Source organism: Zingiber officinale, chromosome 4A (genome assembly GCF_018446385.1).
Source record: "Zingiber officinale cultivar Zhangliang chromosome 4A, Zo_v1.1, whole genome shotgun sequence".
Lineage (NCBI taxonomy): Eukaryota > Viridiplantae > Streptophyta > Magnoliopsida > Zingiberales > Zingiberaceae > Zingiber > Zingiber officinale.
This window is the reverse complement of record NC_055992.1, coordinates 11806404-11876087: the sequence shown is the minus strand read 5'-3', so window position 1 is coordinate 11876087 and position 69684 is coordinate 11806404. Positions and strand designations below refer to the sequence as shown.

The window sequence follows — 69684 nt, the reverse complement described above, 5'->3', positions numbered from 1 at the left end:
AGCATTAACAGTTCTTGTCCATTGGTAAAAGTTAAAGAAAGAGATCATGAACTTTTAGGCAGCATGATTGTGGTAGAAGTCTGAGGCTGCATAATTAGAAAGCTCACTCATCTCGAAACAAAATTCCACAGTTGCGAAGCAAATTTGTTATATTTCAATACCAAAAGCCCACAGTGCTATAGAGATGCATTCCCAAATAGCTTTAGTTAGGAAACAGATTGTAAAGCTAGTAAATAAGACAAATCCCACGACTGGTTACAACAACAGCACGGAGGCAAAACTACATAAACACACACAAACAAAAAGGGGGGAAAGAAATTATTAGCCACCAAAAAGAAGAAATACGAAAGACGAAAACCCCAAAAGCGTCTTAAATCTCATTAAAAACAGAGAAAGTTTTTATCTTTGCAACAAGAGTAATCCATCGATCATCCACTTACAATAGAGGGGATTAGGGAACCGACCTTTGAATCCAGCGATGCGGCACTTTTGTTGGATCAAGTATGCGGGTCTAGGAGACTCTGCAGCAGAAATTGATGAGGGGGCGGCGGGGGCGGCAGAGTGGAAACACAAAGGAAACCGATGGGTGTGCAAGTGGTACAACAGCAACAGCGGCTATTGATGGCAACAGAGGTGAAGGCGAAGGATGTGGTGGCCATTGAATCGCACATAGAACAAGTAAAGCTGCGTCGTTGTGTGCCACCATTTCACTCACAGTAATCGCTGCGTGCCAAGGAATGCGAACCTCCTTTTTACAGTCACTGAGCCTTCGTCGTCGTCTCTTGTCCTCTTTCACAGCGGCTCCTACAAAACCACGTGAAACGAAATTCAGTTCCTCCACAAACCACTAAAAATCAAAAGCCGTCTTCTATTTTTATTTTTAATCTTAAAAAAAAACCCTCTTATGATAAATACCTTTTAATTATCCAATTCGAATCATCTATCCCTAAATTTCTCTATCCCCATATTTTCTACCGATCGGACGAATCAGATTATATCTTAAAATATCATGACATCCTTAAAATGTGTACACTATCTTCATGATGTGCACGACATCTTTGAAATATATTCTGATCCGTTCGATCGACAAATGTACTCTGATCCGACCGATCGATAAGGGGATAAGGGGACACAAAAACATAGAAATTTGGGGACAAGGATCCGAATGTTTTCTATTAACGTTTTATTCCTCAATATTTTAAAAAATAACATTTAGCCTTTTTACCAAAAGTAAAAAACAATAAGAAATCTTATAAAAGATAATTGTACCCTTTCTTTTATTTTTTTTTATCATTTTTAATAATAATCTTAGTAGAAAAAAAATATATTGAATTATCATTATATTTTTTTAATAAAAATACTCATAAAATTCATATATGTACTGATCATGTCCGAACGTTGAATCAACGGACGCTGGGCACGTGGCGCTCTCCGAGTCGCCGATGTAGATCTCCGGCTAGTCTCACGAAGCTCCGGCGAACCTGCACAGAAGTCGAGCCGGGAAGGGGTTCCCGGCGGCGACCCTCCGACGCTCAAGTCAGGCAAGCAAGCAGTGAAAAGAGTGGCTCCAAAGGTCTTGAACGCGTACCTCTGGCGAAGTCTGCGGCTCTTTATATAGAGCGGTGAAAGAGCTTCTACACGCCCACCGAGGCGTGTACGTGTCTGCAGCCCATACCTCGGTATGTGCTTGTCAGAAAGCTTACCTGACGTCATACTGCAACAGTCCCATCGCGCCTTCGATGGGACAACAGGACACCCCGTTGTCAGACTAGGAGTATGGCTTAGCCATACGACTTGACGACTGTCAGCAGATGTTCCTGTCCCTATTTACCCACCGCCAGCCAGGACGTCCATCCGGCCGGCTAGACGAAGAGCGCCGTCCGGACGGCCCTAATTCCCTGCGCCGGCCGGGCGGCGCGCCCATTACGTCCTACCTTCTCTTAGGCCTTCCGCTCGGTCATTATTTACTGTTTCATTAAGCGTCGGAACCCCGATCCCTGTCAGGGCGCCTTTTACTATCAGATGTTTACTGGCAGACCGATCGGCTTGCCCTTTTCTCATGAGTCCGGTCGGCTCACCCTTCTTCGACGGATCACCTGGCCTTTTGACCTCCACGTGGCGTTGACCCCTCGTTAGGGGGTCCCGGGCTCTTACCACCGGATCACTTGCCTTCCCCTCGAGTCTAATCGAAGGAGGCGAAGTCCGACTGACTGGACTGCCGATCTGACTGAGCAATGATCACTGCATTAGGCCGCTCGGCCAGGCATAGGGATACTCATCCGTTCGGCGGTATCTTGTCCGTGCCTTATGTTCTCTTGGAATCCATGTCCGATGCTCTCCCCTACTACCCATCACGTGCTCTGCGCACGGTAAGGGGAGCTTATTAAATGCGGCCAGTATCCTGCTGACACGTGGCGATCGTGCATTTGTCAGCGTATGGCGGTGGCGTCACTTCCGATGGAACAGCCGCCGTTTGAAATGAACGGCTAGATGACGACCTCGATATCGACGACCTAGATCGGACGGTGTAAATTGATCGCGGTTGCCCTTATAAAGCTCCCGACCCCAGCTCTTCGCCGCATTTCGACCTTATCGTCTCCAGCCATCCCTCTGTTCCTTTTTTCCGGCGACCTTGCGTTTCAGCTCTCCGACGACTCTACAGCCCCCTTTGATCATCTTCTTTGCCCGTAAGGATTCCTTTTCCTTGCTGTCTCTCCTTTTTTCTCTTTATTAGCTATTTCTTTCATCATCCCGCATTCTTTCCCTGTTTTTATTTCTCCCTCCTTCCATCGCGCGTCCATCCCTAGCCTTATACCATGACCAACACCTCACAGCCGACCGGCGGTGCTCCGGGTCTTTGGTATTCGACCATGGAAAGCCGGTTCGACGAGGAGGACGCGTTGCGTCTCGCTCGGACTTACGACATTCATTCCGACCACCAAATAATATTAGCCACACCGGCCGATCGGCCTCATGAACCGCCGTCCGGCACAGTTCTTTTTTTCCGAGACCAATTTTTGGCCGGGCTGCGTTTTCCACCCCACAAGTTTTTCTTACAAGTCTGCAATTATTTTCGCATTCCGCTCGGCCAAGTAGTCCCTAACTCCATTAGGCTGTTGAGTGGAGTGATAGTCCTTTTTAAACTGAACAACATTCCCCTTGACCCTAAGATTTTTCACTACTTTTTTATCCCAAGCAAGCCGAGTGGGGTACCTTTATTTTCCAGTCTAGGATAGGTTTCGTCCTTTTTGATAGTATGCCGAGCTCCAACAAACATGGGAAGGAGCACTTTTTCTATGTGCGTTTTCCCGAGCTGCCAACTTTTCGTACCAAGTGGCAGACGGCGATGTCGGCGCAACCGGAGCTCGGCAAATTCAGAGGCGATGCGGCCTACCTTCATGCGGCCGAGCGGTTGGTGGGTCAGCGCTATCACATTGACAAGCTGCTCCTTCCGGGAGTAATGTATATATTTGGCCTATCTTCTACCCCGGCCGATCTGCCCTGCAGCATGAGTAAGCGATTCTCATCCCTCCTTTTTCTTTTGTTCTAATTGATTTAATCTTTGTTTCTGCAGCTGAAGTTATGTGGCGTGCTAAGGCGACCGAGAAGCTCAAATTGAAAGCCGCTTAGATTGAGGCGGTGAAGAACAAGGAGGTCGCCGAGCGGGGCCTTGATCCAGCCGATCCGACCGGCGAATTAGGCGAGGGGACCCAGGATGCCCCTGAAGCCTTAGCAGCTACTACCTCTCACGACGAGGCAGCGGGCGGCACAGAACCTTCTACCCAAGCCGAGGTGGAGGGTCGTTCGGCCGATGATGTTCCGCTACTCACTCGGAAGCGCCGACGACCGGAATCTGCATCTGCCTCAACTCCACTTGATGAGCCACAGCCCGAGCGGGGCGCGGATGCTCCGGTGTTGTCCGGGACGGTTTCCCTAGAGAGTACCCCGACCCCACATGGCTCTCCAAGGGCAAGCTCTGAGGTGCCGCCGTCCAACCCTTCAAGAACTCTGCGCCGTATCAAGCGTTTGGGCGAGCTTCCTTCCTCGTCCACCGGTGGGCCATCTGGTAAGGCCGATGCTTCTTAGGGCGAGCCGAGCGGCCCGAATTTAATTAAAACCGTCCTGCGCCTCCCCTCAGAGGAATACATGGCTGTTGCTGATCGGCCAGTGGTCCCCGAGCAGCAGATCACCTTGACGGGTCCTCTTGCAAAAGCTTGGGAGGACGCTCGGCGCCGAATAAAAGCGATGACTCCTGGGCAGCTCGGCGACAGCAACCTTCAACAGGCCACCGGGGTATGCTCTTTTTCTTTGTTCGTGTATTTGAATTAAGTTTTCAACCTGTTCACTTTTGCTCGTAGAACTGGGTGGAGCAAATTGCCGTTAGCAATCGGTTGGCCGAGCTAGAGGATGAATTGAAAAAACTCAAGGCCGCGGGAGACAGCCGACAGTCGACGACCGCTCTGGAGAAGGCCAAAAAATTACTGGAAGCCGAACGGAAACGAGCTTCCGATCTAGCGAGCAAGGTCGTTCGGCTCGAAGCGATGGTCAAACAACGAGATAAGGAGATCAAGACGGCAACCACCCGGAAGCGCCAGGCCATCGATGACATGGACCGAATGAAGGTGGATATCAGAGGGCTGGAGCAACGCATCAAGGATCTGGATGCTCTTCTGGCCACCGAGAAGGAGAGCCGCTCGGCTGACTTGCTCAAATTCGAAGGGGATTTAAAGGATCTCCAGGCTGCTAATGATGCTGCCCAGGCCACGCTTAAAGAGTATCAGGACGGGGAGTCAGCTTGTTCTGACGAAGTGAGGAAGGCGTTTGTCCGCTCGGACGAATTCGGAGAGAAATTTACCGACAAAATTTCCCTCACTTTCGAAGAGGCGATTAAGGCGGCTGTGGATTACTTGAAGACCAAAGGCCACCTTCCCGCCGAGCTGACCATCCCATCAGAGGACCTGGCAACCGTGATGGGCGCCATTCCTGATGCTCTTTTTGAATTTGATGCGTGAGGAGGGTTTTTTACCAACTTTTTTTTTTGTATCTTCGCCGCTCGGCCAAACTTATTTTTTGCTGTAACTTTTTTCATTTGCCTAGTGCTTGGCGTAAATGGATCATCTTCCCTTCCTTGCAATTTTTGTTTTGACAAGACCTTTTTCTTTCTCCATGCGATTGCGCAGCCGCTCGGCGCGCGAATGTCACTCGTTCACGTGCTCACGTCTTTAATTCTAATTAACCATCTTTTGCTTTGCGCCTTACCTCAAAGGGGTTTTCCATAGATTTTGCTATGCGAGCCGCTCGGCTACTCAGGGGTCTTAAAGAACGAGCTTTGTCGTCGATCGGCTTCTTACCGCCGGAATATATGACATGGATGGCTCTTCCGCTCGGACGTTTACAGACGCCGGCTCGTCTCTCGATATTTAACGTCGGAGCTCGACGGTCTTCCGCTCGGACGCGACGTTTATAGACGCCGGCTTGTCTCTCGATATTTAACGTCGGAGCTCGACGGTCTTCCGCTCGGACGTTTATAGACGCCGGCTCGTCTCTCGATATTTAACGTCGGAGCTCGACGGTCTTCCGCTTGGACGTTTATAGACGCCGGCTCATCTCTCGATATTTAACGTCGGAGCTCGACGGCCTTCCGCTCGGACGTTTATAGACGCCGGCTCGTCTCTCGATATTTAACGTCGGAGCTCGACGGTCTTCCGCTCGGACGTTTATAGACGTCGGCTCGTCTCTCGATATTTAACGTCGGAGCTCGACGGTCTTCCGCTCGGACGTTTATAGACGCCGGCTCGTCTCTCGATATTTAACGTCGGAGCTCGACGGTCTTCCGCTCGGACGTTTATAGACGCCGGCTCGTCTCTCGATATTTAACGTCGGAGCTCGACGGTCTTCCGCTCGGACGTTTATAGACGCCGGCTCGTCTCTCGATATTTAACGTCGGAGCTCGACGGCCTTTACGGCTAACTTCGATACTGCCGATCGGCGGAACCCTTGGTCATCCTTTGAATTAATTTCACTTCCTGCATTACAGGGACACGGGCGACTAGCATATACACAAAAAAGAGTTACATTCGTGCACCTTTCATCCAGCTCGATAAGGCTGGAGATGATTTGCACTCCATGGTCGATCCAGCTGCCGCCCGTCTTCATCCTCCAAATAATATGCGCCCGAGCGGAGCTTTTCAATAACCTTGAAGGGGCCCGCCCACGGTGCCTCCAGTTTACCGACGTCACCGACCGGCTTGACTTTCTTCCAGACAAGATCGCCGACCTGGAATGATATGGGGATTACACGGCGGTTGTAATTTTGCTTCATCCGTTGCCGGTACGCCATCAGTCGGACGGACGCCTTGGCTCTTTCTTCTTCGACCAGATCCAGCTCCATGTTCCTCCGCTCGGCGTTGCTCTCATCATAGCTTTGGATCCGAGCAGATTCGACTCCGACTTCAACAGAAATGACCGCTTCGCCGCCATACACCAGATGGAAAGGCGTGACGCCCGTCCCGTCCTTTGGAGCCGTTCGGATGACCCATAAGACGCCCGGCACTTCATCTACCCAACTCCCTCCCAAATGGTCGAGCCGAGTGCGTAGAATGCGAAGAATTTCCCGATTGGCTACTTCGGCTTGACCGTTGCTCTGGGGATAAGCCACGGACGTGAAGTGTTGCTCGATGCCGTAGCTTTTGCACCAATCCTCTAGCATCTTCCCTGTGAATTGCCGCCCATTGTCGGAAACCAATCGGCGAGGGATGCCGAACCGACAGATGATGTGTTGCCAGATAAATTTTTTGACCATCTGTTCGGTGATCTTGGCTAGCGGCTCGGCCTCCACCCACTTGGAAAAATAATCAACCGCCACTAGCAAAAATTTCCGCTGCCCAGTCGCCATCGGAAATGGACCGACAATATCCATTCCACATTGATCGAACGGACATGAAACTGTTGATGCCTTCATTTCCTCTGCCGGTCGGTGGTTGAAGTTATGGTACTTCTGGCATGAAAGGCACGTCGACACGGTCCGAGCGGCGTCTGCTTGTAAAGTCGGCCAAAAGTATCCAGCTAGCAGGATCTTCTTAGCTAGTGCTCGTCCGCCCGGATGTCCTCCGCACGATCCTTGACCGGCTCTCCTCCTTAGCAGCTAGGCTTCATACTCATTGGATGGTGTGGCGCCCGAGCGGAGGAACTCTATGATGGGTGTCCGCCAGTCGCTTGGAAATGTGAGGCCTTCCATCCGGTCGACGTGCGCCACCAACAGTACTTTTTCAATTGGCTGCTGAATGGCGACCGACGTTATTGAGCTCGCGAGTTTGGCTAACTCATCAGCTGCTTGATTTTCTGCTTTGGGTATCTTCTGGACAACAACTTCTCTAAAATCGGCTTTGAGCTTCTCGAAGGCTTCAGCGTAGAGCTTGAGCCGAGTATTATTGATTTCGAAGGTACCAGAGAGCTGCTGAGTGGCCAACTGTGAATCCAAGTGAAGCGTTACCCGACCGGCTCCCACATGCCGGCGACTATGAGGGCCTCATACTCTGCTTCATTGTTGGTAGCTTTATAATCCAGCCGGACGGATAAGTGCATCTTTTCTTCTTGAGGGGAGAGCAACAATATTCCAATCCCGCTTCCGAGCTGAGTGGACGACCCATCCACATATATTCTCCACATAGCTTCCGGCTCCGGCCTTTGCACCTCAATCACAAAATCGGCCAAGGATTGCGCTTTGATCGCCGAGCGGGGATGGTATTGGATGTCGAATTCACTTAACTCTGTCGCCCACTTGATGAGCCGTCCGGATGCCTCTGGATTTAGTAGAATACGTCCGAGCGAGCTATTGGTTTTGACAATGATCGTATGCGCCAGGAAGTATGGACGAAGGCGCCGAGCGGCGAGGACCAGAGCGAAAGCTAGCTTCTCGAGCCCAGTGTAGCGAGATTCAGCATCTTTTAAAATGTGACTAAGGAAATACACAGGCTCTTCTCCGCTCGACCTCACTAAAGCCGAGTCGATTGCATGCTCGGTTGAAGAGAAGTACATATAAAGTGGCTCACCCGTAGTCGGCTTGGCTAATACCGGGAGGGAATTCAGATATGCCTTCAAATCCTCGAACGCCCGGTCGCATTCTTCGTCCCAGTGAAATTTAGTGGCCTTGCGCAAGATTTTGAAGAAAGGGAGGCTCCAGTCGGCAGTTTTGGAGATGAACCTGGACAGAGCAGTTATCCGACCGGTCAGACACTGCACTTCCCTTGTATTTCTTGGAGGCGGCATATCTTATAGAGCTTTCATCTTGCTGGGATTTGCTTCGATGCCCCGCTCGGTCACTATGTATCCTAGGAAACGTCCTCCTTTTGCGCCGAACAGGCACTTCTGGGGATTTAGCTTGACTCCATACTTGCGTAGCGTTCGGAAGGTTTCCTCCATGTCTTTGAAGAGATCGGCCGCTCGGCCGGACTTAATGAGAATGTCGTCCACATAAACTTCCAGATTCCGCCCGATCTGCTCCCTAAATACTTTGTTTATCAAGCGCTGATAGGTGGCTCCCGCATTCTTTAATCCGAACGGCATCACCTTATAGCAATAAGTGTCATCGACCGTCACGAAGCTGACTTTTTCTTGATCTTCACGGGCGAGCGGTACTTGGTGATAGCCCTGGTAGGCGTCGAGCATACATATTAATTCACAACCGGCCGTAGAGTCCACCAGCTGATCTATCCGGGGCAGAGGATAAAAATCTTTCGGGCAAGCTTTGTTGAGATCCCGAAAATCTATGCACATTCTCCACTTGTTGCCTGGCTTGGAGACTAATACTACGTTAGCCAATCAGCTCGGGAACTGCACCTCGCATATATGGCCGGCCTCTAGAAGTTTTTCCACCTCTGCTCGGATGAAGGAATTCTGCTCGGCGCTGAAGTCCCTTTTTCTTTGCTTTACTGGCCGTGCGTCCGGTCGGACATGTAGCTCATGCTGCGCTATGCTCGACGAAATTCCAGGCAGCTCATGTGTCGACCAGACGAAGACATCATGATTTCTTCGGAGGCATTGGATCAGCTCTTCTTTCTGCTTCTCCTCCTGATCGGACGCGATGAAGGTCGTGGCCTCCGATCGGGGTCGGGTGTATCTGCACTTACTCTTTTTCTTCATAAACTAAAGAGGGTGGCTTTTCGGTGATGGTGTTTACCTCGATCCGGGGCGCCTTCCGAGCGGAATTGGCTTCTGCTCGGACCATCTCGATATAGCATCGCCGAGCTGCTAGCTGATCTTCCCGTACTTCTCCCACTTTGTCCTCCACGGGGAACTTGATCTTCTGATGGAAGGTTGAGACGACCGCTCGAAATTCGCTGAGCGCCGGTCGTCCCAAAATGACGTTGTAGGACGAGGGAGAGTCGATCACCACGAAGTTTGTTGTCCTTGTCCTCCTGAGCAGCTCTTTTCCCAGCGAGGTAGCCAACCGGATCTGTCCGACCGGCTGAACTTCGTTACCCGTAAACCCGTAGAGCGGAGTTGTCATGGGCAACAGCTCGGCTCGATCAATTTGCAGCTGATCGAACGCCTTCTTGAATATGATGTTGACTGAGCTCCCTGTGTCAACAAATACGCGGTGAATAGTATAATTGGCTATTACCGCTTTGATGAGCAGAGCATCGTCGTGGGGTACTTCAACTCCTTCCAAGTCCCCGGGCCCGAAACTAATTTCGGGTCCTTCTGCTCGTTCTCGGCTACAGCCGACCGCATGAATCTGGAGCTGCCGGACGCTCGCCTTTCTAGCTCGGTTGGAGTCTCCTCCGGTCGGCCCGCCAGCAATAACGTTGATCTCGCCTCGGGAAGTATTGCTTCTATTTTCCTCTTCCCGAGCGGACGGTCGAGACCGTTCTCTGGACGCTCGGCGATTCTCCTGCCTTGGAGAACGATGCCGATCGGGAGTCTGTTGCCGTGGCCTATCAGCTCGCGTCCGATCGGCTTCATGAGTTCTCTGTTGCCTGTCGACTGAGGGAGACCGTCGTCCGGCATTCCGGGGCACAGGATGAGCCACGAAGGGAAGACTTCGACAATCCCTTGTGTTGTGCGTATCCGTCCGGTGGAAGGAGCAGAACATCGGGGTCCATCTCTTCTTTGGCTTGGGCCGGGCGGCAGCTACCTCTTGCACATGGGACCTGGCGTGGGGGGATCGGATTGCTTCGGCCCTTGGCGGAGGAGCCCGCTCGGCCGGAGGAGCCCGCTCGCCTGGAGTTTCTTTTTTCCTGGCTGCTTGCGCTTCTTCCACGTTGATGTATTCGTTAGCCCGGTGTAGCATGTGATCGTAATCTCGGGGCGGCTTTCGGATGAGTGATCGGAAAAAATTCCCATCCACTAGGCCTTGTGTGAAGGCATTCATCATGGTTTCTAAAGTGGCCGTTGGAATATCCATTGCCACTTTGTTGAATCGCTGGATGTAAGCTCGGAGCGATTCACGGGCTTCTTGCTTGATGGCGAACAGGCTCACGCTCGTTTTCTGGTAGCGTCGGCTGCTTGCAAAATGGTGGAGGAAGGCCGTTCGGAAGTCCTTGAAGCTTGTGATGGATCCGTCCGGCAACCTCCGAAACCACCGTTGAGCCGATCCCGAGAGAGTGGTAAGAAAAACTCGGCACTTTACTCCATCTGTGTATTGATGGAGAGTAGCTGTGTTATCGAACTTACCCAGATGATCATCTGGGTCAGTTGTCCCATTATACTCGCCGATCGTCGGAGGCACATAGTGCTTCGGCAGAGGATCTCTCAGAATAGCCTCTGAAAATTGGCGATTAATCCTCTCGGGTGATGCGTCCGCTCGGGGGTCTTTCCCCTTTCTGTCATCTCGTCTAGGCATCTCATCCGAAGAAGATCCCCTATCTCTATGAGCTGGTACGGCTTCAGGGGTGCGGAATAGGGCTCGATGAAATGCAACGGTGGCCGGTGGTGCTTCCGCTCGACCACCAGATGCTGATGTTGCTTGCTGCTCCGGCCGCTCGGCTGTGACTTTCTGTTTTTGCTCCACGAGCTTGGCGGCCCTTATCTCGATCAGAGCGTCGAGTTCCTCGTTCGAAAGCGTCACCATGTGTTGTCGTCCAGCCTCGTCCATTGTTTCCGATCGGATGCAGGAGCGTTCCCACAGACGGCGCCAATTTGATCTTGTCCGAACGCTGAATCAACGGACGCTGGGCACGTGGCGCTCTCCGGGTCGTCGATGTAGATCTCCGGCTAGTCTCACGAAGCTTCGGCGAACCTGCACAGAAGTCGGGCCGGGAAGGGGTTCCCGGCGGCGACCCTCCGACGCTCAAGTCAGGCAAGCAAGCAGTGAAAAGAGTGGCTCCAAAGGTCTTGAACGCGTATCTCCGGCGAAGTCTGCGGCTCTTTATATAGAGCGGTGAAAGAGCTTCTACACGCCCACCGAGGCGCGTACGTGTCCGCAGCCCATACCTCGGTATGTGTTTGTCAGAAAGCTTACCTGACGCCATACTGCAACAGTCTCATCGCGCCTTCGATGGGACAACAGGACACCCCGTTGTCAGACTAGGAGTATGGCTTAGCCATACGACTTGACGGCTGTCAGCAGATGTTCCTGTCCATATTTACCCACCGCCGGCCAGGACGTCCATCCGGTCGGCTAGACGAAGAGCACCGTCCGGACGGCCCTAATTCCCTGCGCCGGCCGGGCGGCGCGCCCATTACGTCCTGCCTTCTCTTAGGCCTTCCGCTCGGTCATTATTTACTGTTTCATTGAGCGTCGGAACCCCGATCCCTGTCAGGACGCCTTTTACTATCAGATGTTTACTGGCAGACCGATCGGCTTGCCCTTTTCTCATGAGTACGGTCGGCTCACCCTTCTTCGACGGACCACCTGGCCTTTTGACCTCCACGTGACGTTGACCCCTCGTTAGGGGGTCCCGGGCTCTTACCACCGGATCATGTACCAACATAAATAATATAAATAGTAATTTTGAAAGGTATAACCAACCGAAAATTCATGCTACCACCCTTACCAAATTAAAAAAAAAAAAATAGAATTCTAAATTGATGAATCAAAATTAAATAAAAATGAAACAAAGGTTATCATTAAAAATCCTCATCATCAAATGTAACATACAATGAATAAAACAGTAGTATCATTGTCCTTTTTATTATTTTTTAATAATAACCTCAAGAGGAAAAAAAATATATTAAAGTGACTATTATATCCTTCGATAAAAAGTCTCATAAAATTCATATATGCAGCTACATAAACAATAGAAAAATAATAACTTTAAAAGGGATAACCAGCCAAAAGTTGATTCCAGCATCTTCACCAAACTAGAAAAAAAGGACTAAAATTCTAAATTGATGAACCAAAATCACTCTTACTTCATTGTATTCCATCTTTATTTTATTTTGATTCATCAATTTAGAATTCTGACCTTTTTTTATTTGATGAGGTGGTGAAATGAATTTTTAGCTGGTTATCCTTTTCAAAGTTGTTGCTTTTCTATTATTTATACTAGGGCATGTGAATTTTTTGTGAAGATTTATACCGAAGGATATAATAATCAATTTAATATATTTTTTATCTCTTCATGTTATTATTAAAAAAATGCTAAAAAAATATAATGGTATAATTATCTGCCTTTCTATTGTTTATATTGGGCATGTATGAATTTTTTTGAAGATTTATAGCTAAGGATATAAAAATCAATTCAATATGTTTTTTTTTCTTTATGTTAATTATTATTAAAAAAATGCTAAAGAAGATAATGATAGAATTATCTTTTACAAGATTTTTCACATTTGACTTTTGGTCAAAGGGTTAAATGTTATTTTTTAAACAAGGCGATAAAATGCTATGGGAATTGGGATAAAAAAACATATGGGGTTAAAGGTATTTTAACCTAAAAAATAAAGGTATAAATTTAAATGAAGGAGAAATCTTCCAAGTCCGAATCTACTTCATGAAGTAGATTGATAAAATAAAAGTAATTAATTAATTTAAGGAGCATATCTAATTTTGAACCCATTTTATATGATTAATAGAACTCTGCCACATGGTCGGTAGCTTCATTTAAACTCACTACTCTCCCATTCTTCTGACCACCATTCAAATTGGCCTATTAATATCCATCGTGAATTAATTAAGATATATTTAAGGAACTCCTATTACCTTCTCTTTCTCTCTTTTCCATCTTCTTAATTTCAACTATTTTCGCTTCTTCGGAAACAATGCTCCTGTCAAGGTACGTAGCGAATCATCATTAATTTGTTGCAATAAGATTTGCTATAATTTATTTATTTTTTTTCCCCATGCTTAAGATTCTCATCAATCTTGGTATTCAGATTTTAATGGATTCAAATTTTGACAATTTCTTAAAAGAAGCAAGATTAATTAAGGTTCTTTTCTTTGACAAATTTATTGTAGAAAGATAACAACATTAAAGAAGCTAGCTCTTTGATTCTGGCTTCGACGAGAGATCGTTGAATAGATTCTTGAATCTAACAAACATTACATTCATTTTATTTTATTTTATTTTATTTGTTTTCGCTTGCAGATTACCAAAATAGAACAAAAGAAAAGAAGATTCAGTAACTAAATCTGAGAAATCTGTGCCCAAAATAATGTCCGGGAAAATAAATTGGACTTGTGCTTACTATTATCCTTTCTTTCTCGGTGCAACATGCTTCTTGATTACCCTTTGCAAGTTCTTTCTTCCACCATTTATTCTTCTTTTAAAACCCTTCGTCCTTCTCGTCATTTTCACTATTCTTTTGCTCGTGATGCTTCTGAGATTTGGTAAGACAAATACTGTCCTCAAAAAAGACAAAAATGAGAAATTAGCTCGCAAAAGCTCTATGAAGCTTGAGTTGGGCAAAAGGGACGTAATCAGAGTCAGAAAGGTGGAAAGTTTCCGATCCAATCCCAACATTAGAAGCAGGAGGACTTTTAAGGGCATGACAGTAAAAGCAATTGCTCCGGATGATAAAGGATTCAAAGAGGACGATGCCAATCCAACCAGTGCCACTTCCGTTTCTTCCAGCAGCTCTCCCGATGAAGATCATGCCAATAAGATTTCTGAAACTGAAGATACCCAACAGTCATCAGAAAATCATGACAATGCCGAGTCATGTTTGGGTTCGCCGTGGTGCTGCGTTGAGCATGGAGACGATCGTTTCGATTCTGAAGTAAACGGTGCGTGGATGGAGGACCAAGTCGACCCGCAATTTTCCGAGGAGAAGTTGAAAGATGCAGCGGCCGAACAGAACCATCTGGTGGAATCCGGGAAGAAGGACGATGAAGATGTTGAAGGGGCAAGAGAGGAGAAGAATGAGAGGAACAGAGTTTCTATTAGTTGGACTGCAGATGATCAGAGGAACCTCATGGACCTCGGGGACTCTGAACACGAAAGGAGCCGACGATTGGAGAGTCTGATAGCCAAACGGAAAGCGAGGAAAGCAATGGAGAGAAATTTGACAGACTCGGATGATAATGCGGATCAGGCACTGCCATCCATCAGTGTTGGTACAAAAAGGAATCCTTTTGATCTTCCTTTTGATTTTGACGATTCACTTCCTGGTTCAGCTCCTTCCAGACTCTTGCCCAGATTTAACCTTTTCGATCTTCATTCCGCGGAAGAAGAAGACGGCGAAAATCTAGGCCACAAAAGCTCGGTTACTCTCCCCCAGCGAGATGTGTACAGGAGGCACGAGAGCTTCACGATTGGCGTTTCATTTTACGAAAACTTCAAGCAACAAAATAAAGAGACTAAAGAAGTCCGTGATTCCAAGTTTTGTTTCACATCTGAATCTGATACAGTTTCAGTGACTGATCTTCAAGAAGACCTTCCTCAACATGATAAGGAACTTGCTGGGCATGTCAACCCGATGGATGCTGAATTTGTGATGAGCCAGATGGACATAAACAATGATCACGAAGCTGGAGCTTCTGAAGATGCAATTCGAGATGATAGTAGCCAAGAATCGGTATCGAGTTCGCTCATTGCATATACAGACAGGCCTGAATTGAAGAATCCTATGGACCAAAACAAGCTGCAGGAAGCTCATGTCATTGAAGACTTTGGACTAGTTCAAGATGAGAGCAGTCAGGAATCGATGTCGGTATCCAGTTCACCGATTACTCATGTCGACAAGGAGGCCGACAACTCTATCGTGCACGATCCAGGAAGCTTGCAAGATCTCGAAGAATCTACTCTTTCGTCGAATCCAATGCCTGTAAATTGTTATGCTGTGAAAGAGGTGGCAGCTCAAATTGTGGAACTTGCTGACAACAATAGCCCTTCATGGACTGATGAGTCCAATTCAGATTCGGCACCTGATGAAACTGTCAATATTTCAGGTGAAAGATATACTTGTTCAGAGATGTTGTAATTAAGCAAAATTAAACACAAAATTCCGTTGTCATTCATTGAAGTCTCATCCTTTGCAGATAAAGTAAACTCAACCCCAAAGGAGGCTGATAGAACTGGAGAATGCTCGGCGATAGAGTTCTTGGTCGAGAATGGACCGGCATCAAGCGAGATGTTAAAATCTAAGGAGCTTGATGTTTCTGAGTTACCTTCTTTGTCAGAACCAGAAATTAAGCAGGGGATTCATCATCAAGTTTTACCCTCCTCCGAAGAGATAACATTGAATGAAAGTAGCTAAAAATCTGAAGAGTATAAGAAACTAGATGACACTCTTCAACTCACTATCTGACTTTCTCCAAGCAATAGAACAGAAGCCAGAAGTTATTCAAAAAAACTTGAAATGATATATGAATAGGTAACAATGATGAATATAGAGACAAACTATAGAAAAAGAAAAACAATCATTTGTGCAATTGTCAGAGTACTGTAGTGACCTATGTGCAAAAAACAAAAGTTTATGTTTTGTTTTAGCTTTTTTCTCTACTTTTTTGAGCACGTTCATGAAACTTTCAATATTTAGCTTTCTGTTGGAAGTTTGTTTTGACTGTGACACATGAGATTCCCTTGTGCATTTGAGAATTATGATTCATGAACAATAATTCCAGTTTTTATATATTTTTTTTTAAAAATAATTTTCAGTGATTCATAGTTTTATGATTATTGTATGCCATATGATGAGGACACGTGGATCCACATTCTCCACATAGGTTCTAATCTACTCAAAAAAAAAAAAAAAAAGTTTAATTTATAATGAATTGGCCCGAGCTGTCCGGCTGACGTCTATTAATCCGTTAGTTTGAGACTTGATCCTTACGTATTAAAAAATTAAGAAAACATTGTCTCCGGATCAACGATCCTTAGGTCCATAATATAATAATACAATTCACCTATAATTAGTTAGGATCTTTTTCTGATTTTATTTTTCTATTTAGATTATAATTTAAATCTGGATAGATGGTTGGAGGCCATCGACGATGGACGGATGGCCAGGTTGCTAGACAAAGAGCGGGGGTGACATCTAAACACTTACCCTAACCTAAACTATAATATAGATGGAAAAGTGAACGGGAGGGATCACGACGAATTACGATCAAATCATAACCTCAATTCGACCACAATGACATTATAGATCATCTTCTAATCCATAAAAAATGGATCAAAGAATCTGATCTCTTGTCTCAGGGTTTAGGATTAAGTTCTAAACCTTAATTTCTTTATTTAGTTGACACCGTATACCAAGCTTCAACTGATTAATTCTGAAATAACCAACTAAATTTTATTAAAGTTTCTCACCTCGTCAGGATAAATAAAAAATATTTACAATAAACAGTTAATCAATTTAGTGTTATTAAGTTAAATGTCTATTAAAACAATTCATTTATTAATTCATTAAAATTAAGAATCTTAAATAGTACCTTTGTCGTGGCCACTAAACCTTCTTTCACATCATGTAATCATCGGTCACTGGATCACCTAATATTTAAAATTATGCCACTCTCAATCAAAACTTTATTGGTAGGCCGTAGGGTGTGATGGTTAAAATATGAAGTGTTACTATATGAGGTCTTAGGGTTGAAACTCGGCGTGACCGAGCATAATCTCCCTCATGTCTTGACCATTTAAACTAATGGCTAGTAGTCACCCGTGATTTACCTCCTCCGTGTTGACCTAGGGACGGGTTGGCGAGGGCGCTGGGGGCGAGCGATTTCGCCTTTTTTTTTGCCACATTTATTGGTAGAGCGTAGTCCCCGGGGTCATGATACCAAAGTAAGATATTCAGATTGTCTCTTAGGTATCTGTGATTCGAACCCTAACTATGATATAACCAAAGGATGCTGGGCTTCTGAGTTGGCAGCCGCGTGCACTTTCCGATTTACCTTGGTGGGCGGTGGGAAACTTTCGTGGGACCGGACCGGTCATCCCCAGAGATAGTCAATGAAACTAACTGGGATTATCATATTTTTATTGATAGGCCGTAGATTTTTTCAGGACGATCTAGTGACTAGCATGAAATATTATCATCATAAGGTCTGGAGTTTAAATCTCGATAAAATTAAGATAATTATCTTCCTTATGTGTTAGTCACTATTCCAAAGGTTAGTAACCATTTTTAAATTATCTTTTTCATATTAATCCTAACACAGATTAACATGATACTAAGGATAAACGTATTCTATCTTTTATCAAAATATTTTTGATTATTACCAAAGAAATGCATAATCTGGAAAAAGGCCAAAAAAATAAAATTTAAAAAAAAATCGAACTTCATTACTCTAAATTTGAGGATTTTTATATGGAATATAGTGCAAAGGAAACAAGTTAAAGATTATTATTGCCTCATAAAATTTATAAATTTGGATAATAAATATTATGGAATAATAGTCTCCCTTGGCAGAACACTACTTTTCCAATTGGAATTTAATTAACTGTCAAAATAGTTGAATAAAATCTTCCAGCTCTTCAGTGGAAGGCCACTCTCGCTTTTGAACCTTTCCTCTTCCAGGCTCGGTCGTCCAATCCGGGGGTAGACGTGAAGAAGCAGGGCAGGCTTTTGTTTCGCTTTTCCGCCTCGTTGGGAATCGCCCTCCTCGTTTCTCATCTGATTAGGGTTCTTCTCCTTGATCTCACTTGGCTGCTCAAGTTAATTTATTGCTTCGATCGCCGGATCCTGGTCCTTTTGGCATAGCAAGACCTGAATTTGATCGCCCCGTCATGGTGCGCTTTCTCCCCTCTGTTTTTTTTGTTTCACCTTTGTGAGTTAAATCTGCGAGATTCTTGTAGCACTCGGAAGTGTTCTGATACGGAAAGGTCGGATCTTTTACTTGGGCTTTACTTTCTCTTTGGCTTTCCACCTAGAAATGTGATTTCTGTATCATGTGTATCAGGTTTTGGGGATTTTGCTTGATTTCTCTCTCCTATTGATCGGACTATAGTATATGATATAACTGAGATCAATAATAGGAAAGGGAAGGAATGGAATCGTTCTCTCAGTTTTAGGAGGTGTTCATCTCTCAAAATGCAGTTCATTTTAATCAGTCAACGAACGGCGACTTTTTCAATGTCCTGCAATCCGTTCTTGTTCAAGATACTCCATAGCATCTCTAGTATACTAGACTTCCAAGTTCCAACTAATGGCCCGCGTTGATTATAGAAAACTTAAAAGATGTAAAAGAAACGTTTTTCTTGCTTTGTGTGAGTTTAATTTCTGTGAGCAGAGAGGATTTCTTGGGGCTTTAGTTGTAATTTCATTTGACAAAGCTCTGTCCAATGGATGATTATTTCAACTATTTTTCTGTGTGAATATATTGTTTTTCTTTTTTTTTTATGTCGGCATGCTAAAAATAAATTCATCTTTATTTACATATGTATACAAACATGATAAAAGAAAAAAGGCCATCGATATATACAAAACCTAGATTTTTTTTCCTGCATTATTTGATACATTTATGATTTATGGTTCTTTTGTTGGTGAGAAGTTGGGCTATATTTTTCAAATTGTGAAACATAACATGATATTTGCACTCTTTTTCTCTTGAATATTCAATGTTGTCTTCTTTGTTAGTTTCTGGAATGAGATTTCCATAATGCTTCCTGAGTTTCTATACTACTGTTTGACCATGAAATATAGTATTATATCCCATCCAATATATTTTTGCTTCTTGAGAACCAGCTAGGCAACTATTTATATATATATATTTTTTTTATGTCGTCTTCCCGCGCAGATTATTGCAAAAGAGAAGAAAAAATACATGGCGACCTGCATAAAAGAAATCGGAGCATCTTTTGGAAGATTAACTATGTTATGCATCCGAACTACCTATAGATCTGCTTGTAGTCATCCTTTTGTGTTTGGTGCAATGTTTTTCTTGCTTGCATTGTACAGATTTTCTCCTTTTCTGTTTGCTTTCTTGTTTTCATCTACTCCTGTCATTGCGTGCACAACTGTTCTTCTTGGACTGCTTCTAAGCTTTGGAGAACCAAATATTCCTGAAATCGAGGAAGAGGAGAAAAACTTTAATGAAATGTTTTCTACTGAAATTCGGAGCCCTACTGATTATGTTTATGTCAAGGATGATAAATTAATTGTTGAGGGCCTTATGGAGAATAGAAATTACAATGAGGAAATTGCCACCACAGAGGCAATTCAATGTGGAGAAAAAGCCAATGCAGATGAGAGTATCTATCCTGCATCAGATGGAGATGAAGATCTTGATACTACGACGGAGACAAAATCATTAGATGAGGAATTAAAGAAAAGGAATTTTTCTAAGGACAAAGGGATTCAGGTAGAAGAAATTCTAGGGCAAGAGGGTTCCAATGACAAAGATAATGGCATCGAAAAGGTGGCTACAGGTGTAGCTGAGACTGATGAAAGTCCAAGTTATTTTGGTGTGACAGATAAACTAGCAAGCAAGAGCCTTAAGTTGGAGAATGGTGAACCCTCATCACAGTACCATTTAGAGCCTTCTATTGGATTGCCATGGCTTTCAATTGAAGATCAAAAAGCCCCTACAGATACTGATTCTGATAGGTCAGAGAATTCCTCTCCAGATGCTTCCGCAGCTGACATTATTCTGATGCTTGATGAGCTTCACCCTCTTTTAAATTCTGAACATGCTCAGCATGATTCTAATTCGAAGCTAGATGTAGCCTCTGAAGCATCATCACTTGACGAAATTGATGCCCTTAGTACAGATGAAGAAGCTCAAAACCATGGGGAGGAGGAAGATGATGAAGCACCGGAGAATGATGATGGGATCGAAGCTGCCATCAAATGGACAGAAGATGATCAGAAGAATGTCCTTGATATTGGCTCTTCCGAATTAGAGAGGAATCAGAGGTTAGAAAGTTTAATTGCAAAACGGAAAGCGGGGAAGAATCAGACACATGTTATGGACAGAAATCTTATTGACATTGATGGTAATGAATCTTTTCTCAGCATGAATGAATCACACTATGGTATTCATGTTCCACCAGTATCAGCACCAAGAGGGAATCCCTTTGATAGTCCATATGAGTCAGAGGAAATGATGGGTTTGCCACCAATTCCAGGCTCTGCTCCATCATCCTTGTTACCAAGAAGAAATCCTTTTGATCTATTCTACGACCAGCAAGAACAAGATAAAAACCTTACAGGTGAGATTTGGGGTCAACAAGGTTTTGTCTCTGCCCCACATCGTCAGGTTACATTTAGAAGGAATGAAACCTTTAGTTTGGGAAGAAGGCAGCGTCAACAAGAGAATCGACATTCAAGACTGAAGCCCTATTTTGATGTTGAGAAGTTGGGTCCAGAGGGAGGTTCTAGTTTTCAAAGAGAATTCAGTGACATGAGTGAATCAAGAGTAAGTTTCATTTCAGAATCTGATGCACCCTCAAATCAGGAAGATAGTAGAAAGCTAGATGAACAAGAATTCCATGATGAAACAGAAATATCATCTCTCGCCAAACTTGATCCTGATGACATGGATCATGCAATTCAAACCTCAAAAGAAGTGGTTTTAGCTGATATTGCAGAAAAGAAAACTGAGCATGCATCTAGTGTTCCTGAGTTTGGTGGAGATGATAAGCTCATTGTAGTGAATGACCTAATTGCTGGAGCTGGCGAATATAATGTCGCAGAAGCTGCATCACATTCATTTGAAAGTGACAATGGTAACCAAACAATTGAAATATTCTACTAGCATATCAGAAATTTTATTTGGGTTCTTTTCAACATTTTTTTGTGCATGCAGGTGAAGGTCTTGACAGCATTCCTTCAGTGAATTTTGTTTTGGAAAATGAAGCTCCTGAAGTAAGTTTATCTGTGAAGCCATTTGAGAAAACGACTGAAAGTTTGCACTCAGATGTTCCACAGATGAAGCTGAAAATCATAACTAGTTCTGATGAGGAATCCGATGAGGTGTATCCAATTTCTTTTCATACTAATGGTATGGATGTGAACCTGCCAATGAGGTTGGATGAAAATGAGTATTCAATCACAGAAGAACTTCCATCTGATCTTCGTGCATCAGAGTTGGTATTTCACATGAATGGGCAATCTAAGGATGTTATCTCTGGTTCCTCAAATTCCCTCATGCATGAATCTGGCAAGTTTCAAGTTTCTGAAGGTAAGTCCACTCTGACTGCTGAGAAGCCAGACAACCAACCATCTGGAGCTAGTTATGATATACTTGCGGAAGTGAGTTTACAGAATCCGGAGCATCTAGTTAAGAAGTATATACAATCAGATATGTCCTTTGTTGAAGCTAAATCAGTTGAAGACATAGCCTTGGCTTTCAGCCACCTTTCAGAAAGCACAAACAACAAAACCCTAGGACCAGTGGAAACCATTGACATTATTGAGGAACCTTCATATCATGATGTCAGAGAGGGTACTTTAGATGGTGTACTAGTTGCCAAGGATGCACAATCAGATATGTTATTTGTTGAAGCAAATTCTGTCGAAGACATTGCGTTGGCTTTTAACCAGCTTTCAGAAGGCACAAGCAATAAAGCCCCTGAACCAATAGAAACCCCTGACAATATTCACGAGCCTGTAAACCATGAGGTTCGACTGGATAATTTACAAGGTCCAGAAAATCGAATCGCAGATACTATACAATCAGATATGTCCGTTGTTGAAGCAACTATACAATCAGATATGCCCATTGTTGAAGCAAAATCCGTGGAAGACATAGCCTTGGCTTTTAGACAGCATTCTGAAAGTGCGACCAATAAAACTCCAGAAGTAGAAACCACAAAGAATATTCAGGAACCTATAAGCCTTGAAGTTGGAGTCGATAATTTACAGGGTCCACAGAATCTATTCACAAATGAAATGCAAACAGATATGTTTGTTATTGAAGCAAAATGTGTTGAAGACAAAGCCTTGGCTTTAAGCCATTATTCAGATAGCATTAGTGATACGGGCCCAGAACCAGTGGAAACCAGTGATATTATTCAGGAGCCTTTGAATCATGAAGCTGGAGAGGATAATTTACATGATGCAGAGAATCTAGTAGTAAAGAAAATACAATCTGATATGTTGGTTGTTGAAGCTAATTCTGTTGAAGATATGGCCGTGGCCTTTAGACAGCATTTAGAAAGCACAAGCAATATAACCCCAGATAATATCCAGGAATCTATAAACTACGACGTCAGAGTGGATAATTTACAGGGTCCTGGGAATCCAGTTGTAAATGAATCGGATATGCTCATTATTGAAGCAAAATCTGTTGAAGACATAGCCTTGGCTTTTAGACAGCATTCAGAAAGCACAGGCAATGAAAACCTAGAACCAATTGAAGCAAAATGTAATACTCAGGAACCTGTAGATCATGAAGTTGGAGACATTAATTTACAGGATCCAGAGAATCTAGTTGCAAATGAGATGCAATCGGATATGTTCATTATTGAAGCAAAATCTGTTGAGGACATAGCCTCAGCTTTTAGACAGCATTCAGAAAGTACAAGCAATATGGAAACTGCAGATAATTCTCAGGAACCCATTGACCATGAAGTAGGAGTGGACAATTTCCAGGTTCTTGAGCATCTATACACAAATGAGATACAATCTGATATGCTTGTTATTGAAGCAAAGTCTGTGGAAGACATAGCTTCTGCTGTTAGACAGCATTTAGATGGATCTGTAGAAGCTAATGCAACTGAAAGGGAGTTGGAAAATAAGGTTCTTGAGGTACAGCTAATGAGGGAGACTGGTTTTGGTTCCCAGAAAGCTACAGCAACGAAAATTAGCTCAATCATAGATGGTGAAAATACAAGAGCTGAAATAGCAATGGGAAGGGAATCAGATGAGGTTCTTGAGGTACAGTCGAGGGATGAAATTGGCTTTGCTTTAGCTAAGGAAACTAGCTCAAATGCTGATGATAAAATATAGGAGCAGAAACGGTAGAGGATATTTCTGGGTCAAATGCTTGTTAGCTTCAGAAAGTAAGGAAAATTGTGAATTGCTGTTCTGTCTTCAGTTCAAGTTCCAAGGATTGTGAAGAAGATATCACATAAGAAGAACAAGGTTATGAATATTGTTTTTGGTTTGTTTCTCATCTCGGGGTGTGCAAATTTTCTTCACACAACTGGTTATATGAACTTTCAGGTAGAAACTCAGGCATTCTCATCAAGACGTTTCTCCAGTCCTTGAGATTTTGGTGCAGTTTCTTATTTGGTAGTGCATTGTCTTATTCTTCTGGCAGTCTGTTTTGTGTGTAAATTTTTGTTTTTGCAATGTAATTTTTCTCTTCCCAAATAGGTTTGTATTTTAACAGTTTGTTACCTGATAACAATCTTCTTCGCGTCTGTTTTTTGACCTTTTTCCAAGTCCGGCTATCTGCTGGGCTAGGCAGTGTATGTATTGTTTAAAATGAATTACAAGTTTTCCAACCATCCATTTCATGACCATGGATGTGATTTTATACAGTATAAATGTTTCCAGTATTTTGTGCTTCATACAAACTTGTCAACGCTAATTCATTTGTATGATTTAGCATCATATATTACGTCCTGTAGTTAAAATGAAACTTGGAAATTTTATCTCCAATGATGTGATGCGTTGGTTTTCTCCATGAGATTATGATGATGACTACTGTGAAAATGAAGTAGAACCCACAGCTTTATGACCATAATCTGAACAACCATTAACCAAACCAGTTTACACTTCTTTTCTTTCGTCACGTTTGGAAGTTCATCTTGAAAATTTCAACACGATTGAGATGATTTACTTAACTTTTGGCCTTGGTTTTTCTTGCTTACTATGGATTGGAGAAACAGTCAAACTCATGTGCTCCTGGTTTTGCTGTGGTTTGACATTTGTGAAGAGGAGCAGTTAAACATTTATTTATGAGAAAATTGACTAGTAGAAAATGATGAGCAGACTGCAGAGATAGATTTTGGAAGTGTCTTTGCGGATTTCCTAATTCTCATTGATTTTGATTCCTTGGAATGAATCAAAAGGAAGACTTTGCAGGCAATTAATGTATGTCTGTCATATGGCATGCAGTGATGGTTTTATTTTATTTTTAAATTTTAATTATTTTAATTTATTCGATCATGATTTTAAAATTTAAAATTTGATTATATCAATTAAATTGAATAACATCATTTGATTAATTAGTATCAATTGATTGATGTGCATTATCATTCTATCATATGGTATAATTTTTTCTTTCATATATTACTTAATACTTTTTTTAATATATATACACATCTATATATAGAAATAATTAATTTATTGAAAATAATTATTTATCTTAATAACTAAATATGTCCTATTACTATGCTGGTAATATTTTAAGTTTATTATAAACACTGTTGCCAGGATAATTAAACTATTAAAAACTGCTTATACCAAATCCAATCAAAAGCAAGTTAAGATAACAAGTTTAGGTTAGAGGTTTTCGTTAATAATGTGAATCAATTTGGCACATGAAGAAGTAAACAACTTTTAGGAGATGACCAAGTCCAATGTTATTATTAAAATAAAAAAATATTTTTTAAATCTAACGAAATGTTAGTTTAATTTTTATAAATACTTTTAAATTTAATTTTTAAATAATAATTTTTCAAATAAAAGAAGCAAGCAAAATGACTTGATAAGTCAAAAGGTAAAACTTTTTTTTCTGAATCGTTCTTCTATAATTTAGAGAAATAAGTGGTTTGAATATTCTGATAATAAAAAATCTTCAACATTAATTAATAAAAGAAAATATTTTGGTGCATTTATATGAAAAGAGTTAATGAGTTTTGATTCGTCGCCGAATTTGTTTTTTTATTAAAAGGTACTAGATTTGTTTTTTCTAATTTATCATGATTATTTCTTTTGTTTACATAAAATTATATATGACGCGGTTCTTGAAAGCACTTTAATGCAATTCTTCAGTAAATCATTCATATATTGAGTTATAATTAATGAGATAATTATAAAAAATCTTTTTCTCTCAAAATGGGCATAAGAATATTTTAGTTGTTTGAATAAATCTGTATGAACATTTTTTTATTTTGATTTATTCTAACAGCCAATGCAAAATTTTAATAGAGGGTCATATGGTAATCTAATATCAACTAAAAATAAAAAATAAATATAGGACTTCGTCGTTCAATTCATGATTCAAAACTTGTAAACTTTAACTATTGTTTTATCTTCACGAAATGTCCAGTTAATTAGAGAATGACAAACTTATTATATTAAGATAAGAGATCAATTTCTAGTTAATTAGAGAGTTATATTTTTTTTTTTAAAAAAAAAAACTCCTCTTGCTTTTTAGTCACTTAGGTAGTTGGCTATAAGCTCATCTTGTGATTTAAATATATATATATATATATATATAGAAATAATTATTTTGTCTTATTAATATGCTGGTAATATTTTAAGTTTATTATAAAAACTGTTGCCAGGATAATTAAACTATTAAAAACTGCTTATACCAAATCCAATCAAAAAGCAAGTTAAGATAACAAGTTTAGGTTAGAGGTTAATAATATGAATCAATTTGGCACATGAAGAAGTAAACAACTTTTAGGAGATGACCAAGTCCAATGTTATTATTAAAATAAAAAAATATTTTTTAAATCTAATGAAATGTTTAATTTAATTATCATAAATACTTTTAAATTTAATTTTTAAACAATAAATGTTCAAATAAAAGAAGCAATATAGTAGAATCAGATATAATTTTATAAAAGGAAGCAAGCAAAATGACTTGATAAGTCAAAAGGTAAAAACTTTTTTTCTCTGAATCGTTCTTGTATACTTTAGAGAAAAAAGTAGTTTGAATATTCTGATAATAAAAAATCTTCAACATTAATTAATAAAAGAAAATATTTTGGTGCATTTATATGAAAAGAGCTAATGAGTTTTGATTCGTCGCCGAATTTGATTTTTATTAAAAGGTAGTAGATTTATTTATTTTTCTAATTTGATTTATCTTAAACAGATAAAAATTTTAGTGATCGAATCAATCACATAGATATCTAATACCAACTAAAAATTAAAAAAAATAAACATAAGACTTTATCATTCAATTCATGATTCAAAATTTATAAACTTTAACGATTATTTTATCTTCACGGGATGATCAATTCTAATAAATTTATTATAATAAGGTAAAAAATTAATTTCCGATGGCACATGTTCTTAAAAATTTTTTTTCCCACTTTCTAGTTACTTGGACAGTTGACTATAAATTCATTCTATGATTTATCTTTATTCATATAATCTGAAGACAGACCGTGAGTGACATTTGAGATGAGCATAATAAATTTTATTATAATATAATTAATGATATAATATTCACACGGGGTGCTAGTTGGTTAGAAAATGAAAGATTTACTATAATATATAACAAGAAATCATATATGTATATTTTTGAAAAAAAATCCTTTCTATGATGATAGATTTATTCAAATATAAATTGATCCCATAATTTAATGTGCTTTGTTATAATAATTAAAAAAGATAAAAAAAAATAATATTCAAACTAGAGATAAACCCATTTTAAGCATAACATGTATAATTATTTTAATCTATAAATATATTTTCCCTGCGTCAAGTCGGGACGCTCAAATTAGCAACCGCGTCCGACGCGACACTGTTGCCGTGCTGTCGAAGGCTTACTAGTTTCTGATCGGACGGCGAGCGCGTGAACGATGGATGTTCCGACGGCGGAGATTTGGATACTCCGCATGTGGAAGTCCTATGCGGACGAGTGAACATAACGAGGCGACAGACATCGGGGCCCCGCACCTGATAATCGCGTGAGCACGAAAAGCTCGTGTCGTCGTTGGCCGCTTCGTTGACGGCGACAAACAGAGCGCGCTCGAGACCATTTCGCTTCTTCACTCGCCATCGATTTAAGAAGAGCATGTTCTTGGAAATGTTCGACTCCATTAGAGACGAGAGAGACACAGGGATTCTTCACTTCTCTTGTTCTCGCTGATAAAGGAGTTTTGAGTTCGGGACTCTTTCAGGTAATCAATCACCTCTTTCTTCTTCAGCGATTCTTTAAAATGTCAAGTTCTTCAAGTACGTACTTTGTCCCTTTTTTAAGATACGGAAAGTGGGTATTATTTGGAAGGGGAATCAAAGCATGGAAGTTCTTAGATTAATTTCTAGTCGATTTCTCTTCCAACTCTCCCTTCCAGTTAGATTCATCTTTATATGCCAAGTGATCTGGGATTTCACTGGAGTTGCTAATGACGGTAACTTTCCTTTGATTTGATTGTTGCATCCGGCAGCGATGGCCGACCGCGTCCACCCCATGAAGATGCAGGAGTCGGCGACGCCTGACGCACCGGAGAATCCTCGTTCCACTGCATCCTCGACCACCTGCAGTCTTCCCGTCCGCAAACCCACTCCGGCGCCCGGAACCTACGTCGTCCAGGTCCCTAAGGACGTGATCCTCCGACAGCCTCCGCCGGGAAACGCCCACCTAGCCAAAGTCTACGCCCGTCGCGCCACCTGCCGCCGCAGCCGATGCTGCCTCTGCCTCGCCTGGCTCGTCGCCCTCCTATTCCTCCTCGCAATCGCGGCCGGCGTCCTCTACCTCGTCTTCCGCCCCCGCGCGCCACGCTACACCGTCGACGACCTCTCCATCTCCTCCTTCAACCTCAGCGCCGCCACCCTCTCGCCGGTCTTCGACGTCGCCGTCCGCGCCGACAACCAACGCAACAAGAAGGTCGGCATCTACTACGGCGACGGAAGCGACATCACGGCGGCGTACGACGGCGTGACGCTGTGCGAGGGGAAGTGGCCGGCCTTCTACCAGCCGCCTAGGAACGAGACGGTCTTCGTGACGGAGCTGCGGGGAACGGGGTTAAGGCTGGCGGCGGAGGTGGAGCAGGCGCTGACGGCCGCGCAGAGGCAGGGAAAGGTGCCGCTGGAGGTGAGCGTGAAGGTGCCTGTGAGGGTCAAATTCGGCGCCGTCAGGAGCTGGACGATCAAGGTGAAAGTGAGGTGCGAGGTTACGGTCGACGGGTTGAGGGAGAATGCCGTAATCCTCAGCAGGGATTGCAGTGTGAAGGTGAAGAAGGTTTTGGGCTTTCTTGGACTATGAAAATTGAAAATCTAATCATCGTGAATTCTTCTGCATACCTGTAAATGAGTTTAATACTGACGACATTTACACTGTCAAATCAAACTGCCTTCAATTATGAATTTAGCCCTTTCATCTTTTGTCACAATTGCACTTTAGTCATCCATCCTTTATGAAATATGTCTTATACCTTAGTCATCTGAGCTAATAGAACTTAGAAACGAATTAATAAGGACATTAGGCATACCTTGTGTTTGTGTTCATTTTGAAAATTTTTATATGTTTAATAATATAACCTCACCCTTAAATTCTAAAATTAAAACCCTAAATAACTCTAAAAAAAAAAAAAACTGGCAATTCGTATAATTTCCCTTCCACATATCGCGATCTACAACAACAAAAGAAAAAATATCTAGAAAATCGGTCACAATTTCATTCTCCACTCACGGCTTTTTGCATTTTTCCACTCCTTTTTTCATTCTTTTCTTTACTCCTTTATTTTTCCATCCATTTTCTTGTCTATATAAAACCCGTCTCCATCCATTTTCTGGAGACTCCCATCCGCCATGGCCGTCCAGCTTCGCTTCTCCCACCCCAATCCTCACGCTGCCGACATCCCCGCCGGCAGTCGTCTCCCCTCCGCCCCTCTTCTCATCTCTGCCCACAACACCTTTCGCGATTTGTGCTCCCTCCGCTTTACTCTCTCGAAGCCTAACCTTCCACGAGCTCTCTCCTCCTCCGACCTCCTCTCCCTTGGAGGAGGATCTGGCGATGACATTCACTCTGGTGGACCCCCGGGAGGCGGCAGCGGAGGATCTGGCTCTGATGGAACTCCCGGCGACCATCACGACGAGGAGAGCTCCCATTATTCCAGCCCGCTCGATATTTTTCTAGGGGGTTGGCGGGCGAGGGTTTCGGCCGATCCAAAGTTTCCCTTCAAGGTCCTCATGGAAGAACTCGTGGGTGTGAGCGCCTGCGTCCTCGGCGACATGGCGTCCCGCCCCAACTTCGGCCTCGACGAGCTTGACTTTGTCTTTTCCACCCTTGTGGTTGGATCAATTCTCAATTTCGTCCTAATGTACCTTCTCGCACCTACCTCCGCCACCGTCGCCGCATCCTCCGCCCTCCCTGGAGTGTTTGCTTCCTGCCCCACCGGCCACATGTTCGAGCCAGGGTCCTACTCTCTGTTATCACGCCTCGGCACTCTTGTTTATAAAGGTGCGACCTTTGCGGCTGTTGGATTTGCCGCTGGGCTCGTAGGGACAGCTATCTCAAATGGATTGATTGCTCTGCGCAAGAGAATGGATCCAGAGTTTGAGGTCCCCAATAAGCCCCCGCCTACGCTGCTGAACTCAGGCACTTGGGCATTGCAAATGGGTTTGAGCAGTAACTTCCGTTATCAAACTCTGAATGGGTTGGAGTTCGTATTGGACAAAGTGTTGCCGCCGGCCGGATTTAAGACTTCAGTACTGGTTTTGAGGTGCTTGAATAATGTATTGGGTGGGATGTCATTTGTGTTACTCGCGAGACTAACTGGGTCTCAAAAGGTAGAAGTAGAGAAGGGAGAAGAGAAACAGAGATTGATTGATAATGGTGTATCTGCAGTTTCCAAGGTTGAAAGTATTGATTTGCAGAGGAGTGAATCAGTTAAGTGATTATGTAAGTCGTGGTTATAGTCAGTTTCCCAATTAGCTTCAGTTTGGGAGGTATTTGTACTGAACCAAGTAGTTTCACCTTGAAATTCCTCAGAGTACGTGCAGTTTCTTTTAAATATTGAATGAATAAGTAGAGGTATGGTTTTTATCCCTTATTTCCCTTAATACGTTCTCTCTGATGCCCATCCATTAGATGTTGTGTTCAAAAGTGCCATATGTTTTCTTTACATTCCATGTTCGTTGTGTTATGCGTCTCATAATTGAATAGTCGGTTCTATCAATATAACACTATACAAGTAGTTTTTCCCTTTGAAATAAATTTTGTGATCTGACATTGGTTGAACTTTTTCAGAAATAATTTCTCTGTGGTTGAAAGTTGTTAAATATTTTAAAGATTAATATATTTGATAAACAAATTGAGTTGTGTCACGCGTTCATGATTATTGTACTGTTAGTTCCAAATTCTGTGAATGCAGTTCATGTTTCAGGTCGAGTTATATCATGCTATTTCCATTATTGTCAGCCTTAACATTATTTAAACTATGGAGACACATTATCTAATAGGACTTGGATTATGCTTTTCTTTTTATTCCCTTTGTTGGATGTGGCCGTTGGATTTCTTTCATTTTTAACTAGAAAACAATTTCATCATAATCTTGTTACTAGAAATTTGGTTTGGCATTTCTTTATTTAGATTTCTGAACTTCAATGCATATTGATATTCTAAAGTTTTTCCGCATGCCTACCTACCTTTCTGTTCTGTACTCTTCATCTAAAATCCAAATTCAATTGCTTATTTGATTTGATTGTTTTTGTTCATGCTTATTGTACCTTATCCTATCATTAATTGGTTAGTTGACTATGTTCTTGTACTGTTTATCATTTGTCTCTTATGCTTAGCATGTGATTTTTTTTTCTCTTAAAAAATATATCTGATGGTTATGCCTATTCCATTTGGTAGGCAAGAGCTAGAGGAATAATTTCTTGTACATATGTAAAAGTAATGTTATTTTAACTATAATTTTGCTTTGCTAAATATAAAAGCTTATTCTTTTCAAAGTGTATACAGTTGTATCATCGGATGCTTGTTCAATTCAATCTTTAGTGATTATCTAAGTCACATTGGAAAAGTCCAATCTCTGTTTTCTTTATTTTTCTCAACCGCCCTTTCATTATTTTTTGGGGAAGATGGAACAACAGTTAATGAGGCTCAACTTTGCGATGGTGTGAGCTCAATGTTAAAGTTAACTAACCATTAGCTTCTACATCCTCGACTTCTACAGTGTGTGTATCATTATTGTAATACAATATATGTAATATTCAATATGTACAAATTTCACCTAAATTCAGAAATGCATCTAAAGTCTACACAATCACTATGTATGCATTCATTGTACAATGTACATAATAACTGCCAGAAGAGTAAGTAGATCATGCACTGAAGCTGCTTCACATCAACCTGTACAATTGTAGAGCATTATATATTGGAAGTATTTTCATATTATTGCCCTCATATATCTTCATTTCATGTTCTTGTTAACTTTACAGGAAAGTAGATTATTTATGACAGAGAACGCATGCTCTTATGGTGTTGCATATTTTGCGTGGGCTTGTTTGTTTGCCTCTTAAACAGCCTTTTAGATGATTGCAACCCCATCAAATATCAAAGTAAATATCTCGAAGTATGGTGAACACCCACCATATTGCACTTTTGTACTCGATCTACTTTGTTCATTATATTTCAGAATTTTCGCATATTTTTTCAGATTATTTTCGTTGATATTTTTTTTGGGGTGGGGGCTCATGGTGTAGATTGATTAATTTCGATGGTTATACATTTTTATTTTGACTATTATTAAATATGCATCCTATCTTCTTTAATATACTTTCAAACTGATTTATATCACTTTTATATTTCTGAATTTGTTATAAGAGAATATTTCCTGTTTAACTGAGCAAGGATAAAGTTTAAATTGATAAAAGTGAATATTATTAAGACCATCGTCAATCCATCAAATTTAGTATCAAATTAGTATCAAAATATTTCAATCCATATACTAAATTTCACACCAAATATAGTGTGGTGAATAATGGGACCGGATCTTCTGGATCAGGAATTCCTGGTCTCCCGGACCACAACCCTCATATAAAACTGGTTTCCTCACGTGCAACGCATGTGCACACGCCAACGTCCAAAAGCCAAAAGTCGCCCCTCCAGCGTCGAAGCCCTAGCCTCCAGCGTCGAAGCGTCGCCTCCCTCCAGCGCCGAAGCCCTAGCCCCGTTGCCTCCCTCCCTCCCTCCAGCACCTCCCCTCCTGCGACCTCCAGCGCCGACCTCCATCACGACGACCTCCAGTGGCCTCCAGCATCGCGGCGACCTCCCTCCTGCGGCCTCCAGTGACCTTCGCGACCTCCAGCCCCCGCGACGACCTCCAGCGGCCCCCTCCAGCGACCTGCGCAACCTCCAGTGCATCGCCGACCTCCCTCCCGCTTTCTCCACCTCTAGTGCATCGCCGACCTCCAGCCGCCTCCCTACAAAGTGTTCATAGTTTCCCCAACGTATACGTTAATACTTTATCTCTATATAGCTCTTAATCAGATTGCCCTATTTATCAGTTGAGTCTTACAAAGTGTTCCTATTTAGACTTGAACAATCACCAACTTACATCATGACTTTTTTTTTCACTTTTTAATTCTGTACCTTGCATGTTCTACGCTAGTAGTGTTTCACAAGCAGTCGCATGTGCATCTTTTAGCAATTGTTCAATTTGGATCCATGCTTTTCCCTTGCAGTTTAATTTCCTAGCTGTTTTGAGAGAGATGTTTGCTTCTGACACAATAATGGATTTCAACCAAGTTCAAATAGTAATTTGTTGAATTTTTTACGATTACAAAACCCTGATGAGATACAGGAGATGTTAATTGAGTATGGACTTCCTGTAAAAAGTTCATCAAAACAAACTAATACTGATATGCAAATGATTTCTAACAAAACTGAGTCCGAATTTAATGTTTGCTTCTGACACAATATGATTTTTTCTAGAAGTTTTGAATTGCGACTGATATGCAGTTTGTGCTCACCATCAAGATAAGGTTTCAACTTGGACTCTAACCATGGAGAATGAATCTACGAGTTGTCGTCATTTGAACTTTGAAGAAAATGAAGCTAGTCAGGAAGGTGATTTTGATGTTATTGATGAAGGTAATAAGATTCATATTGGGAATGTATGGAGTTTCAATATATCGAATTTTACTTTTTATACATTTTTCTTTGTTTGTTTGATTTTATAGGCTTAAACATTGAAACAGATTTGGATATACCACAATTGGGGTTGGAATTTGATACAGAAGAAGATGCATATCAATTTTATTTGGCATATGATAAAAAAGTTGGATTTGGCATAAGGAGAGGAAAAATCCACAATGATAAATCGGATAAATTACTTGATAGAGTTTTTTATTATTGTGCACAAGGCAAAAGAGGAAAAGACAAACGAGATCTTTATGTCAAAGCAAGTCGTGATGAAACTAGGTTTGGTTGTGAGGCTAAAATGAAGATTAGTAATCAGAAAAAAAACAAGTTTACTGTGGTACAATTTGTTAAAGAGCATAATCATTATCTCTCAAGTCCAAACAAAACTCACCTCTATAGAAGTCATAGAAATATATCTTTTTCTGCAGTGAAACAGATTAAAATTGCAAGTGATGTGGGAATCCCCCAAAAGCATCTCATGATCTTATGGTGAGACAAGTAGGTGGGAGGGATAATTTAGGATTTATTCCTGATGATTACAAAAACTACTTGCGATCCAAAAGAACAATAAATATGAGAGTTGGGGATACAGGGGGTGTATTGGAGTATTTGCAGTAAATGCAGTTTGATGATCCTAATTTTTTTTATGCTATTCAAGTTGATGAAGATGATTTGATTACTAATATTTTTTGGTCTGATACTAAGATGAGAGCTGATTATGCTATTTTTGGAGATGTTGTTTGCTTTGACACAACCTACAGAAAAAACAATGAAGGTCGGCCAATTGCGTTGTTTGTGGGTGTAAATCGTCAAAAACAATCGATACTTTTTGGTGCTACTTTATTATATGATGAAACTAGTTTGACTTTTGAGTGGTTGTTTAATACATTAACTAAAGCTATGGGTGAGAAAAAACCAACTACTATTCTAACGGATTAAAATGCAGCAATGGCAAAGACATTAGCTTCTAGATGCCCTGAAACACATCATCATTTGTGCATTTGGCACATTTATCAAAATACTGTCATACATTTGAGTGGAGTTTTTTTTTCTCAATTTAAAGACTTTGCTAAAGATTTTGCCTCTTGTGTATATGATTTTGATGAAGAAGAAGATTTTATTTCAGCATGGAACATAATGTTGGCCAAGTATGCACTTGAAGACAATAATTGGTTGAGGCGCATGTACAACATAAAGGAAAAATGAGCTTTAGTATATGGACGATAAATGTTTTGTGCAGATATAACTACAACCCAAAGAAGTAAGAGTATGAATAGTATTGTGAAAAAATATGTAACTTATAAAAACAAGTTTTTAAACTTCTTCAAACACTTCCAAAGACACCTTGATGATCGTCGATATGATGAATTAAAAGCTGATTTCAGATCAAGTACAACTGTTCCATATTTAATGTTTCCAATTGAGATTTTAAAGCATTCTAGTGAAATTTATACTCCTGAGGTATACAAGTGTTTTCAACAAGAGTGGTGCTTATCTCATGATTCTAGTCTTGAAATTTGTGAGGATGTTGATACATTTACAAAATATAAAGTTACTCCTCACAAAAAAAGAAACCATCATATAGTTACACTTGATAAGAAGTATGAAAAATTGAGTGTAGTTGCAGAAAATATGAATTTGCTGGAATTTTGTATTCTCATATTCTGAAAATATTTACGTGGAATAATATCATGAAGATCCCAAGTCAGTATGTACTGAAAATGTGGACAAGAAAAGCAAAAATTGGATATTTTGGAGTTAATGATTCAATGGCCAACAATGCTAGTTTGGATCCAAAAGTACTTCAAAACATGCAATACAAAGATTTGTGTGGGTTGAATGTTCAGTTGGTTACCAAGGCAGCAGAAAGAGATGACACTTACAAGGTTGTTAAAGATGTTATGTTGAGCTTGTGTAAGATGGTGGATGATAAGTTACAAGTTAATGAATCTAATATTCAACATTTAAAAGTGAGCCAAGAATCTTGGGAATTTAATTATGGTGAAGGGAACTCTACTGGAGTGAAAGGAATTAAAACCAAGAAGAAAACAGTCTCAGGTAAAAGGTTGAAAGGTGGGTTAGAGAAGACTTCAAGGACAAGAAAAGCATCGAGTAAAACAAATCAAGCTTCAACGATTGTAATGGTTTCTACTCCATAACTTTTAAATTTTTATTTATTTGGTATTTTGTTGTTAACTGTATATAATTTTTTTGTTTTAGCCTATAAATTCCTTGCCAACAATTGGTAGCTCCGTTGATAGTGTTAGTATGACTTAGACTCAATTCCCATCATTATTGGCATCACAACTTTCTCAGATATTTATTTTTAATACAAGTTCACAATCTTTCACATTATTACTTGATAAAGCTAAAAAAGAAAAAGTTGAATTACCTGCAATACCATTAGCACCCTCAATATTCATTCCTCCTACTTGTACAACACTATTACTTCCATGTTTCCCATTGCTGCACTGATTGCAACTGGAAATGCTTTCACTGATGCTATAGTTAGCTGCATTTGCCATTGCTGCACTGATTGCAACTTGAATTACTTTCACTGATGCTGTAGTTAGCTGATTACTGATGCTATCGTAGCTGATTACTGCATTTGCCATTGTTGCACTGATTGTAACTTGAATTACTTTCACTGATGCTGTAGTTAGCTGATTACTGATGCTATTGCTAGTAGATTACTGCATTTGCCATTGTTGCACTGATTGCAACTGGAAATGCTTTCACTGATACTATAGTTAGCTGCATTTGCCATTGCTGCACTGATTGCAACTTGAATTACTTTCACTGATGCTATAGTTAGCTGATTAGACCATTTAGTAATTTAGCTTGGTTTTTTAAATAGTTTACAGTTGAGTATACACTTGATACTATTATGTCATAGGTGCATCAACCATTTCATCTTGGTAATTTTCCGACAAATTACCTGGAATAATGCTATAAAAGGTATAGTGGTTTTCTTTTGCTTTGGTTTTTTTTAATAGTTTACGGTTGAGTATATACTTGATAATACTTTACTATTATGTTATAGGTGTGTCAATCATCTCATCTTGGTTATTTTTCGACAAATTACTTGAAATAATGCTACAAAAGGTAGTTATTTTTACCACAATGCAGTTAGTACAAAGGTATAATGATTAAAGTATATATGCAATGTTGGAATTTTAAGTGTTGTTGTGCATTTGCAGGTTTTTGTAAATTTTGGAAGTTGGAGATTTTTGATGGGCTAAATTTCTCTTATATTGTGAAAACTAATGGATGAAGTTTCTACTGATGTAAACATTTTAGTGAGCTAAAATTTGGTGTGCAATTGTTGTTTTTTAGAGGATTTGTTTGTAAAGATTCTACTTATGTAAACATTTTAGAATGTGGAGATCTTGTGATGATATTTGATCCTGTCTGAGAAGAAACCTAACCCATATCAATATTATTTTATGGTGATAAGTGGATGAGATATGGTGTATAGCTAGCATTCTGGTTGGTGTTACTATATGTTGATGTCTTTATGGAATTGTGAGTTTGTCTTGAAAGAAGGTGGAGCATGTGTTTTTCAGATAGTTGTTTATGATGATGTTGTGTGCTTTGTGATGTTTGATAGTTTTCTAATTCATAGAGTTATGTAATGGTTGATGGAGTGCTGATGTATGAAGGTATATGTTTGTTTTCTTCAAATCATATTATGGAGTTTTGTACTTGGTTTCTATATTTGATGGAGTTTTGTTCAAGTGATAGTGGAGTGTTGTTGATGGCTGGCGTTATATGGTACCAGTAATGATGGTTGGTGTTTTACTATGGATGCATAAAGAAAGAGGCAACGAAGGCCACTTCTGATCCGATGAAAAAGAAGGTTTGTGCTAATTAAAATGTGACTAAATGCTTCTCAAGAAAAGTTACAAGTGTCTAATTGTTGGTTTAATTTGAATAGTCATATCTCAGCCTCTTACGCAACATTCATAGTAGACTACTAATCTCTGACTTTGAATGTTAGTTGCTCTCTCTCAAATCCGTTTGTTACTGGCATTTCTTGTTGCCACATGGTATTGTTGTGTTCCTCACCATAAAGTCGGAACTGGTATACTTCCAAACCATCAGCATCTCACGTTCCAGGAACAAAGACATATTAAACCTTTCAATAATAGATGAACTGATATTTTTCCTTGTTTGTGCAGCTTAGATGCAGCAATGGTGAATCTTGGAGAGCAACCACCCTCTCCCATATTTTCACTCCAGTACTAGTAGAACGATGAGCGCAAACAGATAAAAATCAGATGCTTTTGCTCTCGAGCAGATTTGCTACTGGAAGCCTCAGTGGCACTCTAATTCTAGATCTCAAATCACTGTCGGTAAAAAGCAACTGAACATGGTGTATATATGCATTTTGTTATTAAGTATATTGGAAAACTGAACAATGGTGTAAATCACTGTCAAGTTACATCACAAAATATGTTATATCAACCACATACTCATCATCACAATCCAAGTACATACAACTACAATGATAGCAACTCTAAATTTCATATTCAATGAATATATTTATCACTCAACTGCATAATTACATTATTGTTGTTCTCATCATCCATAACATCATTATATTCACCTGCACCCCCGTAACTTGTACCTTTCTTCAATTCATTGATCTCTAACTTTAATTTTTTATTATTCTTCTTCAACTTATTAATAATTGTCTTACTTCTCTCTGATAGTTCTGGGTCATGCTATAAGAAGAAGCCACATCCCCTTTATTGAATTTCAAATCAACTTAATCAAAACTCAATAATTAAAAAACTCACAATACAGTGTTGATATAACGAAAACTTACTCTATATTTTGGACATGAAAAAAATCACCTTCCTGGATTAGATTCCGTCCATGATGTTTGGAGAGTAGCTCATAACCCACAATAACATAATATGTGTGGAGTGTCACATTGCTCATCGTTCATACGTCTTCGAGTGAAAGATGATGCTGATGAAGAGCCAGTTGCCATGATTTTCTTTCCTTGTACCTGAACAACACTAACGTGCAAAAAAAAGACATAAATTATATAATCAAATTAAGATATTTAATTTGATAATCAAAACTGCCTACGAATCAGATAATCAAATTAAGATATTTAAAAAATAGCAACTCAAGGGGTATCTAACATGAATTGTACTACCTTTAACTAAATCAACTATAGTTTAAAGGATTGCTTCTGAGAAGGATCAGCATCACAAATAAGAATAATTGACATATCAAGCACCTTGCAACTGCACTATAAGTTTTTAGACATGTTGATGGTAGATACTAATATGCTATAAGTTTGTCATGTTTGTCAAATTCCATCTTATGATCATCCCCTATCATTTAGTACTGATGCATATATTATAACTTAATTCAAGCATGACAATTTGTAAAGGTAATTATATTTAAGCATGTATAACAACTATTCTCTTAAACCTAGTATATGTCCAAATTTATTAACGATAAGATATCATGATATGATGATCTTGGATTCCATCCTAACATTTTGTAGTGATGCATATCCGAATATGTACAAGACCATATCTAAAGAAAGGAGACTGAACTTATGAACATATTTCACAAAAATTCAGATCTGGAAATTAAATCCTAATAGAGGCCAATAGAACACATTTCTATATAAAATAGAACACTTACTACCTGTTGCTCATATCAACATATCATGAGTTGAATTCATTAAAGCATGCATTGCTTTTACAAACTAAGAAACATAAACATCCTGCTCCGCAGATCATATAAACATCACAGAATCCAACAAAATCCCCAAAGCCAACACCCTTTAACTAAATCAACTATAGTTTAAAGGATTGGGTAACAGCAACTCAAACTCAAAATAAATGACAAGTTTAAACATCACAAACAAGAATAAATGACAAGTTTTTCAACAGCAACTCAAAAAACAGCACATCACTAAGCTTGGTAACTGGTCAGCAACTCAAAATATTAGCACCCAAATTCACTCCATCATCATCCATCTACCTGATACCAATTTTTTTTTTTACAAAAATAAAAAAATTAGAGAGTTTGGTCATGCATAAAATCATCGAACTGAGACCTCAACCTTTTAGAGACCATACGTTTTCAATTCAGGGCAAAGTTCAAAATCACTAGTAACTACAATAATTAAACTTGTGAAAATCAAGTAGCCGTTGTAGCACAACAAAAAAAAAAAAGAAACTAAGAAATGGAAATGGATTAAATCTGCTAACACGGTCGCAGAGCTCGCGAGAGGAAGGTCGCATTCGGGAAGACGTGGTAGGCCGTCGGAGGTCGCAGAGCTCGCTGGAGGGAGGTCGCGTTCGGGAAGACGCAGTAGGGCGGTCGGCGACGCAGCAGGGAAGTCATTGGAGGCCCCTGGACGTCGGCGACACAGCAGGGAGGTCGCTGGAGGGCGACGACGTTGGAGGTCGGTGCTGGAGGTCGCGGGAGGGGAGGTGCTGGAGGGAGGGAGGGAGGCAACGAGGCTAGGGCTTCGGCACTAGAGGGAGGCGACGAGGCTAGGGCTTCGACGCTGGAGGGAGGGAGGGAGGGAGGCAATAGGGCTAGGGCTTTGGTGCTGGAGGGAGGCGACGCTTCGACGCTGTAGGCTAGGGCTTTGACGCTTCGACGCTGGAGGGGTGACTTTTGGCTTTTGGACGCTGGCGTGTGCACATGCGTTGCACGTGAGGATACCAGTTCTTCTGTATCAAATTCCAACCCCAATTGTGGTATATCCAAATCTGTTTCAATGTTTAAGCCTATAAAATCAAACAAACAAAGAAAAATGTATAAAAAATAAAATTTGATATATTGAAACTTCATACATTCCCAATATGAATCTTATTACCTTCATCAATAACATCAAAATCACCTTCCTGACTAGCTTCATTTTCTTTAAAGTTCAAATGATGACAACTCGTAGATTCATCCTCCATGGTTAGAGTCCAAGCTGAAACCTTATCTTGATGGTGAGCACAAACTGCATATCAGTCGCAATTCAAAAAACTTTTAAAAAAAAATCATATTGTGTTAGAAGCAAACATCAAATTCGGACTCAGTTTTATTAAAAATCATTTGCATATCAGTATTAGTTTGTTTTGACGAACCTTTTACAGGAAGTCCATACTCAATTAACATCTCCTGTATCTCATCAGGGTTTTGTAACCGTAAAAAATTCAACAAATTACTATTTGAACTTGGTTGAAATCCATTATTGTGTCAGAAGAAAGCATTTCTCTCAAAACAGTTAGGAAAATAAATTGCAAGGGAAAAACATGGATCCAAATTGAACAATTGCTAAAAGATCCATATGCAACTGCTTGTGAAACACTACTAGCGTAGAACATGTAAGGTACAGAATTAAAAAGTGAAAAAAAAGCCATGATGTAAGTTGGTGATTATTCAAGTCTAAATAGGAACACTTTGTAAGACTCAACTGATAAATAGGGCAATCTGATTAAGAGCTATATAGAGATAAAGTATTGACGTATACGTTGGGGAAACTAGGAACACTTTGAAGGGAGGCGGCTGGAGGTCGGCGATGCACTGGAGTTGGAGGCAGCGGGAGGGAGGTCGGCGATGCACTGGAGGTTGCGGAGGTCGCTGGAGGGGGCCGCTGGAGGTCGTCGCGGGGGCTGGAGGTCGCGAAGGTCATTGGAGGGAGGTCGCCGCGATGCTGGAGGTCGCCGCGATGCTGGAGGCCGCAGGAGGGAGGTCGCCGCAATGCTGGAGGCCATCGCAATGGCGGGCGACGCTGGAGGTCGCGGGAGGGGAGGTGCTGGAGGGAGGGAGGGAGGGAGGCAACGGGGCTAGGGCTTCGGCGCTGGCGGGAGGCGATGCTTCAACGCTGGAGTCTAGGGCTTCGACGCTGGAGGGAGCGGCTTTTGGCTTTTGGGCGCTGGCGTGTGCACATGCGTTGCACGTGAGGATACCAGCTTTATATGAGGGTTGTGGTCCAGGGGGGACTAGGAATTCCTGGTCTAGAAGATCCGGTCTCGTGAATAGTACAACACCATCTTTGATGATGCACTATTCACATCACCCTATTTAGTGTGAGAGAGTTTTTATTTTTTTGTTAATTTTATTATACAATTAATAAAATCAAATGTAATTAATTTATAATTATTATTTTCTTTTGTATTTACTTGGATATTTAAATATAATTATTATTTATTATAAATTTAAATTAAGTGTATTTAATATCATATTTAAATTTTATTATGTATATTTGTAAATATTTAATTTATTAAAATTATTATTTTAAATTTATTTAATATTTTTTAATTAGAAGTATATTTATAAATTATATCACTAATTTCATAAAAATAATACAATAAAATATTAAAATTTTTGATATGCATTAATGTAAAATACATTACCCATTAAAAATAAAATTTATATATATATATATATATATATATATTAGTTGGATATTGAATTTTAAAAAAATAACCTATAAAATATTAATGAAATATTAATTTTAAATATAATAATTATTGTATAAAAATATTATTAAGAATTTTTTTTTTTGTGATATGATGTGGATTGATTGGAGCTCAAATAGTGTTTGATATTGAAATTATATCATTTCGATGTTAAAATTATACCAAATATAATGTTATGTATTGGAAGAGGCAGGATCTCTTGGACCACTTTTTGTGGTCCAGAGGATGTGCCACTCATATTTGTAGTCGGATCGCGACCGCGATCCGACTGTAAATTGTTGCGATCCCTTCTTAGGTTCATCGTCCCCACCAGATTATAGATTTTATTCGGAGCGGACGGCCGGAGGCCGTCCGGAGGACACCCTCACTCGACGCCTAGTAACTTGGTTACTTATCCACCATCGGAGACCTTCGAGCGGTCTCCGGTCGTCCGCTCTGAATAAAAATTATAATTTGATAGGGACGATGAATCTAAAAAGGGATTATAACTATTCATAATCTGATCATAAATACGAATGATACATCATCTGAATCATACAAAAAAAATCCGAGAGATATGTGCTCGTATTGAAAATGGCTAATGAAGTCATTCACTCGACTTGGAAAAGAGTAAAGAGTAATAATCTATTGTGATGATGTTTTTTTTTTTAAAAAAAAACATCCCTTCCATCGAGAAATCACTGAACATGTCTGTATCAACATGCGTGTACTTGTTAACTGGCATGCCTAAACTATCTCACCATGCTGACTAATTTGTTTTTATCTCCTCACTCGTCTTTCCTTGTTTTTTCTTCTTCTTATTATTTTGCATTTTGTATATTTTTTATCATAAAGAACAGGTTCATTCTCTCACTTGTCTTCTCTGTCTGAGTTGATATAATTACACGACATGATAGTAGGAATAGACTGTGAGAAAGGTTCTTGCCATCGGAAAACCAAGTCCTATGGGAGCATGGCAAGCCTCGGAGCCAAGTGTTGATCTCTTCTCCACCTCCATGAATTCAACAGCTTTTCCTCAAGCCACTTGGCTCCGCCTGACAACCCTTTAATTAACCATGGTTCCAAACCCCCTCAGTTAAAACAAATGCCTCCTCAAACGAGTGAGCTGTGTGAGTCGTCATTGCAAACCCATGGTTAAAGGTTCTATATATATGCGCACTTTCAGTGACGCATCAAACAAGTGAGCACTCTAACACCAAACCCTTCTCCTTCCACTGTTCACTCTCTAAATCAATGAAAACCTCTCCTCCCACCTCTTCCAATTCTCCTTCTCTGCCATTAAGAAAGCCCAGGCGCCCCAAGAAAGACCTGAGCCTGGAGAATGGCAATGGTAATGCAAATGCCAATGGGAAGAGAAGCTCTTCTTTCAGAGGTGTCACCAGGTAATTTAATTAAGTCTGCTGTTGAGAAGATAGCATGAAAAGAAAGGAATTTGTTTTAATTGCTGGATTTGGATGCATGTCTCAAGGCATAGATGGACTGGGAGATATGAAGCTCACCTGTGGGACAGGCATTGCTGGAACCCGATTCAGAAGAAGAAAGGAAGACAAGGTTAGGATGATGTGGATTCAACGCCCTTTCTAGGGGTTGCAATTTTACAGGCACTAGTTAATTGTATATATGATTATTTACTGCTTGCTATTTGTTTTTATTTTGTGCTGACATTTCTGTTCTCTGCCCTTTCTTTTTGCTCGGATCTTGTCTGGGGACATGCATGTGGATGGATCGTGGATTGGTGGTCTGATGTCGATCGCTATTAGTTTATTTAGGTTAGTCACTGCTTACAAGTCGCAGCCTTTCTTTTCCTATAATAAATGAATGCTTGTCTCTTGATCGTTTGATGGCTTCCTTTGTGTGTTCGATGTATTGTATTGCTTTTCCTATGAGAAGCATGAAAACAGAACCAAATTGCTCAAGAAGAAATCAAACAAACAAATAGCAAGTAAGGAGAAACACTAAATAGCAACCAAGATTTGTGCCTGAGAATTCTTTAGCATGTAGATTGGATCTAGCAATGCGTGAATGTCTGAACACAGCCAAAGTAACAATGCCTGAGCAGTGAGTTTAATAAAGAAACTTCAGAAACTTTATACAGATTAGATTTAAACATTTTAGACTGGAGGTTGAGCCTGATAAGTTAATGAGTCAGTTTCTTAATCTAAGCAGGCCATGACAGTTGCAGCTCATATCTTAAGAGAATTTACATTTACACCAATGTGTCATGTTATATATCTTCTCTTCTCAAAGGGTGTCGATAGAAAGTGTGCTTATTTGGTTTCAATCATAATATCATCACATGGTATGCTGGTGAGATTTTTTCCCCCTTTGGAGGCATACTATTGGAATGGTGTGGTTAACTCACGAAATGTGGAGTAAGCATGAAGCATCAGTTAACCTGAAGGGCATAACCTGCCACTCGAATTGGCCATCTTTGGTTTTGAAGGTGATGTTCTGTTCCTCCTCAATTGGATATGAATCTGCCTAACTCAAACCTTAACTTACCACAGTTTCTAATTTCACCATCTTACCTAGTTCAGGTCTTCAGATATTTAAGTTATAGTTTGAAAATCTTGGGTTGTATTTTCAAGTAATGTGAGCTTGCTAATTGTTTCTGTTTCTAATCTCAAGAGAATTAGTCCTAATTAAAAGCTAGGGGCAACGGATTTGTCTAAATCAGGAAATTATGAAATCTTAGTTTGCAGAATTATCTGGAACAAAGGGGTTATGTCGCTCCAAGTTGATGTCGTGTAAATGAATAGAAATGCTGTAACGTTAACCAACAAGGATTAACTAAGCATGAATCATGCAAAAAAAATTTGGAAAACATTATAATCCCAAGCATGAACTAAAGGAACAATACTATGAAGCAAAAAACTAAAGAATATTATGCAAACCACCCATGAAGAATTCTAACACGTAAATACAAGAACAATGATTAAAATAAGAAGGAAAACTCCATAAGATCAATGCCTACTATCTATCTGATGCCTAACTTGGCATCTAGAGTGGGGGAAATTACAGTCCTTGATGATTCAAGTGTAAAAATAAAGTTCATGATATGATATGGTCTCCATATCAGATTGGTATTTGATTTACGAGTTGGTTTGGTGCAGGGGCATATGATGCTGAGGCAGCAGCAGCTCACACATACGATCTTGCCGCCCTCAAGTACTGGGGTTCGGAAACTGCTCTGAATTTTCCAGTACGCTCGTATACGAAATCATTGAAAGATTTATTGTCAAACTAATTTTGTTCATAGATTAATTAGATACTCTATTTTGTGGTTAATAAGAACTGGTCATGTATTGAATGCAGTTCGATACATATTCAAAGGAGTACAAGGAGATGCAGAGCATGTCAAAGGAAGAGTACTTGGCTTCTCTCAGGCGCAGGAGCAATGGTTTCTCGAGAGGTGTTTCCAAGTACCGTGGAGTGGCCAGGTTAACTGTTAATTGCCATTGAGCTTATTGATACTTAGACCTTTAGTTTGTTGAGTACACGTTCAATTTGAGGCCTTGAGGGCTACTCATTTGTCGACATGGCTGGAGTTTGACAGGCATCACCATAATGGACGATGGGAGGCGAGGATCGGAAGAGTTTTTGGCAATAAATACCTATACTTGGGAACTTTCAGTATGTTCTCTTAGTCAATAGTATTCAGTTCATAATCTTGTCCATCAACACATATCTTCTACTTGCAGGTACTGAGGAGGAGGCAGCCCAAGCTTATGACCTTGCTGCAATCAAGTACAGAGGTCCCAACGCAATCACCAACTTCGACGTCAGTTGCTATTTAAAATGCCCAAAGTCATATCCTGCAAGTAGTGCTACTGCTCCTCCAGAGGAGCTCCAAGAAGCGAGATGCGAAGCGCCTCAGGCCATGCAGGTATCGGAGTACTGCATGGATCATGATGTCGCAGCAGAGGACATGATCACTTGGAGCCCTTTAATGGGCGAGTGCTTCGACGTCTGCTCTCTCCCTCAACTGAGCGATCTGCAGAGCTTCTTCTCCGACGAAGGTGGGTTTGAGGACAATGTGGAGGTCCTCTTCAATGTCTCTTGAGTCAAATGGGATGGAGGAAGGAGAAATGCTGCTAAAGTTTACATCTTTGTGGACTCAAGAATGGTGGCAAAGGCGACTACGCTCGCTCCTTTGCGGACTCAAGAATGGTAGTAGGCGAGGTGGGTTGAGGGGGGGAACTGGAAGGGTGGTGATACACCTGTTGATTGCTTTTGGAAAATTAATGTATGGTCTCAAGCATGAGATACGTGTTTTGAGCTTTTGTTTTCGTGATGTATTAGGAAGTTGGGTTCTCTTGTTTTGGGGACACGAAAGAAGACTTAAGGTAGTTTTTTTTTCTCATGAATGGACGGCGGCTAATTTGGGGGCACAAATTTAAGTTACTGAATGATTATATCGTTAGAAATGTTAATGGCAAAGAAGAGGTGGAAGAAGAGATTTCATTTGAATGAGTTTTAGTCCTACACTAAAAGTTTTAGTCCTCATCGATAATCGTTAGAAATGTTAATGGAAATATCGATCGTTAGAAATGTTAATGGAAAAGAAGAGGTGGAAGAAGAGATTTCATTTGAATGAGTTTTAGTCCTACACTAAAAGTTTTAGTCCTCATCGATGCAGGTACGATGTGAGCAAATACATGTGGAGGGGCTTCTTTTCATGCATGGATATGTAGGGGAGATAAATTCAAGGTCCAGATTATACTGAATTAAGTTAATTCGTATGTAAGTACAATCTATGCGCGTTGAATGCTGGACCAGTCAGGACATTGCTCAAACGGGTAATGATTATATTTTGAATGATCTTTACTCGGCGTTTAATGTAAATGGGGGATGATACTCCTATACAAGGAGACCATGGGCTTGAGGAGGAGAGACGCATAAGGGAAAACTATAATAAAGAAGAGAATCTACATTTATCTTCGTTCTCCAAATCTTCTCTCTGTCGTACATTTTCATTCGATGGTTTACCTATGATAGTAATCGAGTACTTTTTTAGTTCGTCATGAATAACTAATGTTTAGTTATGTACATGATTTTGCCATTGTATCATGGAGAACAGATGCCCATCATAATCTTAAAGCATAACCGAATGAGGACAGTTCTATTTTAAGGAAACTATTTGAAAGCAAATCTTGACATCTCCATTCAACACTCGGAGTCAAGAGCCTATACTCGAAGTCGGGAGTTTGTACTTGAACTGGAGGAGTCTCTATTATGTAGTCAGGAGTCTACATTCGACAATCAAAAGTCTACACGTGGGAGTCGAGACTCAAGAGTTGCACTCGGACTCGATAGTCAAAAATCTGCACTCAAAAGTTAGGAGTCGATACTCAAACTCAATAATCGGGAGTCTAGACTCAAACTCAATAATTAAGAGTGTGCACTTGGATATACGAAGTATCATAATTTTCTAACCAACTTATCTAGAAAGCTTTCATTTTTTATTTAGAAATATGAGATTACCAACGGTCAACTCAAGAGTTAGGTCTGAATTAGTTTTTTAAAAATTTAGGTCTTTTTTTTCCATTTTCTCCAATTGTCCAACGTACAATAATTAAGGGAGACATAAATCTTTTAAAAGATTCCAATGACGGTGACAATACACGATAAAGCGGCGGCGGTCACGGCAAGCTCTGCAGCAGCTCCATGTCCTCCGTCGAGTTTCTGCGCGCTTGATGCAGGCGTGGATCCTAAGAAAACGTTCAAGCACCGCTGAAGTCGTATGAAATTGGTGGCCATGAATTGGAAGAAGCATAAACTTCCAATTTAATGTTGTGAAAAAAAAAAAGATTATAGGTGAGTCCATCTCACCAGGTGATTCCCGGCTGCCACCGGAGGAAGCCGGTGAGGTGGCCGTCGTCGGACTTTCGGGAGCCGGTGAAATAGCAGTCGTCGGACTTGCAACTGGAATTCCTATATCTGCAACATCGAAGAAGTCAAAAGTCGAATTCATTGCAGCAAACAGAGAAATTAAAGCTTTCGCGCGTGTTTCCCACCTGAGCACAAGCTCACCGGTGGCGCGTCGAGGCGGCAGAGGGAGGGGAGTCGGAGGGCCCTGGCGTTGTCAACGGCGATGCCGAAGCTCTCGGCCCCTCCGGCGAGGAGCTCGCAGAGGCAGATGGGGTCGGAGTCGATGATCCCAGCTAGCTCGGGGCAGCAGTCGCCGCCGGGCGCCGTGTCATTGCTGCCGACGCTGGCGTAGGACAAGCATCCCGTCATGTTGAGGAAGGCGTCCGTGCAATCGTCCACCGACGGTGCCGACGCCGGCCCTTGCCCTCTGCCGCCAAAAATCGCGCACGAGATGACGGCGACGACGATCGCCGGCAACATCAGAGGAAGGCGGCCCCGCATCGCGCACATCGTATAGATCAAAGCAAAATAACACCGTAATTGCGAGGTTTTGGAAATTGGTCTCAATTTATAGAACTATGAAGCATTCGACTGCTTTTAATGAATTTTTTTTGGATCAAAGAATTAATATAATTGATGATGGAAGTGCAGGTCGGAGCTCAAAGGTTTAAATGCTTCATTTACTCAATTCTTGGATCATAGTTTGGAAGACGTTACGGTCCATTAATGTGATGGTAGGAAAGATGAGATGGCCCTCGCACGATCATTCAACACCTGTGAATGTGACCGTGATTCATGCATCATTTGAAGAATCCATTGTTAAAACAAAAGCAGTCAGGCAATCTCTGAAATAAAATTCGCAGCTATTAAAGTGTAAGTTCACACGGATTATACTGAACCTTGATCTCAGTTTAGCTGTTACTAAATCAAAATCTTGACCCATGGAAAACTACGATTCGTTCAGTACATGAAAAATCTCACTAAAGTCGGCTTGGTTTTTGCGGGCATCCCAGAGGATGGCCAGTGCCTGATGATCAAGAACCAATGCCTGATGGAAGAGATACTGGTTCTCTGATCTCAGTTCCCAAGTCAATGCTTGAGGTGCACAACTCTGGCTCCATCATTTCATTCTGAATACTAAGTTCTTTTTGTCTTCAGAATAAGTGTTGAATTTTTCAGGAATCTTTATCATAGTTAAGATTTAAGAATCAGATGAAATCAAATGGAATAGATGATCAAAGGTAAAGCAAACTCATAGATTTAACTCAACAGAATTATGCAAAGCCTTCATATTAGGACAATTCCATCATTTGAAACAGTATTATTAAAGATGGTTACTGAGAACCGGGGGAAGTTGTTTAGATCTTCAAATTGAATCTTCAAGGGCACTTGGGCCCCCCTCTCTTGGTCTTCCAGTTATTGTAACATGGGCATACCTCCTTGTGTGCATAGGTCCCTGGAGGCACACACCGGCACTTGAAGCAGCATTGCTGACAAAAGAACAAGCAAGGCTTCTTGTAGGCTGTCTTGGAGCATCTGTATTGACAGGCACCAGGGCACTCTGCAAAAACACAGTATAAACATCGTAAACTTAAGAACAAAAAGGACCATGATTCAACAAGATTTGTTAATTTATGAAAATGTGTTGCAGACTTGGTACCTGCTTGAGAAAACCCAGAATGCTTGTGTTTCTGCTGCTAATTAAACAAGAAAAAAACACTGTCAGATTATTATGCATGTAGTCTTGTTCCATTCTGCGTGAAATCTTTACTTTACTAACCCTTTTAGCCAAGTTCACTCCCAGATCCTCAGCTGCCACATCCTGCAACATGAACAAATAGAGTTCGTTTGAATAGATAAACTAAGAAAGAAAATAGAGAGAGAGAGCAAGTAACTAAACCATGGTTGATGCTGCCATTGAAGCAAACAAAATGACGACCAGGAAGACAAGAACTCCATCTGATATCTTCATTTCTGAAGAAGTAACCAGTGCCTACAAGCAATCTGTTGTCTGTTCTAACACAGTGTGTTACATTTATAAGGGAAAATTTGGCAATAAACCACTCAACCTTATCATTCAAGCTGCCACCGACGCCCTCAATCAAAGCACTCACACCTTTTTGCTTTGTCTGCTTCTTTGTTATGGTGATTTAGTGTGATGGTAGATTTGCTATAGTGATCCAGATTTGACTGCAGATCAGCTCATAAGTCCTATAGTTAAGGATCCAAGAAAACGCGTAGTGAAGTAAAAGCTTTCTCATTATGACAAAAGATGAATACGTTCGTCCTAGCGTCCGTGTTAATCCGTCCAGGTCAACATAGAAGAGGTAAATCACGGACAACTACTAATCTTTGGAATAGTAATTAGCACATAAAGGAGATATTTGTCTCGGTTTTGTCGAGATTCAAACCACATACCTCATTATGATAACACCTCATGTACTAACTACTAGACCCAGGGAACGAAGTAAAAGCTTTCCCATGATCTGAAACACGATCACATGCCAATGAACAAGAATCTCATTTATTTCTGAGACAGACACCCAAGGCTGCAGTACTTGCATTTCTTACCTTTGATGCCAAGGCAAAAGTTGGATGGGTTTTGTAGCCTGGTTTAGACCATTTTAACATAATTTGTGAGATAAGTTATAGAATTTTTTACGGCGTTGATCTTTAAAACTCCACCTCCGTCGACCACCGCTCCTTTTATGATCCTCGGTTAAAAATAGCAAAGTCTTACCACCGGAGATATAAGATTATATTTAGACAAAAAAAAAAGAGCACAAACCTTAGCTTAACTTTATGGAATCTTTAGATAAACAGTGGAATTTCTTTTCGGTGGCTAAAAAATGCCAAAATATTCAATCCTCGCAGCAAAGAGGTGGACAGAGGCTGAATGGCTGTGCCTTCCCAACAACTCTGCTCTTTTTCTTCTTTTCTCAAATCGGAGGAAACGAGTTCAATACCGTCTAAGAACACCCAAGGTAATCCCTTTCTTTTTCTAATCTGTTCTTTTTCAGCTCTTCCATCTTCCGCTATCAAAAAGGAACCATCTTTTCTTATTCGCATTTGCATATCTTTTTTCCTCTATAAAGGGTTTGAATGAACACCGAGGACGCCAGGCCCTGTTATTTTTTTTAGCCCTTTCTTCATCACCTGCTCATTCATTGGTGTATTTGTTTTTTAATACTCATATGGGATGAACCCGTTCACTCCTTTTTTCCCCTTCTTTTTAGATGTTTTGTGGTCTACATGAACCTTTGAAGCTTATCTTTGTTTATCCTATTTGTTAGTGATCGGATTTCTGTATGTGTTGACAGGATGCTGAGGGATTTGGCTTTAGGATCCTCTTCTTAGTCAATTGATAAAGAAAATTCCTGCCTGTGTGTTTCTTGGTGGCAAAAGGTGATATGTTAATTCTAGACGTCCCACGCAATTTGTCCCACAGTTTGTTAGTTTGTTGTAGAGAGATAAATCACGGATGATTTTTTTAATCTTTTGAACAGTGATCATGGTAGGGGAGGATAGAAACCTGACAAGCATGTCGTTGCTGTCAAAAATTGACCTCTAAATATCTTGATAGCAACTCCCCATGTAATAATCATCTGGCCATAGCGGGGACACCTTTGTGTGTTTCTTGAATGTAAGAAAGACTATTGTTGAGATTTGAAAGACTAGGAGGATTCGTTTATTCTTTCCGATGCAATGCCCTAATGCTTTTGTTCTTATTTTCCAAGTTTCTTCCTCTTTGAACTAAGATTTGCTCAGATCCATTTTATTTGAATCTTGAGCTTCTTTCCGAAGAAGGGCCTTGCTGTCTTTGACTCTGTCATGTTCTCAGAATGGTGCACACTCAGATGAACATCGACGTCAACAAGGATCACTATTTTTCTCCTCATCTTGATCAAACTTATGGAACATGTTCTAGTCATTAGACCAATTCCATCCAGTGCAATAATTTTAGAAGAGCAAGTAGAAGTCCTGCTTTTGGAGTCTCATCCATTGCCCATTGGCCCCATTCTTCTGCAGTCTGCTGACATCCTTGATTACTTAATGTCTGTACACAGTAAGTTCTCAGCCAACAGGTATGAGCCAATATCTCACAATGCAAACATCTTTATCAAACAAACTATAGATATAGTATCAATAACAGTGAAGGTTAATCAGCTGCTATGACTATCGGCCTACAGTTTAAATGCCATTTTGTACCTGACAAACAATATCAGTTTGTGTGGAAAAATAAGAGGCATTTATGGTATCCTGACAAAAGGATGTACAGTGAAAGCAGTAACTCCTGCATGCTGAATACTAGTGAAGTGGGAGGGCCGTGTTACATGAGCATAATTGCAAATACTGAATACAGGCTAAATGCTGTTTATGAAGCTGCTATAGATGCAGAATTGTAATCTGAAAACTTGTTTATGGACTTGAGTAGTGAGTGAAAGAAATAGGGAAAAAAATTGTCTTTATAAACTAGTATGATCAGACTGTAAATACTGAAAAATATATATAGATAAAATATCAGCATTCTCAGCAGCAGCAGCAGCATGTCAAACAATTACTTTCATTAGAAAGTATCTTATTGCCATTCTCATCTAATAGTAAAGAGCAAGTATATTCCAGATATTTCAATAAAATAAATCCAACATATTTTCTTAATAATGCTAAAAGAAATAGGGAACACAAAAGAAGGAAAAGGAGAATATTCAGTAATCATAACGTTTTATTGAAGATTTATGAATAGCATAAAGGATCAGACCTGATTGTTCATGACATGTGGAAAGCAACCGGTCGTACTAATAATCATATCTAGAATGGAGAACAATTGGTATGATCCTGAGATGCCATAGTAAGTCTTTTATTTTATTCTTGCTGTGGGAAAAACAGAAGAAAAAGTATCTAGTAATAGATAATGTATCATCTATTATTGCCTACTTTTTGATCCTTCTTGCTCTCTTCGCCCCCCAAACCTCCATTCTTCCCAAGGGGCATCCACAGGGGGAGCGAAAGGTGAGAACAGTGCGCCCATTTAAAGGTGCCATCTTCTTCAGCTCAGCTTCAAGTTCCTTGTGATCTTGTCCCAAGTCCACGGAGCGTGTTCCAAAAGCATCCTTGGGGAATCGCGGCAAGTATTTCACGCACTCCTCTGACTCAAGCTGGATATCAAATTCCACTGCTTTCCGCAGACCTTTGCAGTAGGGATTGCCACACTTTCTGGCCTGGTAACTCAATAATTCCCAGGCAACAACCGCGGTGGCAAATATGAAGATAAGGCCCACGGCATAAGCGATTGAGGCCTGATACATAACCTCGCTGATGACTTCGATCGCCACGGGCAGGAGCTCGTACGACTCTCTGAAGATGAACTTGAAGTAGGGAACGGCAAGGACGACGAGGGCGATAAGGACCAAAACCAGCAGCACGAAGTCGATGGCGGCGAATTCGGAGTGCTCGCAGAAGGGATGGGAAAGGGGGTTCAGAGATTTGCTCTTTCTCCTCGAATTGCCGTTCCGTTGCGCCGACGAGGCCTGGGAGTTGGCCATGTTTTGATGTTGCTCGAAGGCCCTGCAGAACTCGATCAAACCCCGGCAGTCCACCATGGCAACCCCAAACCAGTCACGCAATCCACCCAAAGACAAAAACACTCCAAAGATAGAAACTTTATGCAAATCGCACCAGCGTAAGGGGCAGTTCCGACCTGAAGAATCGAACCGATCAAAAAAAATCAGCAAGGTTAAGAAGTCAGAAACAGAGAAATTGATAAAATCCCACAGAAATTCATCGGCTTGGAACCTGAATCGGCGAGCAGAATCCAACCTACTGAATTCTCGGCCCAATAAGAGGCGAAGGAGATCTACGAAGCGCAATGAACCGATTGGCGCCGATTCGGATCGACTGAGAGCGATCCTCGCCTCGCCGGGGAACGAGGGATCCAGACTCGAGATCCGAAGTCGAGCAATCGACACGACGGAGAGATCGGAGATCGGAGATGTGGAAACGTATCGGACGCCGTACCGAGGACGAGCGGAAGGAGAAGGAAATGGGAAATGACGTGGGGAAAGAAGAAGCGTGGATTTCATCAATAAATAATACGAAATAAAATTAAAATTAAAATTACGAAAAGCAACTTATAAAATTAAAATTAAAATTTTGTTTTTCTATAAATTATTTTAGGAAAAAACAAAGATGGAATAAATCTTCACTGACAAGGAATATGATTATTTTTGTCGCCCTAGAAGAATGTAAATAATTTTTTTTTGTAATATGGAACGTAAAAACATTAATTAACGAGCTGTGTATTTTCCAGATGTTTCCTCTCGTAAATTTTAGGAATATCAAGAACAAAATGCCATTTATTTTATTACGAGACTGACAATACCGAATCGTTTGGGATACACGATATTATTTTTTATTTTAATAAATACATTAATTAAAAATTATTTATATTTTTTAAACTTTTAACGCAATAATCTTCGAAAATGAAAGTGCATAAATTCCTTCAACTTTTGTTTTTTCTTCTTCATGTTGACTGAATTTTAAGTATACACGCCTTAAATTATTAAATTCTTTTTTGAGTGGGTTTGGAAATAGTCTAATTCATTCAAGTTGAAGATCGAGAGTCAGTAGCTTGAACAATACAATAAATGTAAAATTCTCAAATTCACGATTGAAGCAATGGACCGTCGACAATAAATAAAAATATCCTAAAATTTAAATTCCTGATTTTAACGGGTGTTTTGGACAAATAAATTAATTATAAATTTGATTACATGTTAAAGAAGATTCCACTATTTAATTTCATCATCTTTCAGTTAAGGTGACTTTTGGTACATGGTATAGAAATAAAAAATTAGATTCATTTTTGAATTTTATGGTATAGAAATAAAAAATTAGATTCATTTTTGAATTTTGTATTTAGTTGATGGAAATGAAATTAAAATTTTAAAATGAAATTTAAAAATATGGATCTTGATGAAACTCATCTTCTCCCTTAGATTTTGATGAGAATGAGAATTAAGTTTAGACGAAAATACTCTTAATATATTTATTTAATTTTTCTTTCATATCATTTTCTCTCTTCGTTCTTTCTTATCATACTTTCTCTCTCATTATTCTCTCATTACACTTTCTCTATCATCATACTTTCTCTTTCTTCCTTCTATCTCATCACGCTTTCTCTATCATTCTCTCTCTCTCTCCTTATTTTTTCTCATCATATTTTCTCTTTCTTCAGTTCCCTCGGGACGGTCTAGTGGCCAGTGCATGAGGTGTTGCCACCATACCACCATATTTTCTCTTTCTTCATTCTCTTCCATTATACTTTCTCTCTTATCACACTTTCTCTCCAATTACGCACTCTCTTCTTATTTTTTATCACACTTTCTCTCTCATCATGCTTTCACTCTTATCATACTTTCTCTCTCCTCAATCTCTCTCATCGCACACTCTCTCTTCATTTTCTTTCATCACACTTTCTCTCTTTTCATTTTTTTCCCATCACACTTTTTCTCTCTCATCGTACTTTCTCTCTCCTCAATCTCTCTTATCACACTCTCTTTCCCCATTTTTCTCATCATACTTTTCCACTCTTCATTTTTTTCCATCACACTTTCTCTCTCATCATATTTTTTCTTACATCATACTTTTTCTCTCATTATTCTCTCTCATCATATTTTTCTCTCACATTCAACTTTATCTTATATCTAATTTTTTCTCTTATTTTTCTTTAAGGGTAAAAAAAAAAATTTAGGTTCATTTTGATAAAAAATATTCAACTAACCGAACATTATTTTTAAGAGTGATATCCATGCTCATATTTATTCCCATTTCATAATACTATGATTCTAACTTCCATTATGATTCCTAGAAGATAACCAAATGCCACCTAAATATTTCAAAATTTATTTTCATAATAAAAAATTTGTAAGTACCCCGTGGTAATTTTGATGTGATCAACTAAGTCAGAGTTAGGTCCTGTTGTCTTTTGATGTCTTGTGTCCAAGTATGCAGGAATTTAGAAGTACAGGAAGTTAAGCAAAGACGCAGTTAGCGAGAAGCACGACACGGGAAAGAGTCGACGGGTTCGGTGTGTCTGAGGGATGAGGCGTTGCGGAAAAGTATGCTGGTGGGCTAGAAGAAGGCGCGTGACGTTTTCGAGGGATGAGAAATCGGAGCAGAAGAGAACTCGAAAAGGCTGAAAAATAGGTTCGGGTGAACCCTATTCCAGATGGCTAAAATCACTCAAGCTAGCGGAGCCGGAGCGGAATACCTGGATGAAAAGTCAACTAGAAGTTGATTGGGGTCTAGGCGCCCGGACCCCCCGGGCAACCAGGGCGCCCCAGGTTCGCGCCCTGGTTGAGGTTGGTTTTGCCCGATTCGAGCGCCCATACCTGGTCCAAGCGCCCAGACTAGAAACTTTATCGAGTCGCAAGTTATTGCAATCCATTATGATGTGGATAAAGTTTTATCCATGCATAGGTGCCTGGAACCCTTCCAGGCGCCCGGATCAGGACTATAAATACAGTCCTGATCCTAGTAGCTAAACACAACACTTGTAAATAATTTTCATTCTGTTTAGCTTCTTAATCTAGTGCTTTAACTACTGTAAGAGGCTTCTCCACCGGAAAGAAATTTGATAATGAGTTTTCAACATCTTGGATTAGCAATCCTCTAATTGCAAACCAAGTAAATCTCTGTGCCTCATTTTTTTTGTTAATTAGCTTCTTAACTTTTTGTTTAAGTGTTTATTTTAATCAAGTTCAAAGATCGAGAAAGATATTTCTTGTTTTTATCGTGCAGGGAAATTCACCCTCCTTTTGCCGATCGCAAAAGACGAACAAGTGGTATCAGAGTCCAACCACTTCGGAAGGACTAACTACTGATTGAAGCACAGAAGATGATGGTTGGACCAAACATCAATCCATCAAAGTTCGATGGGGTGTTTACGAACTTAAAAAAGAAGATAGATATTCTTCAAATGGATTTTGAAGTATTAATTATAATAAAGTATGATTTTATAGCACCAAAGGGCAAAGAAGAACATCATTGGATGAAAAAAGAGCAAGTTGATTTCATAGTAAATGGCAAGACAGAATTCCATCTGCTGAGCGTGTTACCGCCATAAGAAGTCAACCAGATCAAAACCTATGAGTTAGCTAAAGAGCTCTTGGATAAATTTCTGGAACTATACGAAGGGATCTCGGAGGCAAAACTCGCGAGACAAGACCTGCTCCGGAACCAGATCAGCACCTCCGGTTAGAAGAAGGCAAAACCATCACACACCTCCACTCGAGAATTATAAAACTCATCATCGGACTCACGAATCTCGAAGAAAAGATAACCAACCGAGATTTACTAAGGTACGCGCTTAATGCATTTCCTAGAACTCCTGAATGGTCAACTCTAGTAGATGCATATTTCATCTCTAGGGTCTAGGGACTTAGAGGAAAGTAATTTAGAAGAATTGTTTTCGACATTTGAAATTCACGAATCTAGATATGCAGATCTAAAGAAGAAGACGATGCAGAACATTGCCCGAAGGCAAAAATGGATGAAGCAAAGTCCAAAACATCCCTTTACGATGACAAAACAACGTTCATGGTAAGGAAATTCAAAAAGAAATTTAAGGCTACTAAGTTTAATCAAGTGCAAGGTAAAAGAAGGAAAAAAAGGGTAAATGCTACCACTGCAATGAAGAAGGATACGACAAAGATAACTGTCCAAAATTAAAGAACAAGGAAAAAGACAAGAAGCTGACCCAAACAAAGCACAAAAACTTAAAGGCGATGTGGGACAAAATGTCGTTAGAGTCAGAGATCGGAGCCCACGCGAAACTTGCATTGATGGCAAGTCACCAAGAAGAAGAAGACAAAGCGAGCTCATCTAAGATGAGCATCGAAAGCATTGAAGAAGGGTGAGCAACGTCAGAAGAAAGTAGCTCTACAGGGGGAGCATCAAAGATCAACAAGGTAAGTCAGTTACGATATCTACCTCTTGATCATTTATTTAAATTTATTAAAATTTTATCAAAAAATTTCTATAAATTAGAAATAGATAATAAAAAAATTAGTAAAAAACTAATGAATTAAAAGGAACCTTAGCAACATCTTATCGATTAGAAGACTTCGACAAACTAAAAATTAGAAATAGAAATAGTGAATCTAAAAATTCTACATGTTCGAATATTGATATTTAAAATTTCAAAAAGTATTAAGGATTAAATTGACAATTTAGATACAACAAGGGCTAAATTAGGAAATTATCAAAAAAATATGTTCCTAGAAAATTCTTGGTTAATTCAGTTTGTAGGAACCTATATTGATTTCCAAAATCGTGCTTAAATTAAATTTTAATACATGTCATACTTTTAATTAATTTAATTTTTATTGTTTACTTAGAATTAACTAAATAAATTACTTTGCATTATTTCTATGAGAAAGTAATTAGAATTTAATTTCTTAAGAAAGAGAATTTCATTACTTATCGGTAAGATTTTTTTTTTTTAACTTTTAAATTATTTTTATGAATTTTTTAACAATTTTTTTAAAATTTAAAAATAATTCTCAAAGTAATTTTTGCAAAATTCATTTTTTTTGTAAACTCTTATCATGTTATTGATTAAAGAAAAAAAAAATTTTGAGTTTTTTTTTTCATTGTATTAGTTTTCTATCATTTTTTCTACACAAATCAGATTTTAAATATTAAAAATTTGATTTTCATTCAATTTTTGAAAAATAACTTTTCTGTAAAAATACTTACTCTATTACACTTTTAAAAAAAATTCATGATTTTTTTGAGCTTGGAAACCATTTTTAAATATTTTTTTATAAATTTAACTTTTTGTAGAAGATAAATTATAAATCAATAATTCATAATTTCATGAAAATTTTATCACAGCTTTGAAAATATCTGCTTACCTGTTGCAAAAATTTTCAAAATTTTTGAATAATTAAACATAATTCTAAAATTATTTATTCAAAAATTGTTTATAAATAGTAAAAATCTAGATTTTTAAAATTTAAACTTGTTGATTTTTGTAGATACTAGTCACTTATTTTTTTATCCTTTAGACTTTGTTTTAAACTTATTTCAAGTTACTTTCATGGTATACCCTTATTTTTAATGTGATCAAATGAGGAGAAGTAGAGGTTAAGTCTAGAAAAAAGGTAACATGTTGATTTTTGTACATTTTTTTAATTGCAAAATTTATACTTGTTACCTTACCATTATTTGTTTTTTTGTTACACTAACTTAACTTGGTTTGCTCACATTAAAAAGGGGGAGATTGTAAGTACCCCGTGGTAATTTTGATTTAATCAACCAAGTTAGAGTTAGGTCCTATTGTCTTTTGATACCTTGTGTCTAGGTGTGCAGGAACTTAGGAGCATAGGAAGTCAAGCGAAAGATGTAGCTAGCGAGAAGGATGACACGTGAAAGAGTCGACAGACTCAGTGCGTTTGAGAGATGAGGCGTTGCGGAAAAGTATGTTGGCAGATGAGAAGGAGGCGCACAATATTTTCGAGGGACGAGAAGCCGGAGCAGAAGACTGATCGAGAAGAACGACAAATGAGTTCAGGTGAGCCCTATTCCGGATGGCCAAAATCACCCAAGTGAGCGGAGTCAAAGCGGAAGACCCGGACAAAAAGCCAACAAGTTGATTGTGGTTTGGGAGCCCGGACTCCAAGCGCTCGGACTGGCTCTGAGGGCCCGGATCCCTCGGGGCAGGCAGGACGCCTCAGGCTCGCGCCCTGGTCGAGGCTGGTTTAGCCTAGTCCAGGCTCCCGGACCTAGTCCAGACACTCAAACCAGAAACTTTATCGAGTCGCCAGATGTTGCGATATGTTGTGACGTGGATAAAGTTTTATCCATACCCAGGCTTTCGGAACCCTTCCAGGTGCCCGGATTAGGGCTATAAATATAGCCCTAATCCTAGTAGCTAAACACAACACTTATAAACAATCTTCATTCTGTTTATCTTTGTAATCTAATGCTTTAACTGCTGTAAGAGAGACTTCTCCGATGGAAGGAGATTTGATAATGAGTTTTCAATGTCTTGAATTAGCAATCCCCTAATTACAAACCAAGTAAATCTCTGTGTTTTTTCTTTTTATTAATTAGCTTCTTAACTTTTTGTTCAAGTGTTTATTTTTAATGAAGTCTAAAGATCGAGAAAAGTATTTCTTATTTTTATCGTATAGGAAAATTCACCTCTGTCTTGCCGGCTGCAAGGGACCAACAAAGTTATCATAAATTATAGATCTATCATCTTATGAAAATAAATGAAACACAAATATTTTATAGTTTGATAACTTATAAATAAATTTGATGATTGATGCGATGATGAAGAGTGGCCCCACTAGAGATAGGCCAAAGTAAGGAAGGCTGGCTGACGTGGAAGTCAAAGTCAAGGAAGGAGTCAAAGTTGGCCAAACGGGTGAGTTTCGACCGAGCAAATGAGCAAGGTCAAACAGATGACTCGAGGTTAAGAGACAAATAGCAGTGCACCCCTGGTCACCATCCTTGCCGAGCGGAAGGCAGGTATGTCCGGATGAGAGACAACCCTCCGACAATGGGAAAGCTAAATGAAGGGAAATGGCTCGGGGCAATACAATTGGCGGGCATGTCCCAGCCGAGCAGCCATCGGTCGACCTACAGTAGGACCCACCCGTATATCTCCTCGTATTCTTTTGGAGGTTTGTGCCACTGACAATAGAGCATGTTTCGCAAGCAAATTGTACTGTGGAAGCTTCCAGACTGTTACATCAAAGATATGCATACTTCCTTAAGGAAAGGTATCAGAGATACTTTTTTACTTGTCTTTTTATAGGACACTTAAGAAAATATGTGTATGCTTTGAGATGCATACTTAGGCACTATAATGACATTATAAAAGGAGATTCCCATCTACATGAAGAGGTATACACAACTTCATCATTTTACACACTCTTTTGCTATAGTACTCTTGCTATTTTCTGTTGGGTTTTTTGGACCGCGAAAACCGCTTTTTCGTGTCGCGGAAACCCCGAAACTCCCTAGCCAACGGATTCGTGCAAAGAAATTTTTTGAAAAACTACGAGTACGAGTTTACCTAGATCTACACTTAGATTTACAAGGGAAAAAGGTTATATCTCTAAAGCGAAGCCCTTCGCGTTCCCGCTCGTCCAAATGGTGCCGGATCTTGAAGTTGTCAACGTAGACAACTCTCTATACGTATCCACACGAACAACTCAATGGAGAGAGAGCCTTAGAGTGTGCACTCCAAAGGGTCTCGGCAATGGTAGAGGAAGAGAGGGAGAGGGAGAGCTTGAGAGGAAGAAGATGATGTGAATGTCCTTGAATGAGAAAATGAATTCTCATTCACCACAAAAGTGGCCGGCCACTTTCCCAAAGTGTAACCCCCATTTTTGCATTAAATGTGGCTATTAAGAGATTTGTAACCTCCATGAGGTGGTACACACATGTGCTAAACATGATGATGTGGCACCTCATCATTGGTCACTTAATGCCAACTCACCAATGAGGTGGCATAAAGTCAAGTCAAACTTGACTCTTCATCTTCCTCTCAAGTCAAGTCAAACTTGACTTAATCTCTCTCATGGTTGATCTAATCCAACCATTTAATTCAAGCCAATTTAATATAATAAATCTAATTCATTTAATTAAATTGATTCAATGAGTCATAATCTAAATTAGACTCATTGAACACATGAATCAACTTGAGTCCAACTCAATTAGCCCAATTAGGATTACTCTTAATCCAATTTGATTCATCAAATGAATCTAATCCTCTTGGTTCATCATATGAACCTAATCTCCATCTAATTGTCCTTAGTGTGTGACCCTATAGATTCTTGTAACGTTGGCAATGCCCCTAAACCCATTTAGGAGCATAAGTAATGAGCAGTATCTAGCAACACATCATTACTACCCAAGTTACAAGAATGTTGAGATCCAACATCACCTTGTGACTACTAATTGTGTCTCCTCACAATATATGACAAGCGTCCTTCTATCCTAGACATCTAGATTGATCAATGTGAGGCATAGACCGTGTCATCCTCTAATCAATCTAAATCCTGAACTCCAAGTAGACTCACTAAATCAAATGAGTTCAATATCTCATATTGACTCATTTGGGCATGACCATGCACTTCGTGATCTCACTCTATCAAGAATACCGATGTCTCTCCCGTCATATAGGAGGGATAGATCCCATCTACATCACTCACATCCCTCCGCATAATTTATTACATACCCAGTAATCGCCTTTATAGTCCACCCAGTTACGGGTGACGTTTGACGAAACCAAAGTACATAACTCCTTATGTAGGAAACCATGGTGACCTCAGGTCTAAGGACTAGTAGTCATACTAATAGCCACATGAGAAAGTATATGACACTCATATAACGATCCATGATACTTTCTCATGGCGGGTCATTCAGTATACATTCTCCAATGCATACCCATGTGTCAACTTGATATCTCTATATCCATGACTTGTGAGATCAAGTCATCGAGTTAACCTACATGCTAGTCTTATTGCATTAACATTGCCCCTGAATGTTAATACTCGACTAGGAATGATTAAGAGTAGTGTTCCCTATATCATCTCACTATCGGTTCAGCTAACCGATTGATATAGGTAAGAACCTTCTACTCAAGGACGTTATTATACTTAATTTATTTGGCACAAATACAAGTAAGTATAATAACCAAAAACCAAATGTCTTTATTTATATAGAATATGATACAACAAGTCCAAAATATAATCATCAAATGATTGGCTCTAGAGCTCTAGCTAACAATCTCCCACTAGCACTAGTGCCAATCAGTGTAGGCTCTAAGCACCAATGACCTAGTGTGACCATCATGCTTCCTTTGTGCCAAAGCCTTGGTCAAGGGATCTGCGATGTTAGCCTCTGTAGGTACTCTGCAAATCTTCACATCTCCTCTCTCGATGATCTCTCGAATGAGATGGAAGCGCCGTAGTATGTGTTTTATCCGCTGGTGTGAGTGAGGTTCCTTCGCCTGTGCAATAGCTCCATTGTTGTCACAATAGAGCTCAATAGGATCAGCAATGCTAGGAACCACCCCAAGTTCAGTGATGAACTTGCGAATCCAAACTGCCTCCTTTGCTGCCTCTGATGCAGCAATATACTCAGCCTCTGTCGTAGAATCAGCTACTGTGTCCTGCTTCGAACTCTTCCAGCTCACAGCACCACCATTAATGCAAAACATGAACCCCGACTGCGATCTATAGTCATCCTGGTCGGTCGGGAAGCTAGCATCACTGTAACCCTTTACAGCTAGCTCATCATTGCCTCCATATATCAAGAAATATTCTTTAGTCCTTCTTAAGTACTTAAGAATATTCTTGACCGCTATCCAGTGACTTTCACCTGGATCTGACTGGTATCTGCTCGTCATGCTCAAAGCATACGAGATATCAGGTCGAGTACATAGCATGGTGTACATGATAGATCCTATGGCTGAAGCATAAGGGATCTGATCCATGCGGTCTCTCTCCTCTCTAGAAGAGGGACCTTGAGTCTTTGAAAGACTCACGCCATGTGACATCTGCAGAAACCCCTTCTTGGAGTTCTGCATGGTAAACCGAATGAGTACCTTGTCAATGTATGTACTCTGACTTAGGCCAAGCAATCTCTTAGATCTATCTCTATAGATCTGTATCCCTAGAATGTAGGATGCCTCACCTAAGTCCTTCATTGAGAAACATGTCCCTAGCCAAGTCTTGACAGATTGTAGCAAAGGGATGTCTTTCCCAATGAGTAGTATGCCATCCACATACAATATGAGGAAGACAACTATGTCCCCTACAACCTTCTTGTAGACACAAGGTTCATCTTCGTTCTTGATGAAACCAAACTGTTTGATTGCATCATCAAATCGAAGATTCCAGCTCCGAGAAGCTTGCTTTAGTCCATAAATGGATCTATGTAGCTTGCATACTCTGCTAGTATGCTTTGGATCTACAAAACCCTCAGATTGTGTCATGTACACATCCTCGAGTAGGTTTCCATTCAGAAACGCGATTTTAACATCTATCTGTCAGATCTCGTAATCGTGGTAAGCTGCAATAGCAAGCATGATCCGAATGGACTTAAACATCGCTACTGGAGAAAAAGTCTCATCATAGTCAATACTATGAATCTGCTTGAAACCTTTAGCTACCAAGCGACCCTTATAGATAAGTCCATCCATGTCAGTCTTTCTCTTAAAGACCCACTTACACCCAATGGGTTTTACCCCTTCAGGTGGATCAACCAAAGTCCATACTTGGTTGGTGTACATGGATTCCATTTCGGATCTCATGGCCTCTAGCCATTTCTCGGAATCTGGTCTCATCACAGCTTCTTGATAGGTGGTAGGCTCATCCTCTATGAGCACAACGTCATCATGGTCAGACAAGAAAAATGAGTATCTCTCAGGCTGACGACGTACCCTATCAGACCTGCGAAGAGGTATGTCTACTTGAACTGGTTGTTGTTCCTAAACTCCTTGTGGAACAACATCATCCACAACACTTTGTGGTTCCAGTTCAACTTCCATTGAGGCTTCAGTGCTATTGTTCGTATCTTGAACTTCTTCAAGATCGAACGTACTCCCACTAGTCTTTCTAGAAACAAAGTCCCTTTCTAGAAAGACCCCAGTCTTTGCCACAACTATCTTGTGTTGACTGGGAATGTAGAAGTAATATCCCTTAGTTTCCTTGGGATATCCTATAAAGTATCACTTGTCGGATTTGGGTCCTAATTTATCCAAGACTTGACGTCTAACGTAAGCCTCACAACCCCAAATCCTCATGAAAGACACCTGGGCATCTCTCCCAGTCCATATCCTATATGGTGTCTTTATCATGACCTTAGATGGAACTCGGTTGAGTATAAAAGCTGCCGTGTCTAGAGTATTGCCCCAAAGGAATGTCAGAAGATCTGTGTGACTCATCATAGACCTTACCATATCTAATAAGGTACGATTCCTCCTTTCGGATACATCATTCCACTGTGGTGTTCTAGAAGGAGTGAGTTAGGATAGGATCCCACACTCAACTAGATAGACACGAAACTCATGGCTAAGGTATTCTCCACCTCGATCTGATCGAAGTATCTTAATACTCTTGCCAAGCTGGTTCTGTACTTCATTCTTGAATTCTTTGAACTTTTCAAAGGATTCAGAATTATGTGTCATCAAGTACACATAACCATATCTACTAAAGTCATCAGTAAATGTGATGAAGTACCTATAACCGCCTCTAGCAGCGACATTGAAAGGGCCACATACATCACTATGTATAAGTCCTAACAAATCAGTCGCTCTTTCGCTGTGCCCACTAAAGGGAGTCTTGGTCATCTTGCCTAGTAGGCATGACTCGCACGTCTCATAAGATTCAAAATCAAATGAGTCCAGCAAACCATCCTTATGGAGCTGGGATAAGCGCTTGTCATTTATATGACCTAAGTGACAGTGCCAGAGATAGGTTTGGTTCAGGTCATTTGACTTAAACCTCTTGATATTTATGTTATAGATAGAGCTTTCAAGGTCTAGAATATAGAGTCCGTTTATCAGAGGTGCACTACAATAGAACATATCGTTTAAATAGACGGAACAACATTTGTTCTTTATTGTAAACGAAAAACCTTTCTTGTCCAAACAAGAAACTGATATAATGTTCTTAGTTAATGCAGGCACATAACAACAATCGACTAACTCTAGTACAAGCCCAGAGGGCAGAGATAGAAAGTAAGTCCCTACAGCAACAGCAGCAACCCGTGCTCCATTGCCTACTCGTAGGTCCACCTCGCCCTTTGTCAATGCCCTGCTATTTCTCAGCGCCTGCACATCAGTACAAATGTGAGAAGCACATCCAGTATCTAATAACCATGATGTAGAAATAGATAGATTGACTTCTATAATATATATACCTGAAGTGGAAGTCTCACTTCGCTTCTTCTTAAGATCCTCCAAGTATACCTTGCAGTTCATCTTCCAGTGCCCGATCTGACTACAGTGGAAGCATGTAGCATCCTTGGCGACCCCTCCTTTAGGCTTCAGTGCCTTGCCTTTGCCCTTGGCTTGGGACTTTCCCTTGCCTTTGGGCTTGCCCTTGCCCTTATGTTTCTGAACCATCAGAACAGTGTTGGGCTTAGCCTTCTTAAGGTTCAGCTCAGTAGTTCTCAACATGCTAAGCAGCTCAGGCAGTGGCTTGTCAATCTCATTCATGTTGTAGTTTAGAACGAACTGACTATAGCTATCCGGCAAGGATTGCAAGATTAGGTCAGTGGCCAGCTCTTGGCCAAGTGGGAACCCCAACCTTTGTAGGTTCTCTATGTACCCAATCATTTTGAGTACATATGGGTCTACAGGAGCCCCGTCTGACATCTTGCACTGAAACAGTGCCCTTGAGATCTCAAATCTCTCATGTCTCGCTTGACCTTGATATAGTTGACGAAGATGTTCAACCATATCGTAAGCGTCCATCAACTCATGTTGCTTCTGAAGCTCAGAGTTCATGGTCGCGAGCATTAGACAAGACACATCTAATGCGTCATCTTGATGCTTCTTGAAAGCATCTCGGTCAGCTCGCGGGGAATTGGCAGGAGGAGCTTCCGGAATGGGCTGCTCCAGAATGTACAGTTTACGTTCCTGAGTGAGAACTATTCTTAGGTTCCTGTACCAGTCCAGGAAGTTTGCTCCGTTGAGCTTGTCCTTCTCGAGGACAGATCGCAGGGAGAAGGTGTTCGTATTCGATGTCATGGTAATCTACAACAGAAATAAATGCAGAAATAAATATCATATTCTTAATCATTTAATTAGGCCTTTAACTAAATGATTCTCTCACTGAATTCTATAATTCATGTGGGACAAGATCCACATCATACTAACCCTTGAGTTAGCTTTAGCTAATACGCCCAAAACTTAGTATGATCGGTAGGTAACGATTACCAATTACATCTCTATGCAACTCTTGTTTATAGGATCAAGATCCGCATTGATATTAAAACTCGAGTTAGCTTTGGCTAATATGGCCGAGAATTAATATAAACGTGATTTTGTCCTACCTTTCCAACCGTTGGAAGAATGCCTATAGTTGTACTTGATCCAACCGAGTAAACTAGGAATACTCAATCTAATTGAGTTTGTACTCGCCCATGCGTTGATAAGCGGGACCAAGATTGTCCCTCCATACCCTACCAAGATAATATGTGCTGCTCTACTTTGGCAGATTCAACAACACATGTGATCGAGGTAGTGATAGGTATCACGACACGGTAGGCATTAGCGTCGACGTGATTTAGATCTAATCTAATCGATGATGCGTATCATATACTTGATTTAGATCTAATCTAATCGTGGGGTGCATCATGTGCACGATTTAGATCTAATCTAATCGTTAGGCACTAATTAATTACTTAATTAACTAGCATGCATCACATACACACAAAAGCAATTAATTAAATAATTTTGTGATTATGTCATGGCCCTACTACGATCTTCTCAAGTCAATGAGAAGATCGGATGGTCAACCTAAGGTCAACAGCTTCTCAAGCGCCTTCCTTTTGACCACCTTGTGTTGCTCGCGCCTTCCTCATAACTCCTTCTTGAGTGGACCTTCCACCGCTTCAAAATTTACTTTACATTTTGAAACTCGAGTTACATTCGAGTCTAAATCTAATTTACAACCAGAATATAAATAGGGAGGCACGACGCGCAGGTCGCGTATCAAATACAGCACACACAAACACATGACGACACGCAAGCCGTATTATAAATTACAACACAAATCCAATCATATTGGGTCTTTTTGGGCCATGATTATCACAAAAATAATATATAATTCTAAATTATATATTTTTCATAATTTTTTGTAATTTTTCATAATTTTTACAATTTTATGAGTAAAATTTTTCCCGGCGGTCCCGATTAGCGATTTCGGGCGCAATTGCGGAGCAAATCCCCTTGCGGGGTTAGGGGAAGTACCCCTACCCGCGATCTAACCATCGCGAGTTGCTCCTAAGCGATCCTACAGCGCCTTAGCCCACTGTCCCAAAAGGTTTTGGGTCGAAACATTGCCGTTACGGAAAAATCTTCTCGGTAGTCGAAGCCTACAAGTGTCTAAACACTTGTGCTCCGCTTCTACGAGAAAAATACCCTTTAAAACTATAAAATTCATGAAATTACAGAAATTCACAGAATGTTTATTTTTCATAAAAACCAAAATAAACTCGTATTCGTCTTCGCACGTGGCTCTGATACCACTGTTGGGTTTTTCAGGCCGCGAAAACCACTTTTTCGCGTCACGGAAACCTCGAAACTCCCTAGCCAACGGATCCGTGCAAATAAAATTTTTGAAAAACTACGAGTGCGAGTTTACCTAGATCTACACTTAGATCTACAAGGGAAAAATGTTATACCTTTGAAGCGAAGCCCTTCGCGTTCCCGCTCGTCCAAATAGTGCCGGATCTCGAAGTTGTCAACATAGACAACTCTCTATACGTATCTACACGAACAACTCAATGGAGAGAGAGCCTTAGAGTGTGCTAGCACTCCAAAGGGTCTCGGTAATGGTAGAGGAAGAGAGGGAGAGCTTGAGAGGAAGAAGATGATGTGAATGTCCTTAAATGAGAAAATGAATTCTCATTCACCACAAAAATGGCCGGCCACTTTCCCAAAGTGTAACCTGTTGGTGCAACCTTAGGTCAAGGTTGACCTGGGTGACCCGACTCGAGTTGACCTGACTCGAGGTATATTTTGATGTTTGACAAGAATGGAGAAGTTATATTTTGATGTTTGACAAGAATAGGAACTTGGGGGATTGTGGGTGCAACCTTTGGTCAAGGTTGACCTGGTTGACCCGACTTGAGTTGACCTGATTTGGGAAAAGTCCAAGTATGGAGACTTGGCACGGAAAAGTCCAAGCAGGGAGCTTGGCACGGGAAAAGTCCAAGCAGGGAGCTGGGCACGGGAAAAGTCCAAGTATGGAAGCTTGGCATGAGAGGTCGGAGAGGGCTCGGTAGCTCGTTCTCTGGACTGGATGGAGTCGGAGAGGGCTCGATAGCTCGTTCTCCGGACTAGGTCAGAGAGGGCTCGGTAGCTCGTTCTCCGGATTAGGTCAGAGAGGGCTCGGTAGCTCGTTCTCTGGACTGGATGGAGTAGGAGAGGGCTCGGTAGCTAGTTCTCCGGACTAGGTCAGAGAGGGCTCGGTAGCTCGTTCTCTGGACTAGGTCAGAGAGGGCTCGGTAGCTCGTTCTCTGGACCGGACGTGGAAGTCGGAGAGGGCTTGGTAGCTCATTCTCCGGACTCAGTGGAGAGGGCTGCAGCTCGTTCTCCGGACCGGATGTGGAAGTCGGAGAGGGCTCGAGCTCGCTCATTGGACTAGGTCGAGAGGACCTCGGTGGCTCGCTCTCTAGATCGGGAAGGCTTTAGGATTTAAGGGTGGGAAATTGGATCGACCGATCCGGATCTATGGTATCCGGATCGGTCTGACCGATCCGGATGCATCGATTCTCACCGGGTCATCTCATCGGTCCGGTGACCGATCGGAACCAACAGATTGGGAGAAGGAATAGGAGGATCGGCCTGTGGACCGATCCACCTGATCGGTCGAGACCGATCAGGGCTCGCAACCAACTCTCTGTGAGAGTTGGGATCGGTCTGGGGACCGATCGGCCTAGGGCCTGATCGGTCCCTGGATCGATCCATCCTGGATCGATCAGGGTGGAGCCTGATTGGTCCAGGTCTAGCCGTTGAGTCACAACGGCTAGATTTCTGTGTCTGTGTCTTCTTCTTCGCAGGTTCATATAAATCAAGATGTGGAGGGCCTCTAGAGGGGTGTGGACTTCTTCTTGCTCCTGCGATCTGAGCTTTGTTGAGCTCTCCACTGCTGAAGCTTCGTGTGAGCTTCCCTCGACTGGACTCCAACTGACCAGTTGCTGCTGTTGTTGGCATCCGTGAAGTGGTTGCTTCATCACCAGTCGACGAGAAGGCAAGCAAACTAGTGTTTTTAC

At 40.6% G+C, this 69684-nt stretch overlaps 8 protein-coding genes and 1 long non-coding RNA gene across 15 annotated transcripts in view; 5 read left to right on the top strand and 4 right to left on the bottom strand.

The window, feature by feature from the left end:
* The window catches only part of LOC121969553 (CBL-interacting protein kinase 32-like), a 7146-nt gene extending 6348 nt beyond the window's left edge, over positions 1-798 (bottom strand). The window contains exon 1 of one of the 3 annotated variants that reach the window (XM_042519701.1): positions 465-798. The gene's annotated coding sequence lies outside the window, so the exon portion shown is untranslated. The remainder of the gene's footprint in view (positions 1-464) is intronic. The other 2 variants (XM_042519703.1, XM_042519702.1) reach the window with 2 other exon arrangements.
* A 17061-nt stretch (positions 799-17859) lies between these two features.
* LOC121969552 lies at positions 17860-23693 on the top strand. Of its 2 annotated transcripts, XR_006108580.1 has the most exons (4): positions 17860-18116; positions 19124-21053; positions 21134-23412; positions 23494-23693. XR_006108580.1 is itself a non-coding variant. In XM_042519700.1 (3 exons), the coding sequence occupies exons 1-3, from the start codon at positions 18114-18116 to the stop codon at positions 23275-23277; spliced, it is 4077 nt and encodes a 1358-aa protein (XP_042375634.1). In that variant the 5' UTR covers positions 17860-18113; the 3' UTR covers positions 23278-23693. The 2 variants fall into 2 exon arrangements, 1 of the variants encoding a protein (XP_042375634.1); XM_042519700.1 differs by having other exon boundaries at positions 21134-23693.
* A 3496-nt stretch (positions 23694-27189) lies between these two features.
* LOC121969551 (NDR1/HIN1-like protein 13) lies at positions 27190-28562 on the top strand. The gene is made up of 2 exons (XM_042519699.1): positions 27190-27359; positions 27627-28562. The coding sequence occupies exon 2, from the start codon at positions 27629-27631 to the stop codon at positions 28442-28444; it is 816 nt and encodes a 271-aa protein (XP_042375633.1). The 5' UTR covers positions 27190-27359; positions 27627-27628; the 3' UTR covers positions 28445-28562.
* Positions 28563-28954: 392 nt separating this feature from the next.
* LOC121969550 (protein RETICULATA-RELATED 3, chloroplastic-like) lies at positions 28955-30229 on the top strand. Its single transcript, XM_042519696.1, has one exon. The coding sequence runs from the start codon at positions 28990-28992 to the stop codon at positions 30076-30078; it is 1089 nt and encodes a 362-aa protein (XP_042375630.1). The 5' UTR covers positions 28955-28989; the 3' UTR covers positions 30079-30229.
* A 12652-nt stretch (positions 30230-42881) lies between these two features.
* On the top strand, positions 42882-46158 carry LOC121973138 (ethylene-responsive transcription factor WRI1-like). The gene is made up of 7 exons (XM_042524724.1): positions 42882-43169; positions 43256-43338; positions 43548-43556; positions 44901-44989; positions 45103-45227; positions 45344-45420; positions 45489-46158. Exons 1-7 carry the CDS (start codon positions 43021-43023, stop codon positions 45848-45850), a joined length of 894 nt encoding a protein of 297 aa, XP_042380658.1. The 5' UTR covers positions 42882-43020; the 3' UTR covers positions 45851-46158.
* A 1131-nt stretch (positions 46159-47289) lies between these two features.
* On the bottom strand, positions 47290-48168 carry LOC121969546 (non-specific lipid transfer protein GPI-anchored 2-like). The gene is made up of 3 exons (XM_042519691.1): positions 47805-48168; positions 47620-47727; positions 47290-47498 (listed from the first exon to the last, which is right to left on the bottom strand). Exons 1-3 carry the CDS (start codon positions 48166-48168, stop codon positions 47383-47385), a joined length of 588 nt encoding a protein of 195 aa, XP_042375625.1. The 3' UTR covers positions 47290-47382.
* A 732-nt stretch (positions 48169-48900) lies between these two features.
* Positions 48901-50372, bottom strand: LOC121969547 (gibberellin-regulated protein 12-like). 4 transcript variants are annotated; one of them, XM_042519693.1, is made up of 7 exons: positions 50230-50372; positions 50077-50144; positions 49728-49869; positions 49559-49662; positions 49439-49480; positions 49319-49355; positions 48901-49219 (listed from the first exon to the last, which is right to left on the bottom strand). In XM_042519693.1, the coding sequence occupies exons 4-7, from the start codon at positions 49628-49630 to the stop codon at positions 49038-49040; spliced, it is 333 nt and encodes a 110-aa protein (XP_042375627.1). In that variant the 5' UTR covers positions 49631-49662; positions 49728-49869; positions 50077-50144; positions 50230-50372; the 3' UTR covers positions 48901-49037. The 4 variants fall into 4 exon arrangements, with proteins under 4 accessions (XP_042375627.1, XP_042375626.1, XP_042375628.1 ...); XM_042519692.1 differs by having other exon boundaries at positions 49728-50144; XM_042519694.1 differs by lacking the exons at positions 49728-49869; positions 50077-50144; positions 50230-50372 and having other exon boundaries at positions 49319-49352; positions 49559-49717.
* A 122-nt stretch (positions 50373-50494) lies between these two features.
* LOC121969549 lies at positions 50495-52197 on the top strand. Its single transcript, XR_006108579.1, has 3 exons — positions 50495-50642; positions 50979-51063; positions 51165-52197. It is a non-coding gene; the product is annotated as an uncharacterized LOC121969549 (long non-coding RNA).
* Positions 52198-52363: 166 nt separating this feature from the next.
* On the bottom strand, positions 52364-53710 carry LOC121969545 (uncharacterized protein At5g19025-like). The gene is made up of 2 exons (XM_042519690.1): positions 53452-53710; positions 52364-53356 (listed from the first exon to the last, which is right to left on the bottom strand). The coding sequence occupies exon 2, from the start codon at positions 53256-53258 to the stop codon at positions 52590-52592; it is 669 nt and encodes a 222-aa protein (XP_042375624.1). The 5' UTR covers positions 53259-53356; positions 53452-53710; the 3' UTR covers positions 52364-52589.
* Positions 53711-69684: the final 15974 nt, after the last annotated feature.

Excerpts from the sequence above, each read along its gene's own strand:
- LOC121969552 (XM_042519700.1), top strand. Across the intron at positions 21,054-21,133 it reads TTCATTTGAAAGTGACAATG|GTGAAGGTCTTGACAGCATT; the intron begins GTAACCAAACAA and ends TTGTGCATGCAG.
- LOC121969551 (XM_042519699.1), top strand. The coding sequence starts at position 27,629 with ATGGCCGACCGCGTCCACCCCATGAAGATGCAGGAGTCGGCGACGCCT.
- LOC121969550 (XM_042519696.1), top strand. The coding sequence starts at position 28,990 with ATGGCCGTCCAGCTTCGCTTCTCCCACCCCAATCCTCACGCTGCCGAC.
- LOC121973138 (XM_042524724.1), top strand. The coding sequence starts at position 43,021 with ATGAAAACCTCTCCTCCCACCTCTTCCAATTCTCCTTCTCTGCCATTA. Across the intron at positions 44,990-45,102 it reads AAACTGCTCTGAATTTTCCA|TTCGATACATATTCAAAGGA; the intron begins GTACGCTCGTAT and ends TATTGAATGCAG. Across the intron at positions 45,421-45,488 it reads CCTATACTTGGGAACTTTCA|GTACTGAGGAGGAGGCAGCC; the intron begins GTATGTTCTCTT and ends TTCTACTTGCAG.
- LOC121969546 (XM_042519691.1), bottom strand. The coding sequence starts at position 48,168 with ATGTGCGCGATGCGGGGCCGCCTTCCTCTGATGTTGCCGGCGATCGTC. Across the intron at positions 47,728-47,804 it reads ACCGGTGAGCTTGTGCTCAG|ATATAGGAATTCCAGTTGCA; the intron begins GTGGGAAACACG and ends TCGATGTTGCAG. Across the intron at positions 47,499-47,619 it reads TGGCAGCCGGGAATCACCTG|GATCCACGCCTGCATCAAGC; the intron begins GTGAGATGGACT and ends ACGTTTTCTTAG.
- LOC121969547 (XM_042519692.1), bottom strand. The coding sequence starts at position 49,630 with ATGAAGATATCAGATGGAGTTCTTGTCTTCCTGGTCGTCATTTTGTTT. Across the intron at positions 49,481-49,558 it reads CAATGGCAGCATCAACCATG|GATGTGGCAGCTGAGGATCT; the intron begins GTTTAGTTACTT and ends TTCATGTTGCAG. Across the intron at positions 49,220-49,318 it reads TTCTGGGTTTTCTCAAGCAG|AGTGCCCTGGTGCCTGTCAA; the intron begins GTACCAAGTCTG and ends GTGTTTTTGCAG.
- LOC121969545 (XM_042519690.1), bottom strand. The coding sequence starts at position 53,258 with ATGGTGGACTGCCGGGGTTTGATCGAGTTCTGCAGGGCCTTCGAGCAA.